At 42.0% G+C, this 72,089-nt stretch overlaps 1 protein-coding gene, 1 long non-coding RNA gene and 1 other non-coding gene across 3 annotated transcripts; 1 reads left to right on the top strand and 2 right to left on the bottom strand.

Annotated features, from left to right (window-relative positions):
• Nucleotides 1-39,045: 39,045 nt before the first annotated feature.
• LOC136511651 (small nucleolar RNA R71) lies at nt 39,046-39,155 on the bottom strand. Its single transcript, XR_010772789.1, has one exon. It is a non-coding gene; the product is annotated as a small nucleolar RNA R71 (small nucleolar RNA).
• Nucleotides 39,156-52,645: 13,490 nt separating this feature from the next.
• LOC136475101 (uncharacterized) lies at nt 52,646-57,253 on the top strand. Its single transcript, XR_010763092.1, has 4 exons — nt 52,646-53,184; nt 54,420-54,525; nt 55,916-56,041; nt 56,912-57,253. It is a non-coding gene; the product is annotated as an uncharacterized lncRNA (long non-coding RNA).
• Nucleotides 57,254-60,906: 3,653 nt separating this feature from the next.
• LOC136475093 (transcription factor TEOSINTE BRANCHED 1-like) lies at nt 60,907-62,297 on the bottom strand. Its single transcript, XM_066472654.1, has one exon. The coding sequence runs from the start codon at nt 62,295-62,297 to the stop codon at nt 61,152-61,154; it is 1,146 nt and encodes a 381-aa protein (XP_066328751.1). The 3' UTR covers nt 60,907-61,151.
• Between the last annotated feature and the right edge of the window lie 9,792 nt (nt 62,298-72,089).

Here is a 72,089-nt window from a genome sequence, read left to right as displayed (position 1 = left end):
TGAATCTAATGGCCCTAACTTGTTAGATGAACCTTTGAAAGACTTTATAGTGAATCCTACCGACCTTCCTAGGTAGTGGGTCAAGAGGCTGATCACCTCGGGCAAAAGGGTAAATCATGACTCACAGTGAAAGTGTACAACCTCTACAGAGTGTAAAACTAGTATATCAGCCGTGCTCATGGTCATGAGCGGCATTGGAACCCTTACGGAATAGATGATGAACACTGATGTTACGGATGATGAAGATGCCCACTAATGATTACTGTTTATGCTATTCATTATTCATGTTTACCTGATCATGTGTTCACATGGGCTTGTGATAAACTTGTTACCACCCAATTGCTAAAAGATGACTCATTAAAAGCTAATCACAGTTAAACCAGTGTCAGCCTTTTGAGCCTCATGAACCCCATGTTATATTTGTTGAGTACGGCATGTACTTACGCTTGCTTTATTTTTTAAATCTTTGAAAAAATCTCGGATGGGTACCAGATTGCTAGTCTGGAGGAGTTAGCCTTGTGATCAACCAGCCAGTTATCTCTGTGGATTGGAGTCTTCACCCAAAGATCAAAGTTGTCTTTTCGCTATTTGATGTCTAAGGTTATATCCTTTATACTAAGTATGTTATATTTTGAGCATTGTCTTTTGATATTACCCTTATTTGTAGCTATATGTGAGATTTGACTTCCTGGGCTCACATATGGTATCAGAGTAATGCTGACTGTACAACGCAAACCTAATAGAAACTGGTCGTTCTAAGGTTTAGAATTTGCTACAAAACTACTTTTCATCTCCTTGACTAGTTGAATTGATTATTTCTTATCCTTGTCCTATTTTCTTCTCTCCTTGATAGCTTCCTTTGAGCTATTGCTTCTTATCTCCATGATTTTTATTTCTTTGGTTTACTAAAGTTTTCTGATCTCACCTTATTTAAATTTGCGGCCTTTCATCATAATCCACTCCTTAGGATGCCCGCCATTGCTACAGAAGCACATGTAGTTTCGATGTTGTGATGCATGCTTGTCTTGTTTGCTGTGTTGCTTGTTTGTCATCCCTATCTTTGTGATCCAAAGGAAGGCCCTGAAAACTACACCGACACGAGGATCTTAGTATGGAATATTCAGAGTTTAGCAAAACTCTTGTTAAGTGGGGTAGCATCCTCTACAAAGCATCATTGACCTTTATCTTCCTTGGTATCCTGTGCAACTCCTAAATCTACTTTATCATGTAAGTTCATTCCTTCATCTCATTAATCCCGAATCAAGCAAGTATGGAGGTGTGAAGATTTTCTTTATCTTTCTCCCTAGTCTCTCCGAATCTCGGGATGAGATTCTTGTTAAGTGGGGTAGTTTGTCGCACCCCAAAATTTCTAATTTTGGGTTGTGCATAGAAAACACTAAATAAAATAAATTATTTTAATATTTGGATAAAATTTACCAAGTTTAGTTTGAGCTAGCGCAAATTTAGTTATAGGAAAAATATGAATTTTCAAAGTTTTCTAATTTTGAAGGGCGTTTGGATGATGCGATGTTTGCTTGTTGCTTCTTTGTGTGTTGAGAGTGAGCAAAGTCTTTAAAATGCGTTAGTAGGTCGATTTTCCTTCTTCGGCACGCCTTTATCTTTTTCTACAATCAAATTCTTTGTTTCCCAGCTCAAGTTTTCGTTAGGAGCTTCCTAAAATCTTTTCTTTGTAACGCAAATCACTCCTTTCAGTTCATCGTCCGTCAATCAATCTCTACAAACTACTCGGGAATTTTTCTAACTTTTTTTAAAACTTGTTCCTACTTATCTGTGAGCATAATTTCATTTTTAGATACTCCAAATTATCTTATTATGGGCCCCAAATACTTTATTTGGGTTCCTCATGTTCCATAATGTCTCTGGAAATTTACCCTGAATTTTTAGAGCTTTCGGAGTATTTTTTGTGACTTAAATAATAATTCTAGACTTTTCTAGAATTATTTTATCCATGAAATTCATTAATTCCGAAAATAATAAATCTCTCATTTTTCCCTACGCTCAAAGGCCATGTGCAATAATCCTCATAAATCCTAAAGGCCCATGCATTTATTTGCTAATGGGCTTTAATGATTATTTAGGTCGATTAGTAAATGTGGAGGGTGTAACATTAATTAGTACCATATTGCTAGTTGATGTAGATGTGAAGAGTTTTTCTCCCTATAAATATGTACCAACCCCTTGGGCAAAGCACACTAAAACTACCGTAAGGGGAGCCCCTAGTTTGGGAAATCCCTCGTGTAGTAAATTAGATTTTTTTCCTCCTCTCACCGTCGCCGTCGCCGCCGCTGCCCAACCTGGCCATCCTCTCCTTCATGCAACAAGTCGAGCCCACCCCTACGCAACTGCTGTTGCCATGGCCGTGTGGTAGCTGTACGGGAGGCCAAAGGATGAAGATGAGGTAATTACAAAATTACCACCAGTTCATAATATCGTCGTCGTATATTCATTTTAAGTCTGTTTCGAGTCGTTCCAATTGCGTTAGATTCGTATCGATGTGATCTACATGCTAGTGTCATTGTTTTTCATGTCAAGTGACTTTTATATATATGGTTAAATATTAATTTGATTAATATGCATGCAACTAGTTTTTATAAATAAAAGCAACATAATTATATACAATGCTCTTTTGCAAATAAGTTTTAACATGACTAGTTACTAACATAAATATGTTTTTAAATTATAATATGTTTAGTCTAAACACATATCAAATTTGATTAGATGTTCTCACATGTCAGTTTGTATTTGCAAGTTAAAGATGAATTGACATAAATGATATCAAAATATTTATAAATAAAATATGATTAGCTTCAACTCAGTTTTTAAGTATAAATATGATTTTGTTTAATATAAATTAATGCTACTCATATAGTTTTTCCTAATTAAATCAAGCTTATAGTCTTCTCTTTTCTTTTATAATATCAAACCCTATAGTCGTTTCTTTACAACCGTAGTTCCGATTAGCGTGCTTTTCTTGTCTGTGTGTTCGTAGCGATGTGTAGAACATCTTTAAAACCTTTTTACTTGCTATTTCATATGTATAGTGTACTGTTCTAATTTAGTTCTATTATTTGCTTCATGTATGATTGTACGGATGCTTGTGTGGTGCTTTATGATCATATCCAGTCGGTGAGCTTTACATGTTGATCAAGAAGGAGTTCTATTGATGGTTTGGACTAGAAGAAGGATATGAGTCTAAGGCAAGTATAGCATGGGATCTTCCTTGTTGTCCTATACACCTTAAATCATTTAATTCATACTGTATGTGTCTACCTTGACTACCACTAAGTATTTCCTATTACTTTGTACCTTGTGGCTTGATACCTATGGGGTATTGCATTGGGTAGTATGATGCTAGTGTTCAACTACAACCATGATCTTGTAACTTGACTAATGGTATATGCAATAAACACTAAAATATGCTTTTTAGCAACATAGAACAAGGGGGCTAGAGCATTGGGCTATTTTATGGTGCTCTAGATTCCTCTCCCTAAGGACTTATCTGTAAGCGAACATCCAGGACTTACAGTACAGCTATGAGGGCTACATGGCTCTGGCTTTAGCTCAGTATGAGGACCTTTTCTAGCTTGTTAGTGGTTACCTTTATTGGTGTAAGAATGGCTTACCGAATCGGGTATAGTGCGGCCTCTGTCCCCTTGTGTATAGGCTGCGCGTCATTGTGCCATCGGAAAGGGGGGCTCTACATCTGTTTGCCGAGTGAATCTAATGGCCCTAACTTGTTAGACGAACCTTTAAAAGACTTCATAGTGAACCCTACCGACCTTCCTAGACAGTGGGTCAAGAGGCTGATCACCTCGGGCGAAAGGATAAATCACAACTCACAGTGAAAGTATACAACCTCTGCAGAGTGTAAAACTGATATATCAGCCATGCTCACGGTCATGAGCGGCCTTGGAACCCTTAGGGAATAGATGATAAACACTGATGATATGGATGATGAAGATGCTCACTACTGATTACTGTTTATGCTATTCATTATTCATGTTTACCTGATCATGTGTTTACATGGGCTTGTGAGAAACTTGTTATCACCCAATTGCTAAAAGATGACTCATTAAAAGCTAATCATAGTTAAACCAGTGTTAGCCTTTTGAGCCTCATGAACCCCATGTTATATTTGTTGAGTACGACATGTACTTACGCTTGCTTTACTTTTTAAATCTTTGAAAAAATCTTGGATGGGTACCATATTGCTAGTCTGGAGGAGTTAGGCTTGTGATCAACCAGTCAGTTATTTCTGTGGATTGGAGTCTTCACCCAAAGATCGAAGTTGTCTTTTCACTATTTGCTGTCTAAGGTTATATCCTTTATACTAAGTATGTTATATTTTGAGCATTATCTTTTGATATTACCCTTATTTATAGCTATATATGAGATTTGACTTCCTAGACTCACATATGGTATCAGAGCAATGCTGACCGTAGGACGCAAGCCTAGTAGAAACTGGTCATTCTAAGGTTTAGAATTTGCTACAAAACTACTTTTTCATCTCCTTGACTAGTTGAATTGATTATTTCTTATCCTTGTCCTATTTTCTTCTCTCCTTGATAGCTTCCTTTGAGCTATTGCTTCTTATCTCCATGATTTTTATTTGTTTGGTTTACTAAAGTTTTCTGATCTCACCTTATTCAAATTTGTGATGGCCTTTCATCATAATCCACTCCTTAGGATGCAGCCATTGCTACAGAAGCACGTGTAGTTTCGATGTTGTGATGCATGCTTGTCTTGTTTGCTGTGTTGCTTGTTTGTCATCCCTATCTTTGTGATCCAAAGGAAGGCCCTGAAGACTACACCGACATGAGGATCTTCATATGGAATATTCAGAGTTTAGCAAAACTCTTGTTAAGTGGGGTAGCATCCTCTACAAAGCATCGTTGACCTTTATCTTCCTTGCTATCCTGTGCAACTTCTAAATCTACTTTATCATGTAAGTTCATTCCTTCATCTCATTAATCCCGAATCAAGGAAGTGTGGAGGCGTGAAGATTTTCTTTGTCTTTCTCCCTAGTCTCTCCAAATCTTGGGACGAGATTCTTGTTAAGTGGGGTAGTTTGTCACACCCTAAAATTTCTGATTTTGGGTTGTGCATAGAAAACACTAAATAAAATGAATTATTTTAATATTTGGATAAAATTTACCAAGTTTAGTTTTAGCTAGCACAAATTTAGTTATAGGAAAAATGTGAATTTTCAAAGTTTTCTAATTTTGAAGGGCATTTGGATGATGCGATGTTTGCTTGTTGCTTCTTTGTGTGTTGAGAGTGAGCAAAGTCTTTAAAATACGTTAGTAGGTCGATTTTCCTTATTCGGCACGCCTTTATCTTTTTCTACAATCAAATTCTTTGTTTCTCGGCTCAAGTTTTCGTTGGGAGCTTCCTAAAATCTTTTCTTTGTAACGCAAATCACTCCTTTCAGTTCATCGTCCGTCAATCAATCTCTACAAACTACTCGAGAATTTTTCTAGCTTTTTAAAAACTTGTTCCTACTTGTCTGTGAGCATAATTTCATTTTTAGATACTCCAAATTTTCTTTTTATGGGCTCCAAATACTTTATTTGGGTTCCTCATGTTCCATAATGTCTCACGGTCACGAGCGGCCTTGGAACCCTTACGGAATAGATGATGAACACTGATGATACGGATGATGAAGATGCTCACTAATGATTATTGTTTCTGCTATTCATTATTCATGTTTATCTGATCATGTGTTTACATGGGCTTGTGATAAACTTGTTGCCACCCAATTGCTAAAAGATGACTTATTAAAAGCTAATTGTAGTTAAATCAGTGTCAGCCTTTTGAGCCTTATGAACCCCATGTTATATTTGTTGAGTACAACATGTACTTATGCTTGCTTTATGTTTTAAATCTTTGGAAAATCTTGGATGGGTACTAGATTGCTAGTCTGGAGGAGTTAGGCTTGTTATCACCCAGTCAGTTGTCCCTGTGGATTAGAGTCTTCACCCAAAGATCGAAGTTGTCTTTCCGCTATTTGCTGTCTAAAGTTATATCCTTTATACTAAGTATGTTATATTTTGAGCATTGTCTTTTGATATTACCCTTATTTGTAGCTATATGTGAGATTTGACTTTCTGGGCTCACATATGATGTGTATCTGGTTTTGTTCTTAAAACCGAGTGCGATAGAAACCCACTGATGCCCTCGACTCGACGGGGTCCCTAGTTCCTTCGTTTGTTTGCTTGTAAACTAGTCATTTTTTCATCACGTAAGCACAATAACTATCCTTTGCGGGTTTGCCTGTAAACCTAGCTAGCCAATCTTCACCACATAAGAGTGTTGATTATCCACTGTCCTTAGCAAAATCAAAGCACCGGACAATCCGGTGGGCATAGTTTCGTCACCAACAAACGGTCCGGTGCACACATTTTTCCATGCACACTTCGACACTGTTGTGCTGATTGTCCAACGCTCGCATTTTATTACCCACCACCAAACTGTCTAGTGCTCCAATTTTTACAACATGCGATTTGTGCTTTCTAGCACTATGGTGTGTGTCCACCTTTTGCACCAACAATGAGGAGTGAAGAAAAATCAACCGGCTAGCAATATTGTGAACATTTTGAAGAAAATTCATGGGCATCCATGGCTGCAAAGGTGCTCAGCTTTCAAAGGAGAGAATGAAACAACCAAGGCAAGGCAAGGAAAAGACGCCAACTGGCATTCTTCTGGCTTCTTCCCTGGTGAGTGCTTAGTTTTCCTAGTTCTCCCAACAATGGATCTTCCTGGTATTTATTTTGGTCCTAGTCCAAGGATCCATGAGATCGTTTGGCAAGGTTTTGAACTCCTAGTAACAAGCAGCTCTCTTGGCCGAGGGTATTTAAGGTTGGTGGTGGCTTTTGGCTAGTGGAAGTTCTGTTTCTCTAAGGATTTATTTGGTCTTCTCCTTCCAACCACCATCAGTGGTGTGGCCAAGGATTTCAAAGTGCTTCTTCTCAGTGATTGAGTGTTAAAGTTCTCTATCTCTTCAAGATCTATGGGATTTTTTGTGAGCAAGCTTTGCTCTTTTGAGTGTGATCTTTATAAGTTAAGCTTCCATCTTTAGGGAAATGGTGGTCCTACCTAGATTAAGGAGTCCATATTTTTTTGAAGAAGATGAGTCTTAAACTTGGCAAGCGCCCCTAGAATCTTTTGCTAATGCTGCCAAATCTTTGCCCCTTAGTAGGGCTAATTCAGTTCCTCTGAGGGTTGCCGAGCTCTCTCTTTTGAAGAAATCTATTTTTGATCGCCTAAAATTTCCAAGAATTTTAGTTTTCAATTGTCTTGGAGGGTTTAACAAGTTTTTGAGTGCCCCTGGTGTTCAACAGAGAGATGATGTTCAATGACAAGATCCTATGGTTTCATAGTTTAGAATGTAGTCTTCATCTTCTACTTGGTCAGCTAGCTGGGTCCTCAAATTTGAATTCAACTCCTGCCTCAAGCAAGATAAATGAGCTGACACCAAGAGCCTATTCCTGGTAACCCTGGGCATTCGGGTTACCTGAATTTTTTGGGTCGGGTAGTTCGGGTAGTAAGAAATTCGGGTAATGGAAAACGTTACCCAAATTCAGCCTCAAAAACAGCATTTGTACAGAATTTCAGCAGCATTCAGTTAATCAGTTTTTTTCCAAGTTTCCAGCATTTCATAGAGAAAAATGTATAAGCAAAGTACTAACAGTACCAGATAACATAAGACCATAAGTTCACACTTCACAAGTACAAAAATGTTAAAAATAGAGTCACAACACAATGTCACATAAATATTACAGAGAGACAGTCACACAGTATCACTTGAAGCACTGAACCATTTCAAATTAGAAATAAAAGAGGAAACATGAAAGACTGGAGGTAGGGCTCTTTGTTCTTGCTGCTCTTTTGCATATCTGGAATATGGGTAAATCAGGTACCGGGCGGTGTTACCCGAATTTCCTGAACGAATTTCGGGTATCTAGAATCACTATCCAAAATTACAACCAGATAGATCGGGTTCAGGTTGTTCGGGTACGGGTTCGGGTAGTTTAGGTTCGGGTATTGGGTAGCGGGTAATTTGCCCAAGGTTAATTCCTGGTGTCTATCCCCTACTCATCTAAGGGTAGCATGTAGGAATTAGATTAAATGTTTCAACTATCTTAATTGGGGACTTGTTGCAGCCTCGGGAGCACTATGGCTGCCCCTCTCAATACTTACAACTTTATAGTATTGTTTCAATAGGAAAAATGTACCCTTTGATCGGCAAACAAGATTAGGAAAAGGAAAGGTGGTGCCGCCTGGTAGCTTAGACTAGTTCCAACACTTACCTGGCTTGGCCATTGGGTTGAGCTCAAGCAGCCCGCCATTCTACAGCTCATTTGGTGAACCTGCAGAATCCCTTCTTAACTTCCAGTGGGAAGTTGGATCTGTATTCAATGTGCCTTGGAGCATGCCAACTCAACTCCTAGTTGTTGGGCCTCCCACTTGAGCGGTCTTTTCTTTAATGTCTTTAATATAATTCTGCTTGTGCAAGTCCTGGTCATCCCTTCATCCCGCCTAAGGACTGAAGTCTACATGGTAGAAGCTCAACCCCGTCAAGAAAACCCGACTCCCCTATGACATAGTGTGAGGTGCACAGGAGTGCCCAAGATTAGTTGTCAACTATTACATACTAGAGAGCCGATCTTACTCCCTTTGTGCTTCCTAATATGCATTGGGAGGATGTTCCAAACAACGTCATGGTGCATGTCATGGCCTCCTCCCAACCTCAATCTCACCATGAGAATGTGGCAATTGTCACCATCAATCCATTTCCTAGGAATGCCCTTCACTTCACGGTGCTAAGAGACATCCTAATTGAGTTCCTAGTAGACTAGCTAAGTGAAAGTGCATCTAGGCCTTCTAGTGGGGTTTGGTGGTTGAATGATTAAACAATTAAAGGACTAATGAGTTTGATGAGTCTTTGAATAGGTATTGGAAATGATCATATCAAAGTCAGGGTATTGCTCAAATGAAGAAGAAGCAAACATATATTTGATAAGGCAAAATGAGACAAAGAAAAATGAATATTGTTTGGTCTCATTAGTGGCTTGCTTACATGGATAAGAAGACATTGATTGTTGATAGGTATTGATCAAAGTCAAAAAAATGATTAAGTGGTGAAATGGCAAGCCAAGGTGCATAAAGGAAAAAATACATGGACTTATGCATATATGTGGTCTCATTATGTTGGCTTGCTCTTACATTGTGGAATATCATTTAACTAAGCAACTTGACAAGAATAAGATGGATATATCAAAAGAGCCATGCTTGTTGATGTATCAGATGAAGTCTCAAATGTGAAGCTCAGTCGAGTTGTTCAATGGTAAATCAATATAAGCATTGTCGAGAAGGAAGTTAGTGGAAACAATCTATATGTCAAGGAAAAGACAACAATGCAAATGAAGATGAATTTAAATGTATGTTTATTGTTGGTTCAAATCATCATGTGGCTTGGGATGGTTTGAGAGGGTGAACATTCAATGATACTTTAGGTCCTCAAACACAAAGGCTTCTCAGATAATGGCTTAGCTAGGTGAATTCTATCCTTAGCTCTGGTATATCTTTAGTTCATTGAATGGTATTCTAGGAAAATCTTTCAAATGTAAAAGAGGTGTCAAGCAAGAAAATCCCCTCTAACCACTGTTGTTTGTCCTTTTAGCTTGGCAACTAGATATGCTAAAACACCCATTGAGTGAGGACTTTGGAGGAGATTTTCCAATAGTTCAATATGCATATGACACTCTCCTTATTTTTCCAGTAGATGCTAGAACTCTATTCAACCTGAAGGGTCATTTAAGATCCTTCTCGGACTCCACTAGTCTACATGTCAATTTCAACAAAACCTCATTGATGCTAATAAATGTGAATGTAGTTGAGATTCTTCACTTGGCAAACACCTTTGCTGCAAAGTAAGGTCTATGCCTCACCTATCTAGGGATTCCCTTAGGCACCACAAGACCAACCATATAGGAATTCACTCCCCTCCTATCAAGAATAGAAAGAAGATTCACTGGCATAAGTAAAATGCTCTCCTATCAAGGAAGGTTAATTTTCGTTAATTCTATCTTCTCAGCTCTTCCAACATTCTATATGTTTAGTCTACAACTTCCACCTCAAGTCATCAAACAAATTGATAGATACATGAAGCACTGTCTCTAGAGCGGAGGTGGTATTAATAGAAATGGGACTTCCTTCTAGTCTAGGAGCCAGTCTACATCGTGTTGATGGTTGTTAATGTTAATCATAAACCATCAATATAACCTACATATATGCTAAATTCTATCACCAAACATAGGTCTAGGGGTTTAAACTAATGAATTCCATGAGCTTTGGTGAACATGTGAATGCAGGAGGATTTATCTAGAAAATAGCTCCTAGGACCATTGCCATACACTCAAAATAGACAAACCAACATCAATAAGTGATTCAACTTGCAAAACCTATGAAAGTCGACTCAAGACGGAGCCCAGGACCCACCATCCAAAGGGGAGGCCGACCTACCATAGTAGCAAGCTGGCCGGCCCAGTGGTGAGGCCGACCGGCCCATTTTGGAGGCCCCTCACCCTCCGCTGCCTTGTACGCCTTCCTAAGATATGGACCCTTGATTTTAAGGTGATTTTAAGTCAGTTCATCCAACGGTGATCAAGGGAATTGACACGGATCAATGATGTGGTGATTCCTTGCCCCCTACTCCACCTCAATTCCTTGCCTCCTACTCCACCTCGGCCTATATATAGCAGCCCCTATCCCCTCCCTAGAGGCATCCCTAAAACCCTAATTCACATCCTCCTCATTAGGATCAGAGCCAACTCTCTAGATATAGAAGTAGAATAGCTCTAGTTGAGAGTTAGGGAGAGATGAGCCATGCTCAGGTTATGGAGAAATATTTGGAGGTCGGGTATATCTTTGTATCTCACCTTTGCAAGACTTATGCTTTAATATATTTATCTTCTCTATCTACTTTTATGCCTTTCATGTGCATGGTTAGTATAGTTATCATACCTTAGCATGGGATCTCCGCTCGCATCGAGTGCTTTAGTTGTCATATGTGACTAGAGTAGTAATCCGTAGTATAGACATGGTGTCTAGACATGGTTTAGTTAGTATACTAGTTAGTAGATACATGATGGTGAATTATCAACTTCTTTAACCATTGTTTCCTTGTGGATAAATATGATACTCTAGAATACTCCCGGGTGAAAGCTACAACGGTATCCGTGCGCTTGTGGATTTATCTGTGTGTGTTTAAAATATACCAACAAGCTTTCTGGCGCCGTTGCCGGGGCAATTGGCGTAAAGATTTTGATATTGATCTTGATGTCTACTAATCTAGTTATCACTAGCTTTAGTAGGATTACCCCTGTTCTGTCGATTTGTAGAAAAGACAGGACAATAGATGCCGTTGAGACCTTTCGGCAAGTTTCCACAAGAAAAAGAAGAGAGGAAGAGAAACATCAAAGAACCTAGGGTGTCTGAACATTCATGATCCATCAACACTAGAACCCTGCCATTTCATAGGTATTGCATATATATTATTCTAACCATTTGTAGATTGGAGAAAAGGTCAACGTCACAAGAATTCAAATCACATCTCAAGTGACGGAAACAAATGCTGCACTACTCACAAATTCCATCTTATGAGTCATGGCAAGTATGATCAAGAAAGGTGAGATAGTCTTGCTCATGGACTTTAAATTCGATGAGTAGTTATCTTTTAAATTCTTGCATTCCACTTGAAAGCCCTAGTTTGGTTTTGGATAATTGATGAAACCTAGGACTAACCTTTGATCTAGGTGTGTGAATTAGAAAAGGTGGCCCAGATCCAAGTGATTGAGCAAGATGGGGTCTATGGTGATGGAGGTGGACATGAGATGATGATGATCAAGCTCAACTTGGAAAAGAAGAAAGAGAAAAACAAAAACCAAGAAAATCAAGACAAAGGTATATGATAGGTTTTTGTTTTGCACTCAAGACACCATAGAGGGTGTGAGTGACTTAGGATCGATAGCCATACTATAAAGAGGGAAACTTTTTGGCTAAATGGTTTATCGAGTGCCACTAGGTGACATGACTTTTGCATATGCATTTAGGAACCTAGTGTGTTAACTTTGACCCATGTAAAATTCTTTAAAAAATGCTAACACACGTGCACACAAGTTCTACACTTGTGGTTAGCAATTGGGAAGCAAGGTTGAAGTGATTGTGGACTTAGAAAAAGAGAAAGGAGAAGAAGTCCACGACCAGACGCTGGACGCGGGGTGACCGGACTCTCCCCGAGCACGTCCAGTCATTTTTAAACCATGGCGCGAAGTCTAGCCGAGAGAACAGGGGATGTGATCAGACGTTGGACCTGACATGGGGTAGCATCTGGTCATGCACAGCAGTGGAGCTTCGCTACCAGACGCTGAGACGTTGACATGAACGGATGCTCCGAAGAAAAGGAAAATCGCTGGCGTCAGCACGCGGTGAAGTGAGATAGTGTTGACCGAACGCTGCACTGTGTCAGGTCACGTTCAATCGGGCGCGTTCGGTCACTAATTTTTGGCACTGGACCATTACTGTATCTGATCTGATGCCAAGGATCCTAGAGTCTGGTCACTCATGTGGTGCGTCCGGTCATTATTTGACTGTGGTGTTGATCGGCTAGTGACTGTTGAGATCGAGCGGCTTGGATTCAAACGGGGACACATGGACGACCAAGGGCGACTGGACACTGGCCGACCGGACGCTGGGGTGCATCCGGTCAGTGCATTCAGTCAGCCTGTGAGTGCCCAATGACTCTTTGAGTCTTGAGGCTCTATAAATAGAAAGGTACCAGCTTGGGGCTCACTCTCTTGGCACTTTGACATTCCTAACATGCTTGTGAGCCCAAGCAAACACCTTTCACTCATCTTCATCATTGATTCATCATCATAATGAGATTGAGAGTTATTCCAAGTGCATTTGCTTGAGTGATTGCATCTAGTGGCACTCGGGGATCGTTGTGCAGCGAATTTCTTATTTCTCTTGGTGGTTGTCACCACCCAGATGGCTTAGAGCAGCAGAGGAGCTTTAGCATGAGTTGGTGATTGTTTGTGGCTGCCTCTAATGTTTGTGAGGGGTCTTGTGCCTTCCTCGATGGAGAGCCGAAAGGTAACTCTAGTGGATTGCTCATGTCATTGAGTTACCTCACATGTGGGTAGGTTCTTGCGGTGACCAATTGTGTGGACAAGGTTCGTGCAACACCTCTTAGCTATCGAGCCACCAAGTGTTGGTTGACATAACGGGGACTAGCGTGCCGGCAAACATGTGAACCTTGGGAGAAAAATTGGTTGTCTCTTACCCTTTGGTATTCTCCTGGTCATTGAACTGGTATTCATCTTTTGATGGGTTCACTACTCTACGCGGTGGTATAATCACCCTACTCACTCTTTTACATTCCCACAAACTAGTTGTAGCAAGCTCTTTAGTGTAGCTAGAATTGAGAGCTTGTTTTGTAGTTAAGTTCATCTAGTGGAGCTCTTTAGTGTAGCAAGTGTGAGAGCTCTTAGTGAGTAGTGACTTAGCCATTTGTGTGCCTAGTGATTATAGTAACTAGAATTGTTAGATAGATGGCTTGCAACCCTTGTAGAGCTAGAGCAAGTTTGCATTTCACTATTTGTCATACTAATCAAATTGCTCTAGTTGGTTTATAGATTTTAAATAGGCTATTCACCCCCCTCTAGCCATATTAGGACCTTTGACCACTGCATGTTTACTTTGAATAATCCATGCATCCATTCCATTTAGTTTGCATTGTCTTATGTCAAATCCACAGCATATTTGGTTATCTACATATATCCATATCATTTGCATTTAAAAAGAGAAAAAAAAATATGGGCACATGAAGGCTCACGCTCAATAAAAAATCTCTCCCCATGATCATGCTCTTTCACCTCTCTTTGAATAGATCTCTATAATGCTTTCATGCTACCTTTATTTACTATAGTATGCTTAAGGTTTGGAGTGTGTTCATACATCTTTTAAATTAAGCATGGTGCTTAGTTTAGGAGTGCTGATCTTACTACCAAAGGCTTTTTAAATTAAGCATGGTGCTTAGGTTAAAATGCTTTCTTAAATTAAATTAGACATGGTGTCTAGTTTGATTTTTGAATCAAGAATATGCTATAGTAGATACTGGTCATTTTGTTAGACTAACCCATGCAGTAAACTCTCAAATTCAATCTGGATAAGTCAAGACATGAATTCACATCAAAGATGAATCAAGGCACGTGATGAACCCCCAATAACTTTGCACAAAGAAGACCCAGTATAAAAGTTTATTCACTTATCTTTTGTTGCAAGTTATCTTCATCTTGAACCATGCTAGAATGCAGCAAACACATAAAATTTGCTAATAAATAAAATCTATGCTAAAGTAATCCTAAAACCATCCTTTCATTAGCATAGAAGAAAAATCACAAAAGTTATGGACAACAACCCATGTTTCAAATTTATTGTATTCCCTCGGGTATGTGTCCACTAACATTTTGCAGGAAAGAAGAAATAGAAGCTAGGCCTATTTGTGGTTTCGTACGAACATGCGAATCCCAAACCAATCAACCACTACATCTGTGGACGTGGATAACCAAATCGATGGGCTATGAGCAACATCAAAGACAACCTAGCATTGAGCTTTCCTAGGATGCAAGCTAGAATGCTAAGGAGGATCAGGATGCAACCCATTTCATACTAGCCAGAATATGCCTGCTTTCATCATCTTCGAAAAGACTAGCTCGCACGTCGGCAACAAGGACCAAGATGATGGAAGGCCACCACGTCATGGCATACATTCTTGTGCCAATAGACATCATTGATCTATGGTCTGCCGATGGTGTTATGTCAACCATGGTCGCACAAAGACACCTAAGTACCAATGAGGTTCCTTCCTTGACCATCAAGACAGCTGGCGTATCGCTATCAAAGATAGAAGACCAACTCTCCGCCATATTGCTAGAGGACTAAGGCAATCAAGGAGAAACTCGAGTCTACATCTCCAATGAACACTAATTCGTCAACCGAGAAGCAACAAAAATCAAGAAATATTGACTGGAGAAGAACATGTTACTATCCACATCTTCGTCTCCTGGATCAGATGGTGCAAAGAAAAGCTAGATGTAAGGGAGAGGTCCTGCTCAATGGACCTAAAAACCATGAGTCCTCACTGATTGTGTCGAGTGACATAAAAGTCCATGTGTGGGGAGGAAGGCCGACTTTTCTATAGTTGATACAACCCTACTCTTCTTCCTCCCAGGCTCCTGTCGCTCTAGCATGCTGGTTTGCAATCCCTCTGCTCAATATTGCTTTGTTTCTACAAGTTTGAATATGTTTACAAATTTCATACATGAAAATTAAACTTAAGATGTAAAGTAAAATCAATCCTTGCGAGAAGAAGTTTTTGTAACAAATGAGGCACATTATTTAAAACATGAGATAATTGTTCTATGCCAATTAAAATGTTAAAACCAACTTCGTTAGAGGATGAACTTGCTTCGAATCATTTTTGTATACTCCTTCGGGTATGTCCACTAATCTTTTGCAGGAATGAGAGGGGCAAACAAAGTGTTGAGATCCATGAGAAAAGGACAAAAGGATGGCCTAATAAAAGGATGAGAAAGAAGGAGTGCGACATAGGAGACAAGATGCTCATGAATAGCTCAAGCAAGGAAAGCTTCAAGCACAAAGAAAAGATTACCACAAGTCATCTACCTTTCATCACAGGGTGTCATCACACTCCAATGATGAAGGTAACATCTTAAGGTAAGTGGTCATTATTGAAAAAAGCTTTCCTTTGATCTTAGTATTCACATAAATGAAGAAACAAACATGACTGAGTTACAACTTTGCTTGATTCAACCTGAATAACTCAACATGTCTTGTTCCTTAAGCTTGTTCATAGCACCACTTCCTTGATCTCATAGTCTTACCCAAATGAGCTAAAATTTTGCATATCTTATCTGTAGAAGATGATAGTCATAATCGTGTAAAGTTGGATACATTATGCAAAGATGGATAATTCTTCCTTAGGTTAAGCAACTCCACTCTTTTTGACAAATGTATTCAAATGTCACAATCATTCTCATTTTATCACCCATGTTGTAAGAATGAACAATGCACATAACACCAACACTTATCATGATCTAATGTGCCTAAGGCTAGAGAAGAATAAATAAAGTTTTAATTTTGTTGGTGTTTTTCCACCAATAGAGCCCATGCACTTGATCTCTACCTTGTCTTCATGAGTAGAACACACTTCGAGCAAGTGTGGGTGAGTTGATCCACCAAGTTCTACAAGTGGAAGTTCTGAACCGGCAATAATGATGCACACAAGATGTCGCCAGTTTCTACTACTGTTGTTTGACTTCAAAACACAAAACAAGGAGGAGGAACAAGTCAAGAAAGATGAACCTATCAAACCAAAATTCAAACTCAAAACTGTGACAGAACTACCTAATCTAATGCCTCCTAGGAGTACTTTTCTTCCATTAGACACTAAGTACTCAAGAGAGTGCACTAAATCACGCCGTTCCGTCGAGAGCTCAAAATTCCACATTTTTCTATCAGGGTCATAAACAAGAGTATAAATCTTACAACCTCTTTAGCCATTTCTTACATTGTTTAATACAATAGAAGAATTAAACATGTGATCAGAGTTTTAGCAAAAATAAAAATTCATACACTACAAGGTTAAGAGCTACATGAGGAACATTTACATACAAGGAATGGTAACAAATTATAAGTTTTTCCTTTGCAAAACATTTTTAAGAAAATTTTGAATAAACTCTATGTTAGCAGCGTTAGGAAATCCTCGCTGAGCCCACCAGAAGGTTTCCACACACAAGTGTAGTTCAACCGTACCTATCGCCTACAACAGGGTTAATAAAACCTTGAGTACTCAATTGTACTCAGCAAGACTTACCTGACATGAGAAAATCAAAGACTCCAAGGATATGCAAGGCTTTTTGGCTTGCTGGTTTATTGCCTTTGCAGGAAGCATTACTAATAGTGCATCCTTATGTTCCAAGTTTTCAGTAGTTGTTTTTAGTTAATTAGCTAATCATTCTAGGTAAGCTCCTATGCTACTTTCGGGCATGTGAGTAAGCATTCAAAACCATTTTATCACCTTCTAAGTTCCAGTTCTTACTATGGTGCTAGACCATAGTCAAGTCGATACTGTCTCAGAGAAACGGCGATTCACGAATCAATGTATCCCAGCTAGGTACCCCCAAAACACACGCCCCGCTTGCACCCCAGGCACAAATGGAACCAACTCATCTCCCTCCTATCAAGGGGTCTAGGTCCCCATCCAAACTTGGACTCTAAGCCTCCAACACCTTAGACCCAGTCTCAGTATGGTGCTTAGACCTCCACCTAATACCCACCCCTAAAAGTTGGTCCAGAAATAGCCGAAACCCAAGACAAGAGAATGACAAGTCTTCGTGCTCCCATAAGCAAGTATGTGCTCAGGATAATAAGTCTGTGACCTGACAACCATCCACAACAACAGACGGTCCTCGATTGACATAGGTGTAGCACCCGGTTTTAAAGACAAAACCAGATACACACTATATGTGAGCCTAGGAAGTCAAATCTCACATATAGCCACAAATAAAGGTAATATCAAGAGACAATACTTATTACATAACGTATTAGTAAAAGATAAATAACCTCAGAGTAAAGACAGCGGAAAGTTGACTCAGATCTTCAGGCAAAGACTCTAAATCCGCAGGGACGACTGACTAGTTGACCACAAGCCCAACTCTTCTAGACTAGCTATTTGGTACCCATCCGGGATTTTTATCCAATGTATAGAAAAGTAAAACAAGCGTAAGTACATGTCGTACTTAACAATTGTATCATGGGGTTCATGAGGCTCAAAAGGGCTGACACTGGTTTAACTGCGATTAGCTTTAATGGGTCATCTTTTTAAGCAATTGAGTGGCAAAGAATTTATCATTCCCATAAACACATGATCAGGTAAACATGAATAATGTATAGCAATAACAATTAATAATTAGTACCATTATCCATTAGTGATCATCTCTATTCCATAAGGGTCCAAGGCCGCTCGTGACCGTGAGCACGGCCGTTATAACAGTTTTATACTCTGCAGAGTTTGTACACTTTCACTGTGAGTCATGATTTACCCTTTTGCCCTAGAATGACCTAGTTTGGAATTTGGCCCATAGTGGCCCATATGCAAGTTAATGAGATATTGTAGAGAGTTTAGTCCCACCTTAGTTGTTAAAGGTGGGATAGACCAACATATAAGGCTTCTAGAGTCCATCCCACCATCCCCGGGTTAATCCTTTTACGTGAAGCGAGGACGAAAGCGTAAGTGGGATGGTGGTAGGCGTGGTTCGCTCAATGTGCAGAGTGGATTTGAGCCATTTGCACTCTGGGGTGTTACAAATGGTATCAGAGCCGACCTTCACGGCCACAGGCGTGTGTGGGTCAGGTGTGCGGACATGGGGTTCATTGCGCATGTAGGCCCTACAGGGTGCACGGCATGGCACATGTGCCAGCACTAGACGTACGGTCGTGTGTGCTAAGAGGCAACGTTTCTGGTCATCGTTTGCCTGGTTGTGGGTGTGTTGGGCCGACGAGGACGTCGGTTCCTTTGAGGGGGGGTGTATGTGACATCCGGCCTAGTTTGGAATTTGGCCCATAGTGGCACATATGCAAGTTAATGAGATATTATAGAGAGTTTAGTCTCACCTTGGTTGTTAAAGGTGGGATAGACCAACATATAAGGCTTCTAGAGTCCATCCCACCATCCCCGGGTTAATCCTTTTACATGAAGCGAGGATGAAAGCGTAAGTGGGATGGTGGTAGGTGTGGTTCGCTCAACGTGCAGAGTGGATCTGAGCCGTTTGGACTCTGGGGCGTTACAACAGGCGGAACAAGTGTGTTGACGGTAGTTAACAACCAACTTAAACCATCAATTAAACATGCATAAGGGCATAAATATAATCAACAATGAAGGTTTAGGGGTTTAAACTAATAAATTTCGTAAGTTTTGGTAAATCTATGTTTCTAGCAGGGTTTAATAAAAAAACTGCCAAGGAGGACCTAATCATCAAAGGAAAATACAGAGTTCCACAATGGTACCTACGTGGGAAGACTCTAGAAGGTTCTAGAAGCCATGTCACCAAAGCGGAGGGCCACCCCCTGACAGGTGGGGCCACCCACCCCCCTGGTCCCACCTATCAGCCAGCTTCGTATGGAGGTCTCTGTGGCAAAACCGCCTGATCTAATGCCTCCTAGGAGTGCTTGTCTTTCATTAGACACTAAGCACTTAGGGGAGAACACTAAATTACTTGGTTCCGTCGGGCACACCCCTGGAGAGAACAAAAAAATCCACATTTTTACCATCAGGATCACAAATGAGAGAATAAAGCTTACATTATTCTTAACCATTTCTTACATCACTTTTAATAGAACATCAGAGTATAATATTTATTATTACAACAACGGAATGCAATCATATTATCAGAGTTATAAACAATTTAATTGAACAGCGGAATATAAACATGTGATCAGAATTTCAGCGGAAAGAAACATCTAATCATGACATGATGAAGTATTGATATATAAGCTACGACAACAGATTATGAAACTTTCATTTCTAAAAGCATTTGATGAGAGTTATAAATAACAACTACGATCGCAGCATAAAGGAATCCTCGTTGAGTCCACCAGGAGGTATCCACACATAAGGGTCAGCTCTAGCATCCACCTGTCACCTGTAACAGGGGAAATAAAACCCTGAGTACTCAATTGTACTTAGCAAGACTTACCCGACAGGAGGAAAGAAAAGACTCCAAGGATATGCAAGGCTATCTGGCTTGTGGATTTATTGTATTTGTAGGAAGCATTGCTAAGCGTGCGTTCTTATATTCGATTTTTATTAATAGCCGCATTGGTTCATTAACTAACCATTCTATGTAAGCACCTGTGCTACTTTCAAGCAGGTGGTAAGCAGTCAGATTTTCTTTTTCCATCTTCCATCTTTCATCTTCAGTTCTGTCGACACAGAATTTTGTCTTGTGCCGAGGACACACGTAGCAAGCCAGAAGGGTCCGCTCGATGGAGCTAGAGATCCGTCTAGCTTTAGCGCAAGGGTGGTCGATCCTGTGCACTCCTCCCGAGATGTGCTAGTCAATTTGACACTGCAATTGACAAAAAGAGAAAGCTTATTAGTAGTTAAGGGTAGAACTTACCGGTGTTGCCAGATAGTCCTGAATGTGTGGCTCTGAGAGCCGATATGAAAGGAGATTGACTAAATAGTCGATTCTAGCATATTCATAAGAATAAATCGGTTAAAGCTCATTGGGTTGTACAAGAAGAATCAGTTATCATTCAGGATAAATGTCATTATTTGAGCAAATATTAATCAATATCAATAAGATGTCAACAATGATTGGTTTATGCTAAGCCAATGACTGCAAGTAACCAAACTCCTTTATAAAAGAAACAATTCATCATCATTCTACCATTTAATAGAAATAAATCTAATGAACATATTAGATCTCATCTATCGCTATGACCAGTGGGGCATGAGGCAGAATCATGTAGGCCGTAGAAACAACAATAGACTCGACAACCCTAACTTATTACTAATATCAGTGGGGCATGAGGCAGAATCATGCAGGCCGTAATACAATAATAAGATCATAGGGCTAACACATCTTTCAACCTATCGCTACTTCAACGATCTTGTGATGCGAACTGTTCGTGAAAGCGCTCAATGTCGGCTAAAACAGCCGATTCAGGCATAGCACACAATTAAGGTCATGCCCTCTCAAGAACATATCTACCAAATAATAATCCCTACTCCACGGTGCTAACAGTGGGGTGTGAGGCAGAATCACATAGGCCATGATAACGGGCCATGGAATAGTTTTTGCTAACCAATAGATCTACTCAAGATCAAACACGCCTCGACCGCATGCTATGCACGATCAAGATTGATGTAAAACAGTCGATAAAACATAACTCATCGTTTAAAGTATAGATTAGATCAGTTTTAGATTAACAAACGATGGGTTAAAAAGGATATAAGGCCGATCTAGATCAATCCCAATCGGGCGAAGTGATATTGCTGTAATTAAATAAATAATGGAAGCAATAAGTAATATCGGTAACTTAATGAATCTATCCGAAGGAACGCCACCCTTATATAGAGCCGATAACTTGACCTTAATCTAGTTTGAGTAGTGGAGGTCGACCGAATTGATGCAGCCATACTTGAACTAGACAAGAGTCGATAACTAACTCATACCAGAGTCATAGTGGAGGTCGACCAGATCGATGCAGCCATATGAACAGAGGTATGAGGCATGATGGTACTTACAGACAAGCAGTGGAGGTCGACCGGATTGATGCAGCCATACTTGCTGAAGAACTCACCGAGATCTACTCTACTCCTACTCCTAAGGGGTGGTCGGAGCCAAAAAAAGTAAATGACTTGTATTTGATTGATTGTGTGTCTTTTACAATAGCTGGGGTTTGGTATTTATACCCGGAACCTATGCATGACTCTTATCTAAGCATGACTCATCACAATCTTTGGCCCTATGAGAAAACATTCCTAATTTAAGATAACTTGGACTCTAATCTTTTCCTTTTTGTAGAGTCCAACATGTTTTCTCCTGGCGCTGATCGTAGCCCTTGCCGTCATCTGCTGGCGTTACCTGAAGAAAGCCGATTCTAGTGCTACATTCGAATAAGCTAATTTTGATCTGCATGCAATTGCTTCTTTGATGACATGATCTTGGGAGCTTTTAAATCCCTGCGAGACTCCTTCCAAATTTTGGTGTAAACAAGTTCTTACTATGGTGCTAGGCACGAAACAAGCTGTACCGGATCGCCCAGTGATTCGTGAATCAATGCCCTAGCTGGGTACCCCAAAAATACACACCCCACTTGTACCCAAGGCACAAGCAGGACCAACCCATCACCCTCCTATCCTAGGGTCCTAGGTACCTATCCAAACTAGGACTCCAAGCCTCCTCCTCTGAGTCCCAGACTCAGTGCGGTGCAAGGACCTCCTCCACCAAAAAAACCCTAACAGTCGGTCCAGAAAGAGCTGGAACCCATGACAAGAGAGCGACAAGTCTTCCAAGCACCCATACCCAAGTATGTGCTCGGGACAATAAGTCTATGACTTGCCTCGATGGCTTATGCAACGACCGGTCCTTAATCGGCATAGACAGGGAAAGCAGTGTAACCAAGCTATGCCCCGCGTCCATGGCGACACAACCTCTTACACCCACCAATACCCAAACCATATCCCTGTCCGGTCACCATTTTCCTTTCCACCATTTTTATATATTCCAAGTGATAATAATCCAATAATATATTTCCTATCTCTTGCGAGTGACAGCCATCACTCAACTTCTACTAGAGTCCTGTAGCATAGCAATCTACATGATCCTGTAATATTAGTAAGACTCATAGGATAAAGTTATATATATGCAAGTGGGTTTCAATCAACTCCTTAAAACTTAATGCACAATTATAATTTAAACTGCAGAAAAGTATGGGTTATGCACCGGGGCTTGCCTAGGTAAGATATATGTTAAAAACTTAGTATCTACATCTTCAGAGCATCCACCATCAACTAAATAGAAAACCCCTTTGCATCATCTCCTGGAAAGAATACCATTACACCATCTTTGAATTCCCAATCATCCGTCAATTAATCCATTGATCCATCATCATACCTATATGATATGCAATGCGATGCAATGCAAAGACGTAATTAAAAAACTCCAATCGTAACTCATAAAATATGATTTACGCCTTTCAGGTTAACAAGCTAGTTCTAACGACGACCGTACTTAGGCTATGTATCCACGTTGTCGAATAAGGCATTATTTCTTAACAAATGTTTTAGTTATACCATTCCAAGGTGTTTCTTTATTTCATTCTATCGATTTAGTCTTTATTTGAAATATGGCATCATTATCTATCTAGCAAACTAATTATTCTGGAGCTACAAAAATTACAGTGAGTACCTAATATTGCTAGGAGCCTACTGTACAAATTTCAGATTCAGCAATATTACCAATTTATCACAACTATTCCTACAAGTTTATATTTTTATAATATTAAGTATCTTAAATTAATTATATAGCTTTCAAGAATATTATCAAACTATGTGAACAAAATATACTAACAGGTAGATCATAGTTTTAGGAACTCAACAAAACTGGTTTCATGATTTTTGGATAGCTACAAATTTTTATATTGATTTTACAAGTTAAACTAGAAACCTAATTAGCTAGAGGTTTTAGAAACTAAGGAACCAGCAGCCACCAATCAGCCCAGTGGATATCGACAGCCCACGCGGACGCGGCGGTGGCCCAACAGGCGAGGCGCAAGCACGGCACAAGTGGCCCAATTGCGGTTGGCATGGCCCAAAGCAGAAACAGGGCGCGAGCGGCCCAGCCACGGCGGCCACAGGCCGGCACAGCGCGCACAGACAACAAGCCGGCCCAACGCAGGGCGAATGGCCAGCGGAGCAGTCGGTGGCCCGGTAAATTGTGGCAACAGCGCGGGCAGCCCAGCATGGCATCGTAGCCAGCGGTAGGTCGGCCCAACAAGGTGGCCCACGGGGGAGAATCCAGCGACAGCGGCACTAAGTTGCGAACATGCCCCTGTACTTACTCTAAATCCACTAAGACCCTAATTGTAAACCTATGAGTGTAGCGCTTTTGCAAAAAGAACACTGTAAAAGGTGCTATTTACACTTAAGTCCTTTTCTACCTTTCCATCATCCTCAAAGCAGAGCACGGAGTAGAGAAGACCATTCATCGGCCATGGGAGTGGCTCACCAATGACGGTGCTATTGTGGGTCGGCGCGCGGAAGCATCAGCAGATCCGGCCACACCTATGGACGGCCACAGCACGGCCGGGCGGTGGCGGCCGCGGTGCATCCGTGGAGCATCGGCACAGCAGTGGCACACGGACCACAGAGGAGGCGCACAGAAGGGGGCAGCGACGCGGAGTCAGAGGTCTGGCACGGCCGTGGGGCACGACGGGGATGGCCACAGGGTGGTGCATCATGCTCGCGCGCATTCGAGGTGCGCCATGAGCGGCGACGGGGACACCGGCGCGTGGGCATGCTAGGAGCCATGGTGTTCCAAGGCGAGGTGGCCGGGGAGCGGCTGTAGGAAACATGGCGCTATAAGCTAGCGTTGGGCCAAGGGCGCTGTGGGAGCTCGCCAAGGCCGGTGCTGAGGGACCAGCACGGTCGAGGAGCTCACTCACGAGAGAGGATGCCAGGCACGGGCACACCTGGCCATGATGGTGGACCGAGGTAGAGGGGGAAGGAGAGGGGACGCTGGTGCAGGACGCGTGTGTGCTCACGAAGGACAGCAGGGGAGGTGGCATGCTGAACATGGTCGGGAAAACTGACCAGCCATGGCGGGATCGGCGTTGGCGCTTAGGATAGGTATGGCTATGGTCCAACGTGGGGAGGGAAAGGGTGGCGCTTGCTCTCACGCGGGGAGGGTCGGCACCGGTGGACTTGGCGCTACGGGGTAGCGAGCAGTGCGGTACGGCCGGCGTGGGAGTGAGGCGCAGCTATGCCGGTGCGCAGAGCGCGCATACGTGAGTGCAGGAGGCAAGGCCGATGACAGAAATGCTACGGCTGCTGCGGGGATAAGCACTGCGAACTCGTCGCCTAGCGGATGGGTGGCCTCGATTTGATAGGAACGTGCCGTGGAGTACCAAGATGGGACGACACATCCATGATGCAACACGGCAGCGGTAGAGGAAACAGCGGGATGGCATCAATGCGAAAGGATAGCAAAGGTAGACAGCAGACAGAGGCAAGCAAGGAGACTCGTGTGGGTACGCCACCAATTTCAAGCATGCCAAAGGAAACAGTATGGGACAACACAATGTGGCCAGTAGCGGCGAGCGTAGGAAGGTGAGAGGACATGGCGTGGGCTGGGGCAGAACCACGTGCTCTCATAAAATTTAGATATGACGCAAGCGAGGGAGAGAAGATAGGAGCGCAGGCAAACCGATGTGTTGGGATGCAGAGCCACGGCAGGAGACAAGATGGTGCATAATTGCAAAGCAAGGTGAGTACGCTGATCGCCAAGAAAAAAGAAACAAAGCTACTATGCTCTCTCTCTCTCGTCAGTTTGTGCTTATCAAAATAAACCCGTGAGTATATATATATATCGTTCTATTTATTAATGGATTTTATTTTATTTATAAAAGTTGCTTTTCATGCTTAGTCTAATAGAACAAATTGTTTGCTAGAACTATTGTTCGACATTCCTAATATTTCTACGCACTGTGTAATTTAACTTGAGCGTTGATTTGAGTCCACAAAACTAAGTCATACGGGATTCACTTATCGCATCAAGTACATTTTAAATCAAAAATTCTGAGAAACTCGTTTCAAAAATTTGACTTAGGCGTAAATCGCGGTGCTAAGCAAGCTCGTAACACCAGGGGGTTACAACCAACCCCCCTTAAAAAGAATCTCATCTTGAGATTCGAAGCAAGAACCAAAAGAAGGGAAATGCGATTACATTTTGTAGATCAGGGATTACACAAAGATTACACGACTTCGAATACTTAACCACATGGGGATCTATGGATACATGGTCAAGAGCAACCTGGTACAACCATGACTTAATCCAGAAGTCAAGATAGACGAGGACAATGGAGAAACCACAAGATAATGATTATCCAAAACATGGTGTAGCACCAATAGATCCAGAAATAGGACTCTAAGAACTCAAACATCGTTAACCCTAAGACCAAACTAACTAAAGGGAGCTTGAACTTCTTTGGAAACTAGATCCTTTCTTCTTAGATTACACCATCACCTCAGACTGACGAACCAAGCTTTACAATGGCAACTGGATTTCATAACTCTACTCTGAATGCGAGGGGAATGGAGATGAAGAAGAAGAGCAAGGACCAATGGTATCTTTACAGACAGCGTTCGCAGGGCACGCAGCCAAGCGACCCAGCATGCATAGCGCGGTCGACTAAACATAGGCTTGAGACATGACATCCACTCAGGCTTCTACACTCACTCTCGACTACCCACGACTAACTTTCCTTACTACTCTTCTTTTGCTTTCCCTTCCTTGGCCTTATCCATCTTTCGCGTAGACTACAACCATGGCATACCTTCTTCCTCTAAAACCACCTCCTCTTGTTTACTTTGAGAGAACACTATTTCATCAACCCATTGTGGATTTCCTGTTTGAACACCTGAATATTTTCAAAGAAATTATTTGTAGCAAAAGTGGTATGGTGGTGTAACTTGGTAAATGTACTTTGTCAACAACCTCGATACCAGCGCGTGTCGAGTAGTGTCACCATGTGGCAGTTGTTCCATAGGGGGGCCCTCGGTTTCATCATGGCACCATAAGCTATTAACCAGGCAACTATTACCAACTTACCGCCATGAAGGCGGTGGGGTCATAGACCACAGAATAAGGGTAGTATTGCAAGGGAAAATTCAAACAACAAGGGTTCCCGTCACAACAAGAGACAAGGAATTCAAATCCAACGACAGGTTTGATTTAAAGAGATTCAAGTGTTCTACTAAGACATCCACAATCAGTCGATACAGTGTCCTATGTTATCCAATCACGGCTTATCTGCTGGCATCTAAATGTCAACTTCTCTTGTAACCCACTTAATATCACCCTTGAAAACTTTAAGCACATCTAAAGAAACTTAGGGTAGATGAACGCAATAAACACAGCGAAATAAATAAAATGCATGTTCCAATGGTCTTATACGGGTACATCATACAGGCATTCAGGCTCCCATTCACGACATGGCATTCACCTTCCCTACGGTGGACAATCTCAATGACTACAGACGACAAACAACGGCAAGAGTACAATACCGGAGACAGCGATGAACAACACTACTACTACGGGTACATCACCCCAAGGCGACTAATCTACCTGACTCCGCACATCTTCATTCCTGGGCTCGGTGGATTCTTCTACTGCCCAGGCTATGGATCTGCATCTTCTTGTGGCAATGGCTAAGTGGGAGGAACCAAGGGCTCTACTTCTAACACTTCTAAGGGTGGAGGTGCTGGCGGTACTGCAACATCAATTCTCCTTCTTTCTGGCAGGTGAATAGGGATCCCTTCCAAGATCGGGGCATCCTGCCTTTTAGCAGCCAGCGTCCTCTGCTTGGCCCTAGTGACAAGATAGGCCTCACTTAGCTGATGGACATGCTGATCTTCAGCCTCCTTCAGAGCTTCCGACATGGTAGTCTCTCAGCTCTCAGCAGCTGCAGCACTGGCATGCGCTTCGACGAGCTACACCTGGAGCATCTGATTGAAGACCTCGGCTTCCTCGGCTCGACGAAGGTAGATTCTCAGTTCCAAGGCTTGCCAGTTGTACTACTCATCTAGAGCAAGTAGGTACGTGGTTAAGTGCACCATGGTTGGACTGTCCTCTTGCACATCCCACCCTTGCAAAGCCTCCATGCGAGCCCTCCATGCCCGTCGATTCTTGTCCAAAGGTGGAAAGAACCTCATGGGGGTATGGGCAATGGGCTCCTCATAGATCTGGTAGAGGTGCCATAAGGCTTTGTGGGCCACAACTTGGTAGGTGTTGATGAAGCTAAACCTAGTTGCGGTCACACTTCAGGCTTCAGTGAGGTCGGGGAACTCTTCACTCTTCCCGATGTAAACGGTAACCTCACACCGCTCGGTGCCATGCTCCTCATACTCACGGCCTTCATACTCAGGACATTCTTTGACTCTGAGCTTTTGCAGGGTGGCATGTAGGATTCTAGGAAAACCCTCAACGTTCAGGCAGTAACTACTAACCCAAGCTCCTACCATTTCTCGCGGTGATGGTGAGGAAGGCTGAGCGAAAGCTTGCTTAAAGGAAAAAGCTAAGCGAGCTAAAGTGCGCCAAGTGGTGGTACCAAGGGCTAAGTCAGGCTCTGCTTATAAAGGCAGAGCATTCAGTGGTCCTGGCATGGTCCACCAGGGTTCCTACATGGGATCACTATGACTGAATTGACCAAACTCCACGCATTCAAGGCGAGCGACGTCCGAGGCCATTACTGACTAGTACGACTGCAGGGCAAGGGTCCGACAAGAGCATAGAAAAGGGTATGGGGAAAACGCGGGTCATGATAGGCGTGAACCACAGGCGAACGCGGAGCACGAAGCCATAGTGCAAACCTAACTATGGAACAGGAGCGAGCCAGTCATGCACAATACGACGCATGTGACACCTATGGATTACGTATCTACCAGCAATATGGCACTATAATGCACAAATAGGATATGCATGAATGCACGTCCTATATGTCCTTTCACTGTTGCCAACATATAAGGAAACCGTTCTCAGATTTTTGGCACATCGTTCTCTCCCTGTAGCTAGTCGATACTATCGGACTATGCTCGAGTCAGTGTACCAGCAGAAAAATTTATTAAGTCTACCGAAGTCAGCAGAGTGCCATCTATCTTAGATACATAACCATAGTAATAGGGCTACTTATATAACTTCGCATAAAACGTCCTAACTTTTTGAAAAGAATTTGTTGTCAAATTTTATTTTAGAAAGGTTTTTGAAGCTTTATTTCCTCATTTATTCTCTGATACCACCTGTGGCAGAACCGCCTAATCTAATGCCTCCCAGGAGTGCTTGTCTTCCATTACACACTAAGCACTCAGGGGAGAACACTAAATTACTCAGTTCCGTTGGGCACACCCCAGGGGAGAACCCAAAAATCCACATTTTTGCCATTAGGATCACAAATGAGAGAATAAAGCTTACATCATTCTTAACCATTTCTTACATCACTTTTAATACAACATCAGAGTATAATATTTATTATTACAACAACGAAATGTAATTAGATTATCAGAGTTATAAGCAATTTAATTGAACAGCGGAATATAAACATGTGATCAGAATATCAACGGAAAGAAATATCTAATCATGACATGATGAAGTATTGATATATAAACTATGACAACAGATTATGAAACTTTTATTTATAAAAGCATTTGGTGAGAGTTATAAATAATAACTATGATCACAACGTAAAGGAATCCTCGCTGAGCCCACCAGGAGGTATCCACACACAAGGGTCAGCCTAGCATCCACCTGTCACCTGCAACAGGGGGAATAAAACCCTGAGTACTCAATTGTACTCAGCAAGACTTACCCGATAGGAGGAAAGAAAAGACTCCATGGATATACAAGGCTATCTGGCTTGTGGGTTTATTGCATTTGCAAGAAGCATTACTAAGCGTGCGTCCTTATATTCGATTTTTATTAATAGCCGCATTGGTTCATTAACTAACCATTCTATGTAAGCACTTGTGCTAATTTCAAGCAGGTGGTAAGCAATCAGATTTCCTTTTTCCATCTTCCATCTTTCATCTTCAGTTCTTACTATGGTGCCAGGCACGAAACAAGCTATACTAGATCGCCCAGTGATTCGCGAATCAATGCTCCAAGCTGGGTACCCTAAAAACAAACGCCCCGCTTGTACCCAAGGCACAAGCAGGACCAACGCATCACCCTCCTATCTTGGGGTCCTAGGTCCCCGTCCAAACTGAGACTCCAAGCCCCCGCCCCTTAGTCCTAAACTTAGTGCGGTGCAAGGACCTCCTCCACCAAAAAAACCCTAACAGTCGATCCGGAAAGAGCCAGAACCCACGACTAGAGAGCGACAAGTCTTCCAAGTGCCATACCCAAGTATGTGCTTGGGATAATAAGTCTGTGACTTGCCTTGATGGCTTATGCAATTACCGGTCCTTAATCGACACAGATAGGGAAAGCAGTGTAACCAAGCTATGCCCAGCGTCCATGATGACACAACCTCTTACACCCACCAATACCCAAACCATATCCCTGCCCGGTCACCATTTTCCTTTCCATCATTTTTATATATTCCAAGTGATAATAATCCAATAATATATTTCCTATCTCTCGTGAGTGACAGCCATCACTCATCTTCAGAGCATCCACCGTCAACTGAATAGAAAACCCCTTTGCATCATCTCCTGGAGAGAATACCATTACACCATCTTTGGATTCCTAATCATCCTTTAATTGATCCGTTGATCTATCATCGTACCTATATGATATATAATGCGCTGCAATGCAAAGACGTAATTAATCAACTGCAATCGTAACTCGTAAAATACGATTTACACCTTTCAGGTTAATGAGCTAGTTCTAACGACAACCGTACTTAGGCTACGTATCCACGTTGTCGAATAAGGCGTTATTTCCCAACAAATGTTTTAGTTATACCATTCCAAGGTGTTTCTTTATTTCATTCTATCGATTTAATCTTTATTCGAAATATAGCATCATTATCTATCTAGCAAACTAATTATTCTGGAGCTACAAAAATTACAGTGAGTACCTAATATTGCTAGGAGCCTACTATACAAATTTCAGATTCAATAATATTACCAATTTATCACAACAATTCCTACAAGTTTATATTTTTATAATATTAAGTATCTTAAATTAATTATATAGCTTCCAAGAATATTATCAAACTATGTGAACAAAATATACTAACAGGTAGATCATGATCTTAGGAACTCAACAAAACTAGTTTCATGATTTTTGGATAGCTACAAATTTTTATATTAATTTTACAAGTTAAACTAGAAACCTAATTAGCTAGAGGTTTTAGAAACTAAGGAACCAACAGCCACCAATCAACCCAGTGGAGCTCGGCGGCCCACGCGGACACGGCGGTGGCCCAGCAGGCGGGGCGCAAGCACGGCGTGAGCGGCCTAAGTGCGGTGGGCATGGCCCAACGTAGAAACGGGGCACGAGCGGCCCAGCCATGGCAGCCACAGGCTGGCCCAACGGAGGGTGAACGACCAGCAGAGCAGTCAGTGGCCCAGCAAATCGCGACAATAGCATGGGCGGCCTAGCAAGGCGCGGTAGCCAGGGGCCGGCCCAACAAGGCGACCAACAGGGGAGAATCCAGCGACGGTGGCACTAAATTGCGAATAGGCCCCTATACTTACTCTAAATCCACTAAGACCCTAATTGTAAACCTATGAGTCTAGCGCTTTTGCAAAAAGAACACTGTAAAAGGTGCTATTTATGCTTAAGTCCTTTTCTACCTTTCCATCATCCTCAAAGTAGAGCACGGAGCAGAGAAGTTCATCCGCTGACCACAGGAGTGGCTCACCGGTGGTGGTGCTATCGCGGGTCGGCACGTGGAAGCATCAGCAGATCCGGTCGCACCCATGGATGGCCACAACAAGACTAGGCGGTGGTGGCTGTGGGCCATGGAGGAGGCGCACGATGCGCGGACCATGGAGGAGACGCACGGAAGGGGGCCGCGACGTGGAGTTGGAGGTCCGACGCGGCCATGGGGCACGGTGGGGATGGCCATAGGGTGGTGCGGCACGCTCACGCATGTTCGAGGTGCGCCATGGGCAACGCTGGGGACACCAGCATGCGGGCATGGGAGGAGCCACAACGTTCTAGGGCAAGGTGGCCGGGGAGCAGCTTCAGGAAACCTGGCGCTGCAAGCTGGCGCGGGGCCGAGGGCGCTGTGGGAGCTCGCCAAGGCGGGTGCTGAAGGACTAGCATGGTCGAGGAGCTCACGCACGAGAGAGGCCATAGGGCATGGGCGCACCTAGCCATGGCGGTGGACCGAGGTAGAGGGGGAAGGAGAGGGGACGCCGATGCGGGATGTGCGGGTGCTCGCGAAGGACGACAGGGGAGGTGGCGTGCCGGACATGGCTAGGAAAACTGACCGGCCATGGCAGGATCAGCGTTGGTGCTTGGGAGAGGTATGGCAGTGGTCCAGCATGGGGAGGGAAAGGGCGGCATGTGCTCTCATGCGGGGAGGGCCAGCACCGGTGGATTTGGAGCTATGGGGTAGCGAGCGGTGTGGTACGGCCAGCGCGGGACTGAGGCGCGGCTACACCGGTGCACAGAGCGCGCGTACATGAGTGCAGGAGGTAAGGCCGATGATGGAAATGCTATGGCTGCTGTGGGGATAAGCACCGTGAACTCATCGCCTAGCGGATGGGCGGCCTCGATTCGATAGGAACATGCCGTGGAGTACCAATATGGGATGGCATGTCCAAGATGCAACATGGCAGCGGTAGAGGAAACAATGGCATGGCATCAATGCGAAAGGACAGCAAAGGCAAACAGCAGACAGAGGCGAGCAAGGAGACTCATTCGGGTACGCCACCAATTTCAAGCACGCCAAAGGAAACAGGATGGGACGGCACAATGCGGCTAGTAGAGGCGATCGCAGGAAGGTGAGAGGACATGGCGTGGGCTGGGGCAGAACCACGTGCTCTCATAAAATTCAGATACGATGCAAGCGAGGGAGAGAAGATAGGAGCACAGGCAAACTGACGTGTTGGGATGCAGAGCCACGGCGGGAGACAAGACGGTGCATAATCGAAAAGCAATGCGAGTACGCTGATTGCCAAGAAAAAAATAAATGAAGCTACTGCGCTCTCTCTCTCTCTCATCAGTTCATGCTTATCAAAATAAACCCGTGAGTATATAAGTTGCTTTTCATGCTTAATCTAATAGAACAATCCATTCGCTAGAACCGTTGTTCAACATTCCTAATATTTCTACGCACTATGTAATTTAACTTGAGCTTTGATTCGAGTCCACAAAACTAAGTCACACGGGATTCGTTTATCGCATCAAGTACATTTTAAATAAAAAATTCTGAGAAGGTCGTTTCAAAAATTTGACTTAGGCCTAAATTGTGGTGCTAAGCAAGCTCATAACACTAGGGGTGTTACAGTCTCCCACCTCCTTTGAGGATGCATCTAGGCTGTTGCTTAAGTCAGTTTGATCCAAGGGCTCACGTTGGACTCTCAGGGCTATATAATCTAGCCCCTGCCTCCCCCAGGAATCATAAGTCATCAAGTCCTTTGAGAAGACAGAAACCATAATCTCCTCAGAGCTCCTCCTCCTCCATAGCATAGCTAGTTAGGATGGATCTAGAGGGAGGCAAGCAAGACTTCGCTTGGATTCCCGATCTTGTCAAGAATGTGGTTTGGTATAAACTTTGTACCCCTCTCTCTTTTGTTTCTCCATTATTTTTATATGCTAGTTACAATTGTTATGACAATCTCAATATTCATCTTATTCATGTTCTTCATTATTCAAGTTTGTATAGCGCTCACTCTAAGGTACCATGGGTGGGTGGTCGACATTGTGTAAGCGTGGTGCTTATACGTTGTCTACCTATGGATACACCATATATTCTAGGTCATATGGTAGATCACGGATGTAACACTCCCATTGAGTCCTTTGTAGTCCACTCCCCGAATATTGGCGCATGTAGGGTCCGATTACAAAGGTAGAACGAGCTCTGCCCTCAATCTTCCTTATTAATATCCCTTCTATGTAGATATGATGATGATCCTAGCCATGATTACTAGATGTAATTGCACTAATCAAATGTATGCTTTGACTTGTAATTAAGAATGACTTAGGAATTATTCCTCTAATATTCTACCTGACCATGCTAATGCCATAGAAAGGAGTGCTCTGAGTGACTTATCATTATTATTACTTATCATATATACATATCTTATCTTATGACTTATCCCTGTTGTGAGTAGAGTATTTGTTATGGTTTACTTCTCTTTCAATAATATAAATTATCAATACATGTCCATGCTAGACCTTCCCAGTGGTAAAAATATAAATAACGATACCTGAAATACTCTCGAGTAAAATACTACAAGGGTATATTATCTGTGTGCTCACATACATTAATAAAGATCTGCTTAGTGTTATTCTAGTAGTAATACTATGTAGTACCAACACATATCTCTGGCATCATCACTAGGAATGACAACCTAGTAAAGTTAGGAGATATATATTTATAATAGGTGGCTAAGTGCTTCAACCAAGTGACACGTTAATAAATACCAATAAACATTTCTAGGCTGTTGCTAGGGGTTAGGATTTAAACTTCGTTCTTAGTAGCAACACTAAGGAATGTCAACAACTATTTTTGGCGTTGTTGCCGGGGACGGTAACTAGCAAAGAAAGTATTGATAAACTTATACTTATTGATGTGATCGAGGAAAACCATTAACCTCTGCTTAAACAGGCTTACTCTTGTTTTGTCTACTTGTTTATCTTATGTAGGGTATTGTATGACCGGTTTTGACCTTCTAACAAACTACGTTGAAGATCTAGTAGCTTTAATCAAGAGAACCAGAGCTAAACTCAAGAAAGTCTCAGCTTTAAAATCAGAAGACAACCATATAAGGCAAAGCTGTAACACCTCTGGTGTTACGAGCTTACTTAGCACCTAGGTTAATGTCTTAGGAAAATTAGCAAAATAATTTCTCGAGTTAAAAAATTTAAAATCATGCATGAAATGATAAACAAACCCTGTGCGACCTACCTTTAGTGGTTGAGAGAAATCAAATAAATATCTAAGTTAATTTACTTAGCGCATAAAAATGCTAATGAAAATCCTAACAGGAGAAATAGGATAAGTAGTTTTAATTGTTTGGCACAAAAAATAATTTCTATAAACAAAAATAAAATATAACTTGTATTTAGTACTTAAATAAAAATTGAAGTACAAGTTTAGTAGATGGAAATGCAACTTTAACTTTTGGAAAATAAATGTTGTTAACTAGTGTTCTTGGGAGCTCAACAAAATTAAATCTGAAATTAAAATCAGACCTTTTCATTGAATCGGCAAAAAGTTGAACTTGTGATTAAAGTTCCATTTTTGGCAAATTATATTGAGCCAAATAATTAAATAGTGCTTAAATATTTTGTTCCTATTGTTTAGTATAAAGTATGGACTATTCCATGAAGTATTTGTTGGTTGAAGTTAACAAGGTTTAGACCTATTAGAAATTGCGACAAAAGAGTTAAAGGCTACTTAGCCCCAACTGAAACCCTGAACTTTTCTAAGTATGGAAGGGTAGTAGACAATGCCATTTTGGCATTTCAATTCTAACTAAAATGTTTAAACACTAGAACCATGTTTTTGTACTGTTGGTTGCTTCTAAGTAAGCACTTGAGCATGGTGTAGGTCGAAGTTGTGTTGGATGTCACGTTATCCGCTCTAAATTTGCTGTACTGTTGGTTGCTTCTAAGTAAACACTAGAACGCGCTGTGAACCATGATTTGGTGCTCGGTTCGTGAACAGGCATTCAGCATGACGAACTCATGCTGGCACCTCCCTATCTCCCTCTCTGGTCGCTCTTGGGACGTGAGGTTTGCTTCGGCGGTTGGGTGTTAGTATCAGCTTTAGGTTAGTGGAATTGGTTGAACTCCGGTCGTGTTGATCAGCAGCCTTTACTTTGCTTTAAAACACGTGCACATCATCGGTTGCTATCGCTTGGCCTGAGTCCATGGTCACCTTGCGCACGCGAGTGCTGTTGGCGCCGAGCTCAAGTCGTGGCTGGGCTGTTGCCGCTGGCCAGCTCATGCGCTCGATCGGTGCCATGCGGTGTCCCTGCCCTGCGTTGGTCGGTGTCAGCTGGATGTGGTCTGGCTTCCGCTGTTGCTTCATGAGCGTGCCACTCTCGAGTGGTTGGCCGCCATGCCATGTGTAGGGTTGAGCCAAGGTGTCACTATTGTCGCTCGACTAATGTGGCGCTCACCCTGCCCCCCGATTTAACTATCATGTTGAGCCTCCGGGCATGTGCCACTACCGCCGCATCTAGGTCGACTAACCCTGATCATAGTGGCGATGGTGATGCCTCTCTACCTCGCTTTGCCTCCGCTAGCCGACGCCGGTGAGCCCCGCTTGGGTCCTGCCACTACATTCTAAGCGATTCACGCCAAGCCTCCATGTCTCATCACCTGGGCACATGTGCTGGTGCTACAGCCATCGATCAAAACCGCCCCGTCTTAACCTGCTCGAGCTCGCTGTTGCTTCTTCACTATCTCTACCCGTCCATGGGGGCGTAGGCTCACCAGAACGCTTGCGCCACCATGGTAGTTGGTTCACCGACGCAAGCAGTGCTTTCGCAGTCACCATCTAACTTCTAATCACCGCTCAGGGTTATGTCTGGGCTTCGCGATGCTCGCTGGCTTGCTTGTCTGACCGGTGCCTCACTCCATTATCCGGCGTAGGTGTGTAGTGTTGGCCAGAGCCACGCCATTGTGTGTAGGGCATCGGGGACCAACTCAGTGAGAGGGTAAGGTTATTGAGGGTGCTCGATGCAAAACTTGTCTCTAGTGCAATAGTGTGTAGAGTCACCGCGTAGTAATCTGATAAGCCAGGGACCTTCTTGCTAAATGCGTGAGTACGCTCGCGTATCGGGCCAGTTGGGCTGGCCTGCTAGCGCGCGGCCATGCCACACACGGGCCGCAGCGGGCGGCTGGGCCAAATTGGTGGCCCGTCTTTCCCATTTTCCTAAAGCATTTTCTAATTTAGTTTCTAAGGCAAACATGTAAATTCAATATAAATTTGTGTAGTGGACCAAAAATAGTGAAACTAATTTTGTTAGGTTCCTAAAATCATGATCTATCTGCTAGTATATCTTGTTCACATAGTTTTATTATATTTTCAGGAGTTATCTAATTAAATTAAGATTCTTAATATTGTTAAGATATAAACTTGTAGTAATTTTTATGATTATTCAATGCTAGTGTTAATTCTAGAAATTTCACAGTAACTTCCTAATATTATGAGGTGCTAACTATAATTTTGTATCTCCATAATAACTTGTTTGCTAAGATAGCTAATGAGTCATAGTTCGAATATATATTAAATCAATGAAATGAAGTAAAAGAAACACCTTGGGATTGTAGAACTAAAACATTTTTCTAGGAAACGATGTCTTACTCGACAACGTGGATACATAGCCTAGTACGTTAGTTGTAGAGCTAGCTCGTTAGCTTGAGAGGCGTCAACATATTTTAAGAGTCGCGGTTGCCATTGGTTAATTACATTTCTGCGTTGCATCCACGTGTATAACAGGAACAACAATGGCTTTCAGAGTCATCTGGAGTAGCAGAAAGGATGGTGCCTTGATGATCGGGTCACCACGATGGAATACTAACTTTTAGTTATATCTTACCCAGGCAAGCCCTGGTGCATAACCCCTATTATTCTGCACATTATTTTATGCTTGTGCATTAAGTTTTAAGGAGTTAAATGAAATCCACTTACATATATATATATATATATATATATATATATATATATATATATATATATATATCCTTATCCTATGAGTCCTACTAGTATGTCAGGATCGTATAGATTGCTATGCTAAAGGATTCCGGTAGAAGTCAAGTGATTTCCTGTCACTCGCGAGAGATAGGAAAGACATTATTGTTCTTATTATCATATAACTATCACATGGAATATATATGAATGATAATTGGAGACCGGGCGGGACTATGCTTTGGATTTTGATTTGGACTTGGTTAGGCAACCGAGCGAGGTTTCGGTTGCATTTGTCCCCCCTGTGTCGATTGAGGACCGTCCATTGCTGTGGATGGTAGTCAGGTCACAGACTTATTATCCTGAGCACATACTTGCTTATGGGAGCGAGAAGACTTGTTGCTCTCTTGTCATGGGTTTTGACTCTTTTTGGACCGACTTTTAGGGGTGGGAATTAGGTGGAGGTCTAAGCACCATACTGAGACCGGGTCTCAGGTGTTGGGGGCTTAGAGTCCAAGTTTGGACGGGGACCTGGACCCCTTGACAGGAGTGGAATGGGTCGGTCTTGTTTGTGCCTAGGGTACAAGCGTGGCATGTGTTTCAGGGTACCCATCTAGGATACATTCTTCACGAATTACCGTTTCTTTTGAGATGGTATGACTTGGCTATGGTCTAGCACCATAGTAAGAACTGGAACATGGAAGGTGATAAAATGGTTCTGATTGTTTACCACATGCTTGAAAGTAGCATAGGTGCTTTCCTAGAATGATTAGCTAATTAACTAAAAATAACTGCTAAAAACTCTGAACATAAGGATGCACTATTAGTAATGCTTCCTGCAAATACAATTAACCAGCAAGCCAAAATAAGCCTCCATATCCTTAGAGTCTTTTATTTTCCTCCTGTCAAGTAAGTCTTACTGAGTACAATCGAGTACTCAGGGTTTTATTCCCCCTGTTGTAGGTGACAGGTGGATGCTGGTAGAGCTAACCTTGTGTGTGGAAACCTCCTGGTGGGCTCAGTGAGGGTTCCCTTACGTTGCGGACATAGAGTTTTAATTACAACCTTCATGAATAAAGTTTTGGAGAGAAAAGCTTATGATTTGCTATCCTCACATGTATATAATTATGTCTCATGCTTAACGTTCAATAGCTTACAAGTAAACTTAATTTCTGCTGAAACTCTGATCATGTGTTTTATCCCACTGTTGTAATTATCTTGTTTATCATTCTGATGTTGTAATAAAGTGATGTAAAGAAATGGCTAAGAATGTTGTAAGCTTTATTCTCTCATTTATGATCCTGACGAAAAATATGGATTTTTGAGTTCTCCCTTTGGGTGTGCTCGACAGAACAACATGGTTTCATGGACTCTCTTGGGTACTTAGGGTCTAATAGAAGATAAGTACTCTGTAGAGGGCATTAGATCAGGCGGTTCTACCACAGAAGCTTAACACTAGAATTTGAAGCCATGGCTAACAAGACTCTCCGTGAATTCTCTGCTCCAACTACGGCCAACATCCGTACTCGACCGACAGTCAATGTCGGAGACAATGGATTCAAGCTCAAGCCAGCTCTCATCAAAATGGTGCAAGCAAACCAGTTTTATGGAAAGGCACATGAAGATGCAAGTGCACATCTCCAACACTTCCTAGAGATCTGCAACATCCTTCACCATCAAAGGAGTTAACCTAGGACACTATACTACTTCGCCTCTTCCCATTTTCACTTTAGGGGAAGGCGAAGCAGTGGTTCTATGCCAATAAAGATAGAAACACTACATGGGATAACTGCTCCACTGTCTTCCTAGCAAAGTTCTTTCCCACAGATAAGACCAATGCTCTAGTGTGGGAGAATTTCAAGTTTTCAGCAACAACATGATGAATCTATCCCTGAGGTATGGGGACGCTTTCAAGACTATATATTAGAATGTCCTCATCATGGGATGGAGATATGGCAGAACCGTCTGATCTAATGCCCTCCCAAGAGTACTTGTCTTCCATTAGACACTAAGTACCCTAAGAGAGTGTCACTAAATCGTGCTGTTCCATTCGAGCATAACCCAAGGGAGAACTCGAAAATCCATATTTTTCCATTAGGATCATAAATGAGAGAATAAAGCTTACAACATTCTTAATCATTTCTTACATCACTTTATTACAACATTAGAGTACCTAAACAAGTTGAATGCAATAGCGTAATTTAAGACAGTTTTACATGTACAAGAGTTTATGTATTTTAGGTTTACATTTTTATCTTGTAGCGGAGACCAACATATGATCATAATTATAGCAGAAATAAAGATTAATGGTGAATCATAAAACTTTTCTTCTAAAACTTTTAGTGAGGGTTATAAATAAACACTACGGTCATAGCGTGAAAGAAATCCTCTCTGAGCCCACCAGGAGGTTTCCACACACAAAAGTCATCTACCATCCATCGGTCACCTGCAACAGGGGGAATAAAACCCTGAGTACTCGATTGTATTCAGCAAGACTTACTCGATAGGAGAAAAATAAAAGACTCCAAGGATATGCAAGGCTTATTTGGCTTGTGGGTTATTACATCTGTGGATGCATTACTAAACGTGCATCCTTACATTAAATTTTATTAGCAGTCATCATTAGTCCATTAACTATCCATTCTATGTAAGCACCAATGCTACTTTCAAGCAGGTGGTGAGCAATCAGAACCATTTTACCATCTTTCATATTCCAGTTCTTACTACGGTGCTAGACCATAGCCAAGTCGGTACCGTCTCATAGAAACGATGAATCATGAATCAATGTATCCCAGCTGGGTACCCCAAAACACACGCCCCGTTTGTACCCTAGGTACAAACAAGACTAACCCATTCCACTCCTGTTATGGGGTCCAGGTTCCTGTCCAAACTTGGACTCCAAGCCCCCACACTTGAGACCCAATCTCAATGTGGTGCTTAGACTTCCACCTTTCCCCTCCTCCAATCAGTCGGTCCGAAAAGAGCTAGAACCCATGACAAGAGCGTAACGAGCCTTCCCGATCCCATAAGCAAGTATGTGTTTAGGATAATAAGTCTGTGACCTAACTACCATCCACAACGACGGACGATCCTCATTGAGACAGGCAGAACAAATGCAACCCGAGCCTCGCTCGAATGCCTCACCAAGTCCAGATCCAAAGTACCTTTCCGTCGGTCTCCAATTATCATCCTTATATATTCCATGTGATAGTATATAATAACAATAATAATATCTTTCCTATCTCTCGTGAGTGACATGTAATCACTCGACTTCTACCGAATCCTATAGCATAGCCATCTACATGATTCTGACATACTAGTAGGACTCATAGGATAAGGATATATATATATATATATATATGCAAGTGGTTTTCATTCAACTCCTTAAAACTTAATGCACAAGCATAAATTAAAGTGTAGAAAATAGGGGTTATGCATCGGGCTTGCCTAGGTAGGATATAACCAACAGTTAGCATTCCATTATGGCGACATGATCATCTAGATGCCATTATTTCTGCTACTCCGGTCGACTCCACGATCCATCGTGGTTCCTATTATGACATTCGTGGATGCAGCGTGGAAACATAAATAATCACGACAATCGCCACTCTAAAATATGATTACATTGCTAAGCCAACGAGCTGGCTTTAATGACTAACGTACTAAGCTACGTACTCATGTTGTCAACAACGCGCTATTTTACCATAGTATTTTAGTTATACCATTTCAAAGTATTTCTTTATTTTGTTTAATATCTATATATATTCGAACTAGGGCTCATTAGCTATCCTAACAAACAATTATTCTGGAGCCACAAAAATTACCATAGGCGCTTAAAAATGTTAGGATTTTGGTGTAAAAATTCAAGAGCCAACACTACTACCAATTTGCCATAGCAATTCCTACAAGTTTGTGTTTTCGCAATATTAAGTATTCAAATTAATTAGGTTACTCTTGAAAGTATTATGAAACTAGGTGAACAAAATATACTAGCAGATGGATCATAATTTTATGAACTTAACAAAATTGGTTTCACAATTTTTTGTTAACTATAAAATTTTCTATTGAATTTACAAGTTTGCTTTTTTGCAATTACATTAGGAAACATTTTAGAAAAGAAATGGGCCGGCGGCCACTTACTTGGCCCAGTAGCCCAACGCGAGACGTGGCCGTGCGCAACAGCTGGCTTAGCAACAGCCCAAGGCGGGGGAGCCCACGCGCGTGACCGTTTTTGCAAAGGAGGGCCTGTGCTATTTGGAAATCAAATGACGTAGTGAGTTACTATTTCTCTAAACTAGGTCTTGGCACAAAACACCTCGGAGAGAGCTGTCTTCACAATGGGGTGGTTCCCAGCGAGCCCGCATGCGACGACGCGGCGCACCGGCGGCTGCATCGATCATGCTAGACTTACTGCGACAGCAACCATGAACCGACCACTACCAATGGCTAAAACCTCAGGGGTAGGCGGTGGATAGAGGCTCGGTGGTGCACTACCGAGAGCCGTAGTGGTGAGCGGCTAATCGTGATGGCGATGCGTCCATCCCAATGACCTATGGCGCCATCAGAGGGATGGGATTAGCGAATAAGCACCAGTAGCGTCACTGCAACGATGGTGAGCTTCGTGGCCAAACCACGCAAGCACCAGAGGGCGTGAGTCAAGGCAAGTTCAGAGCCACAAGCAATTAAACTATTACCACTCCAATCCTACCTGTCTCCCCAGTCCAAGGTCACGATGGCAAACATGGTCCATGATGAGCTAATCATTGGATTGTCACGGTGTAGGACTCTACCGTGGCCAGTTACAGTTGAGGCGGCTAGCTAACTCTCCCTGCTACTTACTAACGTGAGGAGATGGGCTGAGAAACCATGGGCAATGCGAATTTGAGAGGCGGGGCGCGGTGCCCAGGCTGAGGCCACGTCATGGGGAAAAGCATGTGGATGAGCTAGAGTGGTAGGGCGTTTTAAAGCGGGGCTCCGGTCGATGGTGGCTGAGCGAGCTCATGCACACAGGTGACGAGACCAGACAGCTTGGCGTGATTCATAGCAACAAGCGGCAGGACCCAAGCGAGATCGCCTGTGTCGGCTAGCGAGCAAAATAGGGCAGGGTACGTCCCATCGAGGCTGCGTCTTGCCCTCGACTCATCGCGACAGCAAGGTTCCAGCTTAAGGACTAGGTGGGGTAGGTGGGATGAGGGGCGGGGCGAGCACCACATCGATCGTGTGATGCAGCCGCAGCCACGGTGTGGCCTAGTGGCCAGCTATGCGAGCATGGCGCGCGTGCAGTAGCGGGACCAGCCGCAGCCAGCTAGGACCAACTATCGCCTGGGGCAAGGCCGTGCGGCATCAGCCAGCCACAACCTTAGAAACTAATTAGAAAATGGTTTAGAAAAAGAAAAGGGCTGGCAGCAACCCATTCTAGCCCAGCAGCCTAGCGTGGGTCGTGGCCGAGTGTGCGTCGCGACGGCCCAGCACGGCCCAAGGCCGGGACACCCGCGCGCGCTCACGTTTAGCAAAAGAGAACTTGAGTTTTTGGATAATCACATGGAGCAACGAAGCACTATTACTATAGACTCACGCTTTGCATTAAAGACCCTGGAATGTGTTGTCTTTGCAACAAGGCGGTCCTCGGTGTACCCGCCCGCGGTGGCGCGGCACACCGGCAACAACAGAGGTTACGCTAGGCAAGCTAGACCTACTATGACAGTAATAACAGGCCGACCACCATCTACGGCTAAACCCACACGCATGGGTGGCAGTTAGGGACTCAGCAGCGCACTGTGGCGAGCGGCAGTGGTGAGCGGCTCACTGCGGTGGTGGCACGCCTGTTTCGATGAACCTACTTACGCTCAGCAGAGTGTAGGTGGCGGACAAGCATCAATGGCTCACCATGGTGCACACCCCACTGATGGTTGAAGTAGGGGATCAATGTGGCAGTGTAGCCACGTGCGCTCGCACCACATGGTGGCGCTCCGAGCGCGGCACCGATGCGTCCACACTCCGTCGTTGAGCATCCTAGCCAAAGTAACATGAGCACTAGATGGAGAAAGTCAAGGCGAGCTTAGGGTTATGCGTAATTGAATTGCTACCATTCCTACTTTCCTTACCTCCTAACCCACCGGTTCGGCGGCGCACAAGGCCAGCGGTGGCCAAAAATGCAAAATTGGCCACAGGCAGGCAACGACTGGACTTGGTGGGAATAGGGCACCTAGCTAACTCCCTCTACTACCTGCTGACATGAGGAATTGGACTGGGAAGCTTTGAGCTATAGGTTATGAAGGGGAAAGGATAGCGGTGCCCCGCCATCGCCATGCTGCGGGGAACGACCCCGGTAGAAATGGTCCAGCCACGACCCGACGAGGCACGACAGTGGGGATATGACCACACGAGTGAGCAGCACATCGGTTAGCACTTGGACGTAGCCATTGAAGGCATGCCCGCTTGTGGCCATGCGCGCGCAGCAGCCTGGCGTCACGATGCGGCAGGAGGCGGTGCGAGCAGGAGCGAGGTAGGTGAGGTGAGCTACTGTGAACATGCGACACAGGGCAGGCAAGGTGATAGGGAAGGTAGAGTGTAGCCCTATGCACAACTTGGCAGTACGTGCGCACGACATGGGGCAGTGGCAGCCAAGCCTGGCCTAGCATGCGCCGGCTGACCACTAGGGTTGGCCCATAGGACTCAGCCATGGTGAGGCTAAGGTGTTGCGCAGCACCAAGCGACACGCAACAACGGCACGTGGACTGACCAGCGGTAGCCACCCATCCATGACCCCGAGGTCGTCACCGGTAGCACACTCGCGCACGTGGTGATCACGGCCTTAGGTCAAGAAACTAGGAATAATGCCACACACGCTTTTTAAAGCGGGCCAAAAACTGCTCACTGATTCGACGAAGGCTCAACCAATTCCATGAACCTAAGGTCAATACTACCAGCTAGCTAGCGAAGCAATCGTCATGACCAGGGAGCATCTAGAGAGGGAGTGAGAGGAATGCCAACATGAGCTTATCACGCTGAACGTCAGTTCATGAATAGTGCGCCAATGACACGACTTTGACTCGTTTTAATGAAGTTTGGGAAATTTTACAAAGGTATCATGACACCCAACACCCCTACCACTTAAGCCATGCTCAAGTACTCGCCTAGAGGCAACTAATAGTACAAGAACATGAAGTCGGTGTTTAAACAATTTTGTTAGAATTTGAATGTCAAAACGGCATTGTGTACTATCATTTTCAGATTTAGAAAAGGGCAAGGCCCGGTTACAACTAACAACCATTTGCGCTTTTGTCACAATTTTTAATATGTATAAACCTTATTAATTTCATCAAATAAACATTTCATGTAATTGTCCATACTTTATACTAAACCATAGGATCAAAACATTTAAGCACCCTTTTACTATTTTGCTCAATATAAATCACCAAAGATGGTATTTGAAACATAAGTTCAATTTCTCATCGATTCAATGAAATGTTCTAGTTTGAATTTTGGATTCGATTTTGAGCTCCTAAAAACCCTAGTTAACAATACTCACTTCCCAAAAATTAAAGTTGTATTCTTATCTACACTATTTGCTCACCATTTTTACATAAACACTATACACAAGTTTTATCTTGTTCTTGTTTGCAGAAATTGTTTCATGTGTGTTTTAACTTGTCAAAGATCGAAAACTCGTTCGGCTTGATTTCTCTAAGGCCTTAACCTAGGCGCTAAGCAAGTTCGTAACACCAGAGGTGTTACAGAAAGCAAGATGGGTTTGGCGGAAAAAAGTGACATCACCATTAGAGGTGACATCACAAGAATCCTCAACTTAAGAGCAAACCGAGGTACTTGATCAATGAACTTCACAAGGAGAAGTCTGATTCGAAGGACTTAAGACACCGAACCCTCACCAAAAGAGCTAGTTTGGGCGAGAAGTACTCCTGTGTATCTAGGTAAGTATTCTTTACCTTTATTTTAGTTTTCAGTCTTTTTTTAATAGCTAAAAAATGGTGAATAAAAATAAAATAAAAAATTATCTTTGCATTCGTCATTTATAGTAATAATGTGTGATCCAAAGATGGAAACAAAATAAAAAGATGTGTCTAGTTTGCTTTAATTTATTTTTAAGAGCTGAATAAAATAAAGAGGACTCAGAATAATCTCTTAAATGGAATTGATGAATAGTTGCTCTGTTGTAATTCCTTTCAAGTACCTAGTTTTCAACCTTGAATTCTCCTAAGTTTTGGATAAGATTGTTTTGATATAAGGATTTATTCTAAACTTGAAACTCATGGGTAGCATATGCTTGATCTAAGTCTAGGTAATTAACGAATATGATTTGAGAAGGTCGGAGCTGCTGTTTATCTTATTCTAAGTAACACTAAAGTTCTGGAGATATATCTTTTGAAAAACATAAAAATGTTACATAATGAGTTCCTGTATGGCAAAGCTTGAATTCCCACCAGAGCCATACTTGTTATTTAGGCTAGGAAACCTTCCACATATATGCTGCTTGCTTTTGCATTGAGTTTTGTCAAGCTTTGTTGACCCTTATGAGAGGTTTGTCATGCTCTTAAAATCAAGATCACGTACGCACCACCCACATATACACCTACTGCTCCTACACTAGGAGTACGCAAAAACATGTCTGCCATCTAGATCCACCCAAAAATGTTTTACTCCTACACTGGGAGAGAACATAAAAATATGCTTGTTAGGTTTCCCATCCACCAAATAAATGCTCTAAGTTCTTGTTGCTATCTCTCAAAAGTTTTGTTGCAGAAAAGAGGCATAGGGCTATGCAAAAGTTATTCATAAAAAAAGAAAGAGAAGATAAAAAATGGACACAAAAGTGTTCAAGATATCTAAAACAATGGGTACTTAGATGCCCGCCTAAAAAAAGAGGAGATGAATAAGATAGCCCCTGCTCTCTAGCAAATGTTTCCAAGTTTCCAAAGAGAGATAAGTTTTCAAGGAGCAAAGTAGAATTATGTTAGCCACCATATATATATATCTACCATATATCCACACACATGCACATCTTGATTTGATTGTATGACTCAACTCTCTTTGGATCCGTTGTTTGACTTTACAATATATGCATTGCAAGTATGCTCTAGTTTTCTCTCTACATAAGCTTTAGTGGTATGAAGAGAAAAAGGCATAATATCTTTATTGCCTTGGTGAGGATCCACAAATACCATATATATTGATAGACTTGAGAGTGTCATACAGTGGAATCTCTAAATTTTATTTGAAAACTTATAAAAACTCCAGAATAATGGTGGAACAAAGAACTAGAGACATAGTGCTTGACTTGATTGTTCTATCTTTCAATTGCTTAAGACCCAAGTGAAGGCTAAGGAGCCCCATGGTTGAAGGTAATATGGGTAAGTTTAAAAGTCAGATCAGTTTATTCTAATCTAGAGGAGAGTTCTTGACTGAATGCCTGTGTACTTTTGACACGTGAAAGCATTGTAGCAACTCCTGATCTATTGCTGAGTTTAGCTTTGCTTAGGGACTAGCAAAGGGTAAGTGTGGGGGAACTTGTTGATGATTGTTAATGTTAATCATAAACCATCAATATAACCTGCATATATGATAAATTCCATCACCAAACATAGGTCTAAGGGTTTAAACTAATGAATTCCATGAGCTTTGGTGAACATGTGAATACAGGAGGATTTATCTAGAAAATAGCTCCCGGGACCACTATCATACACTCCAAATAGGCAAACCGACATCAACAAGTGATTCAACTCACGAAACCTACGAAAGTCGACTCAAGACGGAGCCCAGGACCCACCATCCGAAGGGGAGGCCCACCTACCATAGTAGCAGGATGACCGGCCCATTATGGAGGCCCCTCGCCCTCTGCCTCCTCGTACGCCTTCCTAAGGTCTAGACCCTTGATTTTAAGGCGGTTTTAAGTTGGTTCATCCAACGGTGATCGAGGGAGTTGACGTGGATCGATGATGTGATGATTCCTTGCCCCCCTACTCCACCTTGATTCCATGCCCCCTACTCCACCTTGGCTTATATATAGCAACCCCTACCCCCCTCCCTGGAGGCATCCCTGAAACCCTAATTCATATCCACCTTGTCAGTATCAGAGCCAGCTCTCAAGATGTAGAAGTAGAATAGCTCTAGTTGAGAGTTAGGGAGAGATGAGCCAAGCTCAGGTTCTGGAGAAAACTTCGGAGGTCAGATATATCTTTGTATCTCACCTTTGCAAGACTTATGCTTTAATCTATTTATCTTTTCTATCTACTTTTATGCCTTTCATGTGTATGGTTAGTATAGTTATCATACCTTAGCATGAGATCTCCGCTCGCATCGAGTGCTTTAGTTATCATATGTGACTAGAGTAGTAATTCGTAGTATAGACATGGTGTCTAGACTATAGGTTACCTGAGATTGCACTCAATCCTATGGTTAGTTGTGGTAGCCCCAGGGGCTACAGCTCTGTCAGGCCGTTGTAATCCACCACGTTAGGATTGATGTTAGTAGAGCTTTAGGCACCCTTCCCCCAACTACGCTTTCTCATCCCCCTCGAGAGTTGGAAAGGTACTGTTGCTTCAAAGTGTTACTGTGTATGATCGCTATATTTACCCATGATTAGTTATACCCTATAGAACCAAAGTAATAGAGAAGTATTTAGGAACCTTGAACTCACCCGTTGTCCTCTCAACTTAGCTAGACTACTTATTTATTATGTAATTCTCTTAAGTGTGAGTCATTATTCATAACTCTTATCATAAACAACACTTACCACGACTTTAGTTTAGTTAGTATACTAGTTAGTAGATACATGATGGTGAATTATCAACTTCTTTAACCATTGTTTCCCTGTGGATAAATACGATACTCTGGAATACTCTCGGGTGAAAGCTACAACGGTATCCATGCGCTTGCGAATTTATCTATGTGCATTTAAAATATACCAACACAGCGCCAAAAGTGAAGGAGGGTTAGGTATCATCAATTTAAAGACATGGAATTCAACCTTATTGCTCAAATTTTTGGATAAGTTCTAAATCATGCATGTAAGGTTCTTCTTCGACAAAGCTAACCTACAACACAAATTTAGTTTGAGGGCTATTGGTTCCTTTTGATGGAAAGACCTTTTGATTACTAAGATCGGCAACCGTAACTTCATCTGTGGTAAAGCACCAGCATACTTTAGTCCACCATATACTTGAAAGTATAATTAACCCTACGTTGCCTTTGCAGGGTGCTCAAACTATGTGAAAATCAACAGGGCACATCTTTCCACATATATAGTTTGTGGGATTCTAGCATGACCTGGTCAAAGCTTTACTCCAACAACAACACCCCTCATGCTAGAAGCCCTATTGGTTCCTTTTGGTGGAAATATGTGCTCAAACTATGTTGAAATTTTAGGTTATTGACAAAGTGTAATCCTAGTAGAGGAAACTCAGTTATGCTCTAGCAAGACAATTGGTTAGATAATCTCCTATAACACAAATTCCTCCAACTCTTCTCACAAGAAATCCAAATGCTCTATAAGGTTCTTGGACAGAGACATCAGTAACATCTTTGCCCTCCCTCTATATATCCTCCCAAGCTTCAGCCTAGATAGCTGAACTCTAGGATTGATACAAGAGACACTTGGAGTTGGAAATTGAGGATTAGTGGTCTTACATTTGGGGCTCAAATACCTATAACACCAGGAAAGCATACTCCCAACTTCAAGAATCTCTTGAAGTCTCTCCCCTTTTTAGATGGCTCTGGTCCTTAGGGAATCTTGGTAAGCATAAATTCTTTTTTCTAGCTCCTACTCAGTGATTGTTTGAACACAAGGAACATCCTACACAAAAAACACTATCTGGATGACTACAATTGTGTGCTTTGTAATAGTGGGGTTGAGGAAACCTGTCTTCATCCGTGTTTTGAATTGTTGTAGTTCTATTTCAATTCATTGGGACCTCACTCTCTAATCACTGGATCTGATGATATAGAAGCAAGAACAACTTTTGGAAGTTGCTTTAGGAAAATAGTGATGATGCCTTGTTGGGTGATTTGGACCGTCAGAAATGGTGTTATTTTTTATAACAAGACCCCCAACTTTGCATTCATGGAAGGCAAACTTAAAGAGGAACTTGGCATGGTTTGTATCAAGACCGAGCAGAAGCTGAAAGGAGCACTAACCCTGTGGAGAGAGATTTTTTTTCTTAGTTTTGGTCTTCCTCTTTTTCTTTTGGCTCTTTGAGCCTTGTAATTTGTGTTGTATGTACATATATTCTTTTTTATATATACAAAAATATCGGTAGGGGCCTCCCCTACTGACCCTTCAAAAAAACTATATTTTTTTTGCTCACTACCGGAGACAGGCTCTTTGTCGAGTGCCAGGTGGTTTGCCGAGTGTTGTTTTTCGGGCACTCGGCAAAGCCGCCTTTGCCGAGTGTTTTTTTTACACTCGGCAAAGAGGCTCTTTGCCGAGTGTTTTTTTTAACACTCGGCAAAGAGGCTCTTTGCCGAGTGTTATTTTTTTTGACACTCGGCAAAGAAAATTTCAAAGCATATTTTGAAGCAGTAAATAAATTCAAATGAAAAAGTTTTCAATTACAAAGTTGTATAACTCATCAAGATGTACAATGTTTGTTTTGGTCTTTTTTTCATATGACAAAGTGAAAGTAAATTTGTTTACAAATCTAACATATCTCTCTTGTAGTTTATGAAACTACAAGAGAGATATATAAGATTTGTGAACAATGTTAGAACGACCATGTCGGATGAATAGATGACCAAACAACCAAAATAAACTTTGTAGATCTCGAAAAGTTATGAAACTTTGTAATTGACAACTTTTTGATTTGAAATCATCTTGTCATGCAAAACTGTGTTTGAATTTCAAAATTTTAAAATTCAAATTTTGTAAACGACCTCGGATGGGAAAACTTCCTAAACTAAAAGTGTAGATCTCGAAAAGTTATGAAACTTTGTAGTTTACAACTTTTTTATTTGAATTCGTTTAGGGCCTCAAACATGAAATTTACACTTGGCAAAAAAAACTTCTTTGCCGAGTGTTTTTTTTTGACACTCGGCAAAGAAGCTTCTTTGCCGAGTATTTTTTTTGACACTCGGCAAAGAGCTTCTTTGCCGAGTGTTTTTTTTTGACACTCGACAAAGAAAATTTCAAAGCATATTTTGAAGCAGTAAATTAATTCAAATAAAACAGTTTTCAACTACAAAGTTGTATAACTCATCAAGATGTACAATGTTTGTTTTGGTCTTTTCTTCATACGACAAAGTGAAAATAAATTTGTTCACAAATCTAACATATCTCTCTTGTAGTTTATGAAACTACAAGAGAGATATATAAGATTTGTGAACAATATTAGAACGACCATGTCAGATGAACAGATGACCAAACAACCAAAATAAACTTTGTAGATCTCGAAAAGTTATGAAACTTTATAATTGGCAACTTTTTGATTTGAAATCATCTTGTCATGCAAAATTATGTTTGAATTTCAAAAATTTAAAATTCGAACTTTTCAAACGACATCGGATGAAAAAACAACCAAAAATAAACTCTATAGATATCGAAAAGTTATGAAACATTGTAGTTGGCAACTTTTTGATTTGAAAACATCTTGTCATGCAAAACTGCATTTGAATTTCAAAATTTTAAAATTCGAACTTTTCAAACGACCTCGAATGAAAAAACAACCAAAATAAACTCTGTAGATCTCGAAAAGTTATGAAACATTGTAGTTGACAACTTTTTGATTTGAAAACATCTTGCATGCAAAACTGCGTTTGAATTTTAAAATTTTAAAATTCAAATTTTGTAAACGACATCGGATGGAAAAACTTCCTAAACTAAAAGTGTAGATCTCGAAAAGTTATGAAACTCTGTAGTTTACAACTTTTTTATTTGAATTCGTTTAGGGCCTCAAACATGCAATTTACACTCGGTTTAGTATAATATATTGGGAACTAAAACGGAATCCAAACACAAGTGAGACTGTGGTGTAGTGGTAGAGGAGGTACGTGCACAGCGGGAGGTCTCGGGTTCGAATCGCGTCGGCCGCGTAGCCATGAAATTCACGCGAAAAATGTCGGAGATGGGGTGGACGCTGGCCGGTGGGGGCCTCCATCGATAAAAAAAAATTCCATTTTTTTGGGGTAAAAATTCCCATTTTTCGGGTTTTTTCGGTTTCAACTTTGCCGAGTATCGGCACTCGGCAAAGGCTTTGCCGAGTGCCCGACAAAAGACACTCGGCAAAGACGCCTTTGCCGACGGGTTATTTGCCGAGTGCAGCACTTGACAAAGCCTTTGCCGAGTGTAAATTGGAATTTGCCGAGTGCCCCTAGCACTCGGCAAAGCCACTGATTCCGTAGTGGCTTGAATGTGGTTAGTGGTAATGTTGAGACTGTTAATGAGTAAGGAACCCAAATCAAGTTCAAAGTGGTATATATCGGACAGTTTAGATGTAGTATATCTCCTTCCCACCGGTAATTGCGAACCACATAAATTTTAATATTACAGTTCAAAGTGATAAACTATTTGAAAGTTATCTCTATAACTAATGAATTTATATTGATATTAATATTACTAATGATATACAAGGTTACTTGTGATTAATTTTAATTTGGCTAATCATATATTAATTTTAAATGCTTTGGTTTATTTATATATTGGTGAGATTATTTTTCTACATACAATTAGTGCGATAATTATTAATAAATATGTTGTTTTGATAGATTGTCTTTATCAATATGTGTTATACTATACTCATATTTTACATCCACACATAATGCATAATGATTTTGTTCTATTAAAACATTCGATAAAACAATTAGACACTTATTATCTTCGGAATCAAGTAGATATCAGTTTTGCATTTTGCATTTGCACCCGATAATATTCGTATCCATATATGTATCTAAATTCAAAATAAGTTTTTGGTAAATAGCATTATCTGAATCCTTCCCTACCTCTGTCATGTCAGTATTAGGGGGTGTTTGATTCAGTGACTAAAGTTTAGGAGATGTTATATAGAGGTGTGGTGTTCGGATACTAATAAAAAAATAAAATAAAGTACAGAATCCGTCATTAACCCATATTTACTGTAGCACCGCATTATCGAATCATAGGCTAATTAGATTTAAAAGATTTGACTCGTAAACTAGTCCCGACCATTTAGTTTCGTAAATAATCTCTATGCACGCAGCGTCAAACAAGGACAGCTGGACCAAACACGCCCTCAGTGATTTGTGTTGATCGATTTGACGGTCAGTACGCCATGGAAGCGACATTTCCTAGCTATCTGCGCTGCTTTAGGGCTAACAGTAAAAGTTGTCCTCATCCTCCTACTTTTATCCAAAGCCAAGCGAGGCACGTTGAAGGGGGAATGCATTTAGTTTCATCTTCCTTTGTTTTCTTCTCTGGAAAAGAAAGGAATACTTTGCAGCAGCCTTTTGCTAAAGCAACTCGGCATCGAGCCTGTTCGTACTTAAGTCGGGTGAAGCTTTTTTTGCTGCGAGAGAAATACTGAGCTGATAAGGCGGCTCATAAGTTTTCCTCGAGAAGGCAGGAGGAACCACCGGTCCATCCATCACGCGGAGGCAAGATATATCCACTCCAGAAAGAGAGTGCACTGATGGGAAGGAGCTGAGATGCTGCCTGCCATTGGTGGGAAGGAGATCAATGTGAAACTTCTCCAAGCCTCCGGGCAGTTGGAGTCTCTGCGTGCTACCGCTAGCGGCGTCGAGTTCTTGGCCGGACGATCTGGACGATGCTTAATGTACCGGGCGGGTGCGCCGACGGTGACCGCGCTGCGGTACGGACCACGGGGAGGCGGAGGCGGAGCTCTCCACCGGCGGCGACTGCGCTTGGTGCGCCTGCTCGCCATCAATGGCTTATGCGCGGGGGCAGCTCGCTTGAAACGCGATTAGCTCCCCCGCCAACCCAGCGAGGCCAATCACGCAACGCTCCTCTCAAGCTCAAGGACGCCACTGTCGCTGGTGAGATTACATCAAATTCCCTCCTCGCCATGTCGCATACTCGCATCATGCTTCGATTTGAGTTCTAGCTAGCCCCCCCGGCCCAGCCATTCCAGAGTTTTGTACTAGTATATAAGAACTGGAAGAGATCAATTGCTTCCATGTTTTTTTCCTTTATAAAGCAGAGTGATGGATTATTATACTTCTGCTCTAGCTAGTAGACTAGGAAGTACTGCCTACAGCATTAGTACTTCTCTTCTCGTTTTTCTCATTCCGTATAAAATCCTGAATAAACAGTATGCATGTTGTAAGCTCTGTGTACCCATGCTTCAAAAGGACCATATTAGTTGGGATTTAGTATCTAGTAGTATAATTTCGTACGTCTCATTTTGCTATTCCTGTATAATATATGATATGAAGATCCCAGCCAGCAGATGAAACTAGTATATATATTCTAGCTTTCATCAGGTTCGCTCAGAGAGTTGAACTCGATTAATTGTTGGACGGTTTCTTTTATATTGCGTTATTTTATAGAAATGATGAGATAAAAATGACATGGCCACATCTTGCCAGAAAGTATTATAATAGAAAAGCATTTTAAATTTTGGACATGCCATTTGGTATCTCTTCCCGGCCTTTAGTTGTCTATGGTGTTAACTGTTCTCTTAATAATGGATAGCAGACCCAGCACTTGTTTCCCAAAGGAAGTATTAAAATTGGAAGGAGCACAACGAATCAATTTACTATGTATATGAGCTGATTCTTCGATCAGTTAACCTACTATTGACAATTTGAAATGATAAGAATACCAATAATTCTCAAAATTTTATAAATGTGTTTGTATGGACAGGCTAGCAGACATGACAGATCTATTAAAAGATTAAAATGTTTGGTTCTCTGCAACACTATGCCTGCTATACATCACAGAATGCAAAGTGATCTTTGTCAAATTGTAATACCCAGCCAAATCAACCCTAGATGTTCATTATATGTAACTTCTATTTATATAATACCAATTTTTTATGCTACATCTTTTTATGGAGCAGTTTAGTGCTGAGTTATGACTTAATTACTGTTAACCACTATATACAGCCATGCATAAGATTTATCATGTGAGAGGTCCTAACCATTAAATATATATCCGACTTAGCCTACAACGTCCACATCATGCATGTAGGTAACTTGTGCAGTTCTTTGTATGATCTAAGATTGGATCAATGAATACTTTGATTAATTGCCTTCCCTATCTTTTGCAGGTGATCGCCTCGGACTCATGAGTTATGGGATGATTTTTAATTCATTTGCAGTTTGGAATTGACTGCCACACTAACAGTTTAAGATTAGCTCTGAAGCCTTAATAAGGTCAGCTCAAGGCACATCTCTTTACCATAGTATGTATAGTGTTGTATTAAAGGGTTAACTTGATCACAAGCATGTGGTGTTCTAAATTTTAATAGCTTGCTCATCATTCTGTTCTTTTATTTGGTGTTATACTCAAATTTTATATACAATTGATCTCCAACATTACTGTAAGGTAATTGGTACCCCGTCCGTCCAAAAAAGAATGCAATTCTAGATTTAACGATATGTCAAACTTTTCTAAGTTAGATCGAGTTCATAGGAAAAATATCAACATTTATGTCTCTAGGTTTACTGTGGAAATATATTCCATAACCAATGCAATGATACTTATTTGGTATCATAAATGTTAGTAACTTTTTATATAAATTTGGCCAAATTTAAAATTGTTTGACTCCTCAGGAAGTGAGAATTGCATTCTTTTTGAAATGGAGTTTATGTTATTCTAAAAGTATTTAGTAGACTAGTGGCATATGTCCAATGTCGATAGTTTGAAACATACTGATGCTAGAATTTTGAAACATTGTCACTACCAATTATATATGTAAACTTAAATAGTGCATTATAAGTTGAATAAATATGAATTAATGCTGAATTTCTCCAAAATATTTACTGGGGTATGTAAAATCACCCCTGAAATGGATGCCACATTTTTTTAAATATGATATGAAATAAAGTTTCAAATGAGAAAAAGAACACAAAGTGTTCGTATACTTTCCAAAGTAAATTCTCTCTCATGCATAAACTCGATGGCAAAAGAAGATACATTTTATATTTAGGAGCTACATGGATAATTATATATAATTAAATAGACACAAGCTGTACATATCCAGCTTTACTATTGTTGTAGTCACAGATTTTATACACAATGAATGATTTGGATTCACAGAAATGAGTGTGTTTGTTTAATGGTGCTGCACCAAGTGTCTAGGTTGTTCTTAGAAGAATTTTTAAAGAGGGAACATGTGGTGTGTGGCTAGTGCAAAAGGTTTGGTCCAGCTTTTGACTGCTGCCTCCTAAAGGTTGTTTTAGTTGATCCGCGTGGACGTTTGTTGAGTTCTAGGCATGAGTGTTCCTTGAATAAGTAAGGTGTGGTTTGAGTTTGTTTGTCTTGTAAATATGTTCTCTCATTAATGCAATGATATGCAGATCTCTCCTGCATGTTCGATAAAAAAAAACATAGGGTTAAGGTTATCATATACATGAGGGGAAAGCTATCATAAACCATTATTATCCACTAAAGCGGGCCGGGGGAGTGAGTAATATGCAATATAACAAAGCTAAGGGTTAAGGTTGTAATAGGTCAAGGTCTTAATCCAATGATACGTAGTTCTGCATATCAGAAAAAAAGAGATTTTCTTGTTCCAAAAGAACATAACCTTTCTTTTAACAGACAGACATGCTGTGGGTAGACAGAAGAATAGAGAGAAAAGAGGGATGGCAGACTTGCAGTGGCATACAGATAATAAACTACGTCAGCTATACTCCAGAGCTTCAACTCTGGTGCTACATTCATCAGGTCAGATATGTATGGTACTGCTATTTATTTTTTTTAAAAACTCTGGTGCTACATTCACCAGGTCAGATATGTATGGTACTGCTATTTAAAATTTTCCGGAACACACCCTCTTGGATAGTTGGATGCCTTTCAAGCCGGATCCCATTCACGTACCTTGAACGGCAGCTTGGAACTTCAAGCTGATCTGAGCTGTCAGCTGACTTTTGCAAAACTGAGTGAGTATTTATATAATGTTCATGACCAATGCCAAGCCAGTCAACAACTTTCGGCTTATAACATGTCCTGAAGACTAACTGACTCCAACTCAAGATGGGAGTCTGCAGTGGTTTTGTAAAGTGAACCAAATGAAGAAATTACACTTCCATGTGTAGATGACAGCAACACAAAGCTTAGTCTATGTTAATTAAATTGCTAGGCGCTGCTTGTATCATATATAGTAGACCTTCGGACTCATTGTTTTTCTTAGTACATGCTGGTGTGCTAATGATCTCATTTGATCAATATTTATAAAACAACAGTAAACCACCTTGATCTTCTGTGTTCCATTCCATCTCAGTCCTACGTCATTTTTTTTTTGCAGTACTGCTAAAACTATACATATAACATATGGCCCTGATGATTTTCGCTTAGTGAAGGAGTATAGTAAGCATTAGTAGTTACTTGTTTTGGTTTATTTCATATCGTTTTCTCCTTTTAGATCTTTCTACTAACATTTGAAAAGGAGTACTAATAAATCATTTGCGCTTCTCAACAAAATGAAGAAATATACATGCACGTATATATATCTTGTGTCTGTATTCAAGTATATAGGTAATAATATGGCATTGTTGTCGTTTGGGAACACAAAACTATTTCTCCGTTCTTGTGCAGATTGAGTTGTTTGCTTCGGTGGTCCGAGCTATCTATCCTGCATGTGGGGCGTGCAGGCGCAGCTGGTTTCACGCTCTTGTATAGGCCGTCTGCAGAACGAACAGTTCTTCGGTACTGTGTGCTGCTCAATGTACGTATTGATCCTGATGTGTGGTACGTACGTATGCCTGTTGCATAGATATACAATTGCTTTGGTCGTTTTCAAAAAAAAAAAAAAGACACAAAGTACTACTACTTCAGAATGACAAGACTAGATACATGTGCACGCACTGTTTATCCTAAGCCTTGCAGTACAACATGTGACCTTTGAGATGTACAATTTACGTGCACACATTTACTATTACTGCTAGGGCCCGTCGCGGTGACACATCAACTGCAGTTCCTTGTTATGGTAGCGGAGAGGTGGCCAATGAAGGACTACGACATAGAGACAATAGGTGGGCTTTCCCATTAGGCACACGCGTCCATTTTTTTTTATTTGTGAAACTGCAGCACATTCATGTGTGTTGGTAGTCGATCTCATATATATATCGTCGTCACATTCTTATGGTTTTGAGAAATATAGATGAAGGCCTTAGTTTCTCCCCTAAAATTTACTTCCTATTACATCGGATTCGGATGTTTGGACACATGTATGGAGTATTAAATATAGACTAAAAAACAACTAATCGCATAGATTGCGACTAATTTGCGAGACAATTTTTTAAGCATAATTAGTCCATGATTTGAGAATATGTTGTTACAGTAAATATGTGCTAATGACGGATTAATTAGGCTTACTAAATTCGTCTCGTAGATTACTGAGGATTTCTGTAATTTGTTTTATTATTACTATTCGAACACTCCCATGTGACATCCTAATGTAACATCTGATGTGACGTCCCTAAACTTTACTCCTCGATTTAAACATCACCGAAGTTGTGATATGTTCTAGACACCCGGATAGAAAGTGTTAAATAGGAAATAAAGTATATAAATGAACACTGTGATCTCATTGTCAATAGTTACAATCACCCTATATTATTTACATTAGATTTAGTATCATCCTATATTCTTTACATTAGATTTAGTATCGCAAAATATTCGGTGCAAACCACCCATTTCGTGCAACCGTGACAACCCCCTTGAAATACATTACTATAAGTTCTAACTCTTTTTTTTTTCCGAAATGATGCATGTCGATTGCCCATCTAAATACATAACTATATTGTTGCAAAAGTTGAGGTGCAAACTCAATGTACAAAAAATTATATGAAAATAACAAAATTCGGGTGTATATGCATTGGAAGGCAAAAGTTATGTGATTACATATGCATCTGAAATTTATCATTTTTCATATGAATTTTCAGAAATTGATTTTGCATGTTAGCTTTTGCAAAAATGTATACATCTACATATTCACTATGGATGTGCATCATTTCAAAAAAAAAATTTAAAAAGTCTATGTATGTGTTCAAGGGGTTTTCATGATTGCACTAAATATTTTTGTCATTTAGTATAGTAAACAAAAGCATGGGTCTTCAAAGATCATTAAGGGGCATGTGAAAGATAAACAAACCATTGTACTCTTGTGGTGTTGTGCTTAACAATTTTAGTCGTCAGCTTTCTCAAACGATACTACGCCACCATTAGACTAGGTCTAGTTCTGTATGTGATTTAGGGCTTGTTTCGATCCCCGCTGCTAAAAATTAGCGCTATGTTTGGATGTTAATTAGAAGGACTAAACGTGAACTATTTTTAAAACTAATTGCATAAGCGGTGACTAAATGGCGAGACGAATCTATTATTCCTAACTAGGCCTTGATTAATCTATGTTTACTGTAGCACCATATATATATAAGCTAATCATGACCTAATTAGGATCAATAGATTTATCTCGCTAATTAGTCACCACTTATGCAATTAGTTCATGTTTGATACTTCTAATTAGTGTCTAAACACAGTGGTAATTTAGTGCTAAAGATCTAAACAGGCCCTTATCATTTATCTACCTTAACATAGAGTCTTCTAATTATATGCATCTGTCGTTGTGCGCCCTCTAGTATTATATATGCTGCTCGTCCTTCTACTAAACCTTGGAGGTTTCATTGACCATGCATCTATCCGGACAATAAGACCAATCTAGCATCCCTGTGCTGTCAGCAAAATCGATCAAACTCAAATGTAGCAATAATGAAACTACATAAATTTAAAATATGCTTAGTAGATAAAGTTAATATATTCTGAAAAAAATGCTTTTAATAGACAAATTACAGATAAGTTGCATACCATCATATTATTGTAAATGGAAAAATGGGTTCATATCTGCAAGCTGCATGGCGTGCACACAAGTTACCACGTGTACGCCCCGATGCAGTTCTACATTTCTTTAAAAACACACATATTTTTTCCAGTAAATTTGTTAAATACACATAAACATCATATGTTAAGATATTTAATTTACATTTGTGCAACAAAAGTTCATATGTGCCTAATAAAAAAACACAAGGGATATTAAGCATATATCCTTTCATTACGGAATGCACTAGGAAATATGTTTATGGCAGGTATGTATACTTCAACATGATGTTCACGTATGATTTTTAAAAACCTTTTTGAGAAGCACAAAACATACTTTAATGTTGATACACTCACCTGAGTGTTTAAATCAGCAGCCCCCCCTTATGTTAACATCAAGGTAGCTACATTTGTTGACAAAATTAAGATGCCAATGCACCATCTCACTTTAAACTGATTATGATGTCTCTATATGGACCTATGGCTTTTTGTCGGCGTGCAATCAATGGCTATTATTACTTGAAGAGCATGAATTATTCAGTTGGCCAGATTTGAACTAATGGACGACATTTGATGTGCCTCTGAAACCCTAGCACTCCCTCCATCCCAAAAATAAATCAGCTTCATTCTAAAGTTGTCTTCAGTTAAACTATCTTAAGTTTTACCGATTTTATAATGAAAATCATCAATGATCACACTAAGTACACTACGAATATGGTCAACTTCTATACAATGATACTAGTTTAGTGTCATAAATAATTGTGTCCTTTTTATAAATTTGGCCAAACTTAAAATAGCTTGACTTTGGACAACTATAAATTGATTTAATTTGAGAGATGGAGGGGGTAATAAATAACCATAGCTTTCAACATATACTCTATGATACTAAAGATTTAATTAACTAAGGAGAGTCGGATAGTAAGTATGCATGAATCATGATGTCCAATCAAATAGCAAGTACCAATTGATAGTTTGTATACGAACTAAAATAATCTTGCATGATCTTTGGAATGTGTGGAGGTGCCAATAGAATTTAAAAATATCTACTGTACTTATGAAAATGTAATCAGAAAACAACCAGAATATAGTTTTTTAGCCAAGATTATTATTACTACATAGAAAAATATATCTATATGGGGGGCGTCAAGGAACTCCAGCAGACGAGAAATGATGTCAACCTAGGGATAGAGAATTCGAGATATACAGAAGTAGTCTGAAAAGTACGAATCAGATTTGCAGCTCATCAAGAAATTAGTGTAAATTGGCCCTGTTCGGCTTTTTTTTCAGCCAGAACCGTGTTTTTCTCTCACAACAATTCAGTCGGAACCGTGTTTTTCAGCCAAGTTTCAGACCAGCGATCGGAGCCAATAGAAGCAATTAGATAAATGATTAATAATAGGAGGAAGTTCTAACTCGACTAAATGATCGGCTTGTTTGATCCATGAATGGTGTAATTATTTTACGAGCATCCCATGAATATAAAGCCACGCCATTAGGTGAAGATTTTAACATGCATACAAACGGCAACAAGGAAGAGAAGAAATTGACCTTGAGGGACTTTTACCTAGCAAAAGCCTCTCTTTAATTTCAGCATGTTATAGTTTCAGCCTTCAGCAGTTTTTTTCTTTTCATTCTTTCATCGAACAACTGAACTACAAAGCACTTGCTTTGTGTCCATCACCAGCTAGATACTATTTGGTCTCGTTCATCACAGAGATTCCGTTTGGAAATTACAGAATCGACACAGATTAGTTCCATTAATGAATCAACACAGTGCATGCTAGCTATAATACATCATCATGCGATGACCAAACGAAGTTCATCGTCACACAGCCAATTACGAAGTCTAGAAAGAGAAACACGCATAGATTAACACAACAAATTATTGAGAAGCTCATGGGAGGGAAAAGGATAGAGTAAGTTGAAAGAGTAGTTCTAGTAGTACCTAGTGCGACCGTGTTCTTCAGTAGAAGCGTGAGTTCTGCTGAAAGACGACTCCACCAAGTTCCCATTGTTCTTGGCAGTAGTAGTTGCCGCCGCCGCCGCCGTATCCTCCTCCTCCTCCGTTGCCAAAGCCTAGGACCACGTCGCTCGGCCCTGTGATTTCTTGCATCCTTTCTCTATTGTTGAGAGTTGATGAACACCTCTCCCTCTCCTCCAATTCAGCCTCCGCAGCACGCGTCATGTTCATGGACGACGATGAGTGGTGGTGGTGGTTCAAATGGTTCGAGCTCGGCCTGTCGCTCGCCACCGAGGCAGCCGCCGCCTCCACGTCAATTGCTGATGCAAGCTTTACCCAACGCATCCGGTGCTTCTCCTTGGTTCGCTCCCTCGCCCTCTCCCTCGCCTTCGCTCTCGTTTCCTTGTCGGGGATCGGGTGCGCATTATTCCCCAATTTTCTTGGCGGCTTCGGGGTGGTCGCCGCCTTCCTTGACTTGGCCGGCTTCTTCCCCTCGCTGCGGCAATTACCCTTGGGCTTCTGATCTCCTCCTCCCAGCTGCTCCGCCGGGTTGTGCTTGCCGTCGACGGAGAGGCTGCTGGAGCCGTCCTCCACGCACTCCGACGACGCGTCGACGTCGTCGGCCATGATCTCCTGGATGGCGGCCTTGGACGTGTTGAGGAGCCATTGTACCGTCTTGCTGGCCTTGTCGAAGCCAAGCATGTCCTGGAGCGCGAAGAACTTGCGGGCGACGTCAAGGGAGAGCCGCATCCGGCGGTCCCTCATCCCGCCGGCGGTGCATATCTTGCTGTGCCGGTCTTTCCTCGCCGCGGCCGCGGCCGCCGCCCTGTCCAGGCTGGCGCTGACGCCGGCGCCTTGTGCACCACCACTGGCGCAGGTGCCCAGCTCTGTAGCCGGCGCCGGCGCCTGCTCCATCAGCGGCTGCACCGGCAGGTCCGGTGAGTTGATCACGGCTTGTGGAGGGGTGCCGGCGGCGGCACTACCGATCTGGTAGCTCAGGTGAAAGCTGGCGTCGGCGGCGAAGGGAGGGGAGCATGGGTAGCAGTAGAAGCTGCTGGATTGGTCCGGCTTTGGGGAAGGCGGGCTGAACTGCAGCTGTTGGTAAAGCGGTAAGTCCATGGGGCTTGAGGAATCACATGAAGGAAACATGTGCTTTGCTGATGGGACTCCAAGGCCCCTGATGCCCTCTCCCCCTCTCCCCTCTCCCCTCTCCCTCTCCCTCTCCCTCTCTAGGTTCTGGCACTAGAGCAGTGTGTGTTGATCTCTATGAGACTATGAGAGGCAGGATTGTGGCCTATGTCCAATGATCAAATGTGTCCGGCCATGCATAAGGTCTAGGCTTGTTTGAGAGAGAGAGAGAGAGAGAGAGAGAGAGTTAAAAACGGCCATGCATAAGGTCTAGGCTTGTTTGAGAGAGAGAGAGTTAAAAACGAACTGTCCAGTTGATCATACCATCTCTCTATGCAGGTGCAAGGAGAGGAGACATGGGCTCATGTGCATAGGCTATGTAGGAGACCAAGCTAGCTAGAGAAACCTTGGGGCATATTTTCTTTTACTATGTGAGAGAGAGACACTCGCCCCTACCTGAGAGGGCTGTGCCATCTTATAGAGAGAGGAGGGCCGGGGAGGAATACTGCCTGTTCGTGTCGATGAGGTGGACCAAGATCCCGTGCAGTTGTAACTTCAACTGCAACTTTAAGCAGTAGTACATCTTCTGAGCCATTCAAGGGGCAACCAATGCCTTGGGTGAGAGCCTATCCTTTCCCTTTGTTTTCTATTTATTTTTGCAGCCCGCAGCCTCTTTTGGAGAAAAGTGCAGCAAAATGCAAACAACAGCTTATGATTAGCGCTATGTTTTCCTAACCAACCGAAAAATAACAGAAATTCTTTTTTACCGTGGAGGAAAATCTAGGCAGGTATTATTTGTATATTATATTTTTACCATAATTTTTTCCTAATGTTTCCCTTCTTGACTTTTTCCGGATTATATTAAGACTCAGCACAGTACATTCCCAGTTATACATGAAAAAATTGAAATAAAAATTACATAATATTCTATCCAGATTCTTCCATCATCTTTTTTTTTTCTCCAGTGGCTTTCCTCGATGCAACCGATGAATAGAGCCTTGTTGAATGCCGGAGCCAAAGTGTAGTCCTTGTGCGAATGGCTATCAATTTAGGGGGTGTTGGGGACTGCTCCGCTCCACGTTTTTAACTCTGCTCCATATTTTTTAGTCAAACAAGTTCAGCTCGATGCACTCTGTTCGAGTAAAAAATGTGGAGTTATAAGAGCACCTAAATGGGTGCTCCACGAACTCCAGTTTTTTTTTGTGAAACAGATTTCGTGGAGCAGTCTCAAACACGCCCGTGATATATAGCTCTTGTATGATACTTACTAACTAGCACGTTGGACCACGCAAATAGCGCGTGGAACTAGTTTGCTTATTGCACTATTTGGATTTTTGTTAATTTCAATATCATTTTTAAAATATTTTAGTTTGTTTATTTGACTATTATTATTATTGTTTTTTGTGGACACTTTTCTCTTTTTCTCTATTAACCTTGTAATTTATAGGCCCTTTCAGTGAACGTGGGAGCTTCTTTTAATTTTGTTATATTAATATATTAGTACCCACTATTCTAATAATGGCCATGTTCGCTTCTCTTATAATCCGTACTTTTCAACTTCTTTTTTCGGCCGAAACAGTGTTTTTCTCTCACAACAAATCAGCCGGAACAGTGTTTTGTTTTGTTTTTTCAGCGAAGCGAACGGGTCCAATATACTAATTATGCACTTTGCGTTATAATGAATACAAACCAATTCTACTTTACACAACATTAACCTCTCGATTTAGAGCAAAAATACAGATTATTGTTGAAATGAGACGTGTTCTTTCATTTTGTTTATTACCTACGATTTTTTAATATCCATGCTATCCCATCAGATTGCTAAGAGCAGTAGCTTCACTTAGTCATCCGGTTGCTAAGAGCAATAGTTTAGCAGCTACCAGTTAGAGAGGTCATGTCCGGTTGATCATGGACGTTGAATCTGTGCTGGATGGTTGGATCAGGTGCTACTGCTAAAGTTGCAGTAGCAGTTATAACTGCATGTGATCCAGGTCCGGATGAGGTGAGGTGAGGGAGAATACAAGGACCTGCACTATGGGGGGAAAAGCTGCGTGCATGCTGAGACGCTATTGGCTACAAGTGACCTAGTACATTTATTGGCCAGATGGGGGCGGCCATAGCTGCATAGACTGCAGTACGATGGACGTGCCTCCTTGAAATCCTTCTTCAGGAAACCGAAGACCGTGTATTTTTGTTACATCCATAGCAATTATTTGAGGTGTATTATTAGTATATAGATTGAACATTGTGGGAGGAGCTATCAAAACAAAGGACCAGTACGTGATGTACGTACGTAGTAGTGTGCAAACATGGTAGGGGACCGATGTGGTCATATGGGTTGGTTTTCCCAACATTATTAGGCATATGGGACCTGCTGTATGAGTTGTGATAGATAGATCCAGTGCATTATTAATTATGTTGACTCATCATACAACGTGATCCATCAACGAGGCCTTGTTTAGATTGCAAGTTTTTTCGCTTTCTTTTTATCACATCAAATATTTGAACACATGCATAGAGTATTAAATGTAGATAAAAAAATAACTAATTACACAGTTTGATTGTAAATTACGAGACGAATCTTTTGAGCCTAGTTAGGCCATGATTAGACAATAATTGTCAAATACAAACGAAAGTGCTACAGTGTCAAATACTGATTCCTAACCTCAATCTAAACGAGGCCCGAGTAAAAAATGTCCTCCGATACGAAATGTGTGATGGTTCCGGTCACTGAAGTGTCTTTATATTTATTAGCATACAATTTATAGCCGAATAAATAAATTGATAAAATAAAATGGTATAGATTTGACTTCAAAATTAAATACTTTGATAAAATGCTACAATTTTGGTAGGTCTTGAACATAGGACGCAAATGCCAAAGTTTTTGTACTAATCAGAGAGTTTGATGTCCAAAATATCACTTATGATGAATAAGAGCGGGGGTTTGTCCTATTATATTCGATGGTAAAATTTCTCTCGGCCCCTTATTTTTCTGTCGGTGTGTCTATGACATGTGCCATGTTGACCTAGAGGTGTAATATGTCAAAGCCGCACCCTATGGAAAATAAATATAATTGAACATGCATATTTGCAACTGAGAGTGGAGAATTGCCCATATTTATTAGTACGTAGTACTAATATGTCAATTTTAGTTAAAAAAATAGTACATCAATTCGTACACAGGCTAGCAATTTTAAATTATAGATAAGCAATCAAAATTAATTAATTTCATGTTCAAGATTTAATTTTTCTGTGGCTCTGCCCACAATGACTTTAATTCCTCCGCAACTGTGTTGCACTGTTATGAATTGTAGCAACTAGCAAAATGGCTCTAGTTTCCTAAGCTTTTGCTCGAGGAACCGATGATGCTGGTGGATACGAGTTTTTAGGCACCCTCTGCTCTGCTATAGTGGCCTATAGTGATTAAGCCAAAGTTGGATTGATTCTGGTCAAAAGGGACATGAGGTTTCACCTTTATAGTTAGGGGCTCTTGTGTTCTTGTCCCTACTTTGACGTGAAATTGTGATTTTGCCCTCGTTTTTCTAACTTTGTGATTTTGCCCTTAACTGTAGCAAAGTCAACGCGATTTTGCCCCTGGTCAACGGTAAAAACAGGGGCAAATTCGCGTTGACCAGGGGCAAAAACGCGTTGACTTTGCTACAGTTAAGGGCAAAATCACAAAGTTAGAAAAGCAAGGGCAAAATCATAATTACACATATGTGTAGGGGGCAAGAACACCATTTTCCCTTATAGTTATATCCCATATGTCTGTCCCTTTTGGAATGAATGTTTCCAACCATTTGATTAAGGGGATGTTTGAATCTATGTTGCTATTGTTTGTTGCAAGCTATACAAAGCTAGCTAATAGCTTCGTAATTATTAGCTGAACTATTAGCTATACAAATGATTTGAACATTTTATTTGCTTGGTGTACAAACGTTGATGTATTGTACGTGTAACAACTTCACTTGCATGAAAAAACACAATATTTATTTGGTCTACACTTCAATAGTTTGCTTGTGGTAGGAAAACGTGAATTAAATAGGAAATACCAGAGAATAGTAGACTGAACAAAGTAGTTATTATTTCTCTTTATCTTGGTTTTAAAGATGGCTTTGGACTATCTTTGGCTCGATCTTTCCTTCTCATATTAGTAGTTCACTGATCACTAGGCTCACCTTCGTTTCCGACCCCGAACCTGTGCTTTTGTGCGATAAGTTCCTGCACCATTGGTGGCAATAGTCCTTGTACTGACGACATCGACACTCGTCTACAAACCCAAGTGTTGCAAGCATAGGGGCGGATGACCTAGAACCTTGTGTGGGTGGGTGGGAGGGGGTTAAAGTATTCTTCTTCTTCTCCGCCTCCTGTCTCTCGTTCTTCTCCTCTGCTTGCACCCCTTTATTCCGATGGATGGGGGACGGGGGATGTGATAGGATCTAGATGGCTAGAGGGGGTGAATAGCCTATAAAATTTTCCTACAAGATCACAATTGGCTAGAGCAAAGGATCCTAACTAGCTTCTACTTTGCTCTAGCTCTAATTCACTCAAGCAAGCTCCCTAAACAATTCTAGTAGCTTGGTCTCTAGGTTGAATCACACAAACACTAAAGCCGTTCTAGCAAAACTAGCTACAACTAGCAAGAAAGCTAGAACTAGCTGAAGCTACTAACAAGAGCAACTAAAACTAGTTACAACTACACAACTACTACTCTAGCTAGTCAAGCAACTACCACACTAACAAGATAGCTATGAATGTAAATGCAAGAGTGATAGATAGCAAACCACACGGGGCAAGTGAGCACAAGATATATCCCCGAGGTTTGGTTGCTTGCCGGCAACCTACACGTCCTCATTATGGTGAGTCCCAACTCGATGGTTAGAGCGCTAATTGGCCTCACACGCCAAGCCCACTACACAAGCACAACAAGAACCAACCAAGAAGTGCACTCCAACTAGACATGATTCCACTAGAGTTTCTATTTGCGATTCTTCTATGGGGAATGAGCATAAGAGCCTCTTGCAATCAATCGATCGGAGCTAGGAACAATCACCAAAGCTGCTCAATGATCCCCTGCTGCCTCCAAGCCGTCTAGGTGGCGGTGACCACCAATAGTACCAAGAATCCCGCAGCTCAAATGATCACCAGTGCCACTAGATGCCTCAACTCAATGCAAATGCACTAGGATCATTCCCGATCTCACTTAGGATGAAGAAATCAACAAGGAGATGAGTGGGAGCTTTTTTCTTAGGCTCACAAGGTGTATCAATACGTCAAGGTCCCAAGAGGGACGGCCAAGGGCCGACCACCATCTATTATATATAGCCCAAAGTGAGCCATCCAATCATTACACTCACGGCAGCTTTTTCGGGGGCATCTGATAGTCCGACGGTCAGCGTCGTCGAACAATAATGTGTCGTTCTATGTGCCATGTGTCACCACCTAGTTCACTAGCAGTTTGAAGATGTCGTTGGCGCCCAACGACTCTTTTACTTTGCTCTGATTACTAGTTCAACGTGACCCTATCCGATGGTCATCGGACAAATCAAGCCACGTGTCCGATGCACAATAGAGAGGTTCTAGAATGTGTTTTTCATCATTGGACATGCCCCCACGCTAGCCATCAGACAAGTTCTCAGCATCGGATGACCCTTGGTTGTGCCTGATCGGTGGGGCCCCTAAGTGAACAGTGCACCGGTTACGTCTGTTGAGCGTTGGATGGAAACTGTCGGACAAAACATCCACGTCCAATGTGACTCAGTCGCTCGCTCGTGTGCGCCAGCCCAAGGTTTGGTCGTCAGACGCTACTGTTGCATGCGTCTGATGCCTTGCCCAACATCCGATGACCCTAGTGGCCATCCTCTTCTCTATTTCTTTTACCCTTTTGCAAATGTGCCAACTCCAAAGTGTCTCAAACACTTGTGCACGTGAGTTAGCATTTTCATAAACATTTTAATGGGTTTTTAGCGTACTCACTAGGTCCTAATGCACATGCAAGGAGTCCATTCACCTAGTGGCACTTAGATAACCGTTTTGAACTTAGAGTTCCCCTCTTAATAGTATGACTATCTATCATAAACCTGACCATGCACTCTATTGCATCTTGACTATCTTATACTTTTGCCTTGAGCCCATAGGGTTTTGTTTTTCTCTTTATTCTTTTCCAAGAATTGAGCACTTGATCACCATTTGTGGCCATCACCATCACCATGTGTGCCATCCTTGCTCAACCTTGGATGTGGACATAACCTATCTCATGCACAACACTAGGATAGAGGTTACTCCACTTGGTTGTCTCAATTATCCAAAATCAAACATAGGGCTTTCAGGATGGAGTCCCACTCCCACCAACCGCCCTATCCCCTAGTTGAATCCACCACTAGATAGGATCTATAGTGTGCCTCCTAAATTGCTACATGCTGACAATCTACAATATCTCTGCTAGTCTTTTTTAGGTCATTGGCATCATGAAAGGTCCTAAATGACTAGAGGGGGGTGAATAGTCTAATAAAATTTTCTACAAATCACTACAGCAACATGTTAGTCAACTAAATGGTGTAAATGCCTTTTGATCTAGCTCTACTCACAAGGCAAGCCACCTACCCAATGCTAATAGCTATGATCTCTATTTCACACACAAGAGGGCTTAGTTGCTACTAAACTAACCAGTGAGCTAGCAAGAACTAGCTACAACTAACTAATCAACTAGCTACACAACTAACAAGATAAACAAATGCTACCACTACACAAGTATATCAAAGAACGTAAATACAAGAGTAGTGGGGTATACCGAACCGGGCAAGTGTCCAATATGAAATCCAATGAGACAAATGACACAATATTTATCCTGAGGTTTGGTTGCTTGCCGGCAAATTACATCCTCATTGTGACGACGCACTCGTTGGTTCATGCGCTAATAGGCATACACAAGCCTAGCCATACACAAAGGCACCATAAGAACCGACACAAGATGAGAGTACACAAGTCACGAGCATTCCACTAGAGTTGCTTTTGGCGCTCCGCTGGGGAATAAGCACAAGAACCCATCACAACAATGCCGGGTGTGGCCACGAACAATCACCAACTCCTGCCAATACTCCTCCACTGCTCCAAGCCATCTAGATGGCGGCAACCACCAAGAGTAATAAGAAAACAACAGCAACAACGATCCCCAAGTGCCACTTGATGCAATCACTCAAGAAAATGCACTCGGAATCACTCAGTCTCACTTTGGATGCACAATCAAGCAATGAGGTGAGTGGGAGAGGTTTGCTTTAGCTCACAAGGATGTATCAATGATTAAAATGTCCAAGAGAGTGAGCTAGAGCCGGCCAACATCTATTTATAGAGCCCCCAAGGCTCAACTAGACGTTACCCTCATGAACAGCCGTCGGACCAAGCTCCGGACCCGGACGCTCAGGGGCTCCATACCATGCCTCCCGGGTGCGATGCCTCCCCGCTTTGAATCTCCACACGCTATGTGCCCACTCGATCGTTGGCGCACCCAACGGCTCTCTGCCACGTGCTGACAACTCGTCGAACCGAACTATCAACACCACCTCCGAACCATCGCTGACCTCGGTCCGGAGCTTTCCAGTAAGCATTCAGAGAGCAAAATTCACTCTACACCTAGTCCGGTGCCCCTGGCCAGACCATGCGCCAGGGTTCGATGCTTGTGCAAGATTTACATCGAGAGCTCTAGGATGCTCTGGATTCAGTACGGCCAGGGCATCCGGACCATCCACTAGGGTCTGATTCCCCTGTGCCACCTTTACTATGCACTAGGGTTAGTCATCGGACTCGAAGACCATGGGCCGATGCCCTGCCTAGATTTAGGTCTGGCGCCTGTGCTAAAAAACTATGCAGCTAGGGTACACAACCGGACCCACAAGCCATGGTTTGGCACCTTGCCAAACTAGGGTCCGGCACCCTATTTCTTCTTTTCAACTTTTTCTTCCACCCTTGCTTCCATGTGCTAACACCAATGTGTTCCACCATTTGTGCATGTGTGTTAGCATTTTTCAAAGCATTTTCAAGGGTCAAGTTAGCACACACTAGGTTCTAATGCATATACATGAATGACATCACCTAGTGGCACTTGATAACCGCTTTACCATGTTTTTCCTCTTCATAGTATGGCTATCTATCCTAAACTTGGTCACAATCTCTATAGTGTCTTGACTGTCTTGACCAGCAAAACAAAATGCCCTATTGCTTATACCTTTGCCTTGAGCCCATTTTGTTTTTCTCTTTCTTCTTTTCCAAGTTGGCGCACTTGATTCGCCATCTTTTGGCCACCACTATCACCATGAGTACCATTTAGCTCCACCACTTGGACTTGGACCAACCTATCTATAACACCATCGGTGTTACACTGTATAGCTTTTTGCTAAAACACTGCATGAGCATCATATTTGTGTGTGAATGTGTGTAATACAGGGTATAAAGCAATATACGGAACTTGAAACCGTCATCTGAAACATGAAACGTATGTTACATTTCATGTCGCGTTGTGTTACTTAGGGTTCTAAAGGAATTTTTATTGAACGGAAATACTTTGGGACGCATATGCGAAACTTTGGTAAAGTTGTAGCATGAACTTCGTAGGTGATGATGAAATACGTGCGGTCGAGAATGAGAGTCACTAGCGAGCATAGTTGGAAGCTTGGAAGTCGCATTCGACGCAAAACTGTTTAGGACTTAGCCAAAATTTCCTAAGTCGGGCAACGCGTTGACGAAGCTAAGTTTGGCAATTTTTGTAGAACGATCGGGTTAGGTAGTGGCATGGTTTGGGGGTTTCTTTTAGTAGCCTGATATACCGGCTAGAGCAAAAAATAGGTGGCGTAGCTACTAGATCGTCAAGTTGGGTTTTTAGGCAGCTTTAAAAAGCGTTCAAGTCACTGTCCCGGCCGATTGCAGTGTCTAGGCGTGATCACCGCGCCGGCACTCATCGTCACCGCGTCTGCTGCCCAACACACGCGCCACGCGCGCGCCGCCACACTGGCCGGCCCTACCACTGGCCCCACGCTGCAGGCTGCGCCGTCGTTGCTGCGCTTAGGGCGCCACGCACACACACGCATGCGCCGCACGCACCACTACTGGGCCTGCCTCTGGCCACCGTCGCCCACACCGTAGTGGCTGGCCCTACCACTGGCCCCATACTATAGGCTGTGCCATCATTGCTACGCCCTAGCACGCCACGCATGCACACGCTCATGCACAGCCACACGGACCCATACCGCCGTGCCACGCACTGGTCGCTCTGTCGCCTCGCGCTCGCCCGATGGTGCAGTGTGCATGTGGCCACGCTTGGCTCTGTCCGCACGTCATCTTGCCGCGCGTGGGAGTGTCGCCTGCTCTTGCCATCACTTTGGCTCGTCAACACTACGCTGTTGCTTTCCCTGGCCAGCGCCGTCCACTACGGCGTAGTGCCGTGCTACCGTCGGCTTGTGGGTTGTGACAGTGCGGCCAAGCGTATTGTGCACGTTTTGCTATTCCCCATCGCCCATGCACGCTTGCACTTTGAGTTGACGGCCACATTCCGCCGCGACAGCGCCGAGCCTAACTTGCCTACCTTCCCTGTTCCTCTATCGTCGAGCCATGTCGAGGCAAGCACGCAGCATCGACCAAATCCATGAAATTGCGTGCGCCCACGGATGGAGTAGAGACCTAGCTACGCGCCGAACACTTCCACTGCTGTTGCCAGCCAGTGTCGAGCCACAATTTGAAATTCCCTCACCGTCGGTCACTTTAAGACTCCGTGGCAGAGCCCGCCTAATTCCCCTAGCCCCATCCACCTCCGTCCAATTTGTT

Source organism: Miscanthus floridulus, chromosome 1 (assembly GCF_019320115.1).
Source record: "Miscanthus floridulus cultivar M001 chromosome 1, ASM1932011v1, whole genome shotgun sequence".
Taxonomy (NCBI): domain Eukaryota; kingdom Viridiplantae; phylum Streptophyta; class Magnoliopsida; order Poales; family Poaceae; genus Miscanthus; species Miscanthus floridulus.
The sequence above is the reverse complement of the archived record's forward strand: the minus strand, read 5'-3'. Positions and strand labels throughout refer to the sequence as shown.

Excerpts from the sequence above, each read along its gene's own strand:
- LOC136475093 (XM_066472654.1), bottom strand. The coding sequence starts at position 62,297 with ATGTTTCCTTCATGTGATTCCTCAAGCCCCATGGACTTACCGCTTTAC.